This window comes from Erinaceus europaeus, chromosome 14, assembly GCF_950295315.1.
Source record: "Erinaceus europaeus chromosome 14, mEriEur2.1, whole genome shotgun sequence".
NCBI classification, from domain to species: Eukaryota; Metazoa; Chordata; class Mammalia; order Eulipotyphla; family Erinaceidae; genus Erinaceus; species Erinaceus europaeus.
In genome coordinates, this window is record NC_080175.1 from 48124737 (window position 1) to 48196825 (window position 72089).

A 72089-nucleotide genomic window follows, 5' to 3' on the forward strand; every position below is an offset into this window, starting at 1 on the left:
CAGGCCACACTATAATATGACAAGTAATTCCATTTTCCTAATATGTCACATTAAGTTCTTTGCAGTAACTTGGGCAAAAGAGTGTTTCATGCATCATGTACAATGTGATATGGAGTACTTACACAGTCAGTTATTCAAAAATATGTCCTAATGCTTTCATTTCTAATTTCAGAGGCTGAGATTTCTATTTGTGGATTTTGTAAAGTGGATAGCTCCAACTGTAATTTTCCTGTATATTTTGTACCAAAGTAAGATTGATGATACTAGACTAAACTCTATTCACCTCACCCTCCTTGAAAGAAGTGCAATTCACCCATTAGCTGTTTCATTATAGCATTTCATACATAATGGATGCCATATAATTGTTGGTGACTAACACATAAGTAAAATAGAGAAGCATATAGGAAAGCACAACTATCTCAGAAAGAAATAAAATCACCATATTAATATTACTGTTCTGAAACTTACTACGGATCAATTGTGATCAAAAGCCCTATAGTGCTTACCTGCCATAGTAGTTGAAAGCATATAAAATAAAAATACTTTGTTACCATGACTCAGAAGCTCCTGCATTACATACAATACTGAATTCCTTAGTTTAATTCCCAGCAGCACATATACTAGAATAATGCCTGATTCTATTTTTCTCTACTTCTATCTTTCACAATAATAAATAATATCTATTATATACCTTATTACTTCATGTAATTAACTCAGAAATTAATATGTTGTTTAGATCAGAAACATGCAAATTGTAATTCTGAGTCTGTAGTTTCATGAAAATGTTAGTGTCAATAAATTTATATTTTCTTAAATGTATCAAATTTCTATACTAAGAAGTGCACAAAAGAATAAAAAAAAGACACATTTGTGATTTATCATGGGAGACTATGAGGAATATAGCACAGTCTGCAGAAGGATGTGTTGTTTAATTTAGCCTAATTTCATATATTTCATTCCTTATGAGTTATCCATAACCAGAGACGCATTTAGAAATAAGGCCTACATGCAGCTCTGATCTATGACTGCTAATGACATGTCATGTGTTACTGTACCTCATACACAGGGAGGGACAGTGTGATGACTACTTAAAACTACTGAGGTTGCACATGAGGTATAGGCTTCATGATGAATAAGATTCCCCAAGGGAAACTATGTTTATACCACAGAAGTCTCACCAACATTAGGAGTGACAAAACCAAGCAAACTTAAGGCAGAAACAGTGTTAGATCACAGAAAATATAGTGGATGACTCTGCTTATTTCTTGAGGTTTCATTTCCTTTTTTAATAAGCATCTCCACAAGGATTCTCTCCATGTTTGAAAAATATGTTTCAGTTTTACATGAACATCAAGTAGATTTCTTAACACTTCCCCAGAGTTTTTTTTTTAAATACCTGAACGTTCATGTCAAACTTTCTTCATATAGCAGCTTTCCACAGAGGGAATCATGAAGAGGTTAGATTATCATTCTTTCAGGTGTTACATTCCAAAATTATGACATATGTAATTAGAGAATATATCTCATATGTCTTATCTGAATGATGAGAATATTTCTGCCTATCCATTTAATCTATGATCTAATGTGCCTTGTTGATGAGTACAATGGGTACAATCAGAAATCATGTTATCTTTAGGTACTTTTTTAGGAATACATTCAATATTTATACTCAATGTGATTTTTCTTGATAGCCATTACCTGAATAAAGAAGAATCTTCTGTTAATGACATACAAAATTTAAGTGATATAAGTAAATTGATTTATAGTAATTTGAAATTAATTTCTAACATAATTACTAAATACTCGATATCACAATTGATTTGAAAGCTGATAATTTTTCAACTGTAAGTAGTCACTAATTATAATACTATATTTCCATATGTATGAAAATATGTATTTGTATGGAATCAGGCTGTGTCTCACAATTTTGAGTGTCATGTTAGACTGCATAACAATACCCCAATCTGCAGTGTTGCAGATCTCTCTCCCCAACATCCCTCTCAACTTGTATTTGCCCTATAAAAGTAAATGAAGATAAACAGAAAAAGTAATGTAAGTTTGTATGTTTGTGCCACTTTCACTGTTACATTTAGGCAAGTTTGTTAATATATATTTGATTTACAAAGAGTATTATAAATGAAAATGGTGAATACACTTTTTCATTTCAAGAAGTATATGGGAAAATGTAAGTTTTATAGGTAAATGAGAAACCATTGTCAGACTTCTTGTGGGGAGACCTTTTTTGGGGCACCGACTTCTGGAGTACCCACTCTGTAGTGCTCCAGATGTGGGGGCCTAGAGGAATCTTTTATGGCAGCAGGAGTGGAGCCATATAGGACTCACTCAGCATCCGCTGTTAGTGCCATGGCAAGAGATGACCCAGGGACTTGTTTCCTGGACAATCCATTTATCGAAGGGTTTGTAAGGGGTTGTAGGAGAAAGTAAGTTATCCATTCCATATATGGTTTGGGAGAAGAGGGACAAAGAGAAGTAGGGGGTTGGGAAACGGTCAGGGCATTCCTAGTAAATGTTGAACAAGGGGTTTAGTTGATCAAAGGAACAAAGGAACTAGGGTTATCAATAACCAGCAGACAGAGAGGAGCCTTAAGAGAGAATATAGATCATGTAAGATGAAAAGGACCATAGGGGGTGGAGGTATAAGGAGAATATTCCTGGTTATTGTTTGACAGAGCAAAACAATAATGTATGGGCCATGTGTGATCAAAGAAGATGGACTAATATTAACCTCTGAGTAAACAAACCAACTGGTTTGGGAACAGAGAAATGGACTTTATTTAGAGTCTTTTGTGAGGCAGGGAGACTAACAGATAATATATTTCTTGGTGGTCATTTTCCCTCCATGCTCAATCTCTAGTAGAGAGAGACTAATAGGAAAGGTCATGCCATTCAGACACCCACTTTTCAGTGGGAGGTCCCACACCATGCTCCACCATGCCTTACAATTTCCCTACATCTCCCCCTTCTGATATAATGGCTGTGTGTCATGGATCAAAGTCTGTATAATATTACATGTCTCTCAGAGGACAGCAGTGTAGGGATGAACACAGACCTATTGGACAGTGACCTTAATGATATAATGTATGCATTTCTTAAGAAATTGAATAAGACAGCAATAAGTAACATAGTTACAATAGCCATAAAAGAACCCAGAAGGTGCAGAAGACAAGAGAGTAGTGGAGAGGTAAACCAAGAATTAGAACTGAGAGATGGATAAGGGCTTTTGAGATCAAGGCATTTTGTTCTACTGGTCCTGATTCATGTATGAAAAAACAGCATTCTTCTTGGATGGCCAAACATACTACCTCACTTTAGAACAGAAGATCTAAAGTATGTCTGTTCTGGAGGGCCACCTTAGCCAGGAAGGTTATTTGCTTTTGGAGAGACTCTAGACTGTCAGCTGTGACGTCCATGGAATGTTGGTTGGTCCTCGAGGAGTCCACCAGTGTAGAGGGAGTGTCTGAGTGCCCCACCAGCGAGTTGGATAGAAGCAGTCCTATGCCAACAACCAGGGGAAGAAACACAGCTTGTCTGGTCCTGGGGAAGGATGACATCCATTGGAATTCACCTTCTTCATACAAGATGAGTTGTGGAACAAGAGAGACTAGGAGACAAGGACCAGGAAGGGAAGAACTGATACGAAAATACAAGGTGAAATTTCACCAGAACAGAAAACGGGGGGTGTCATACACGTTAGAAGATAGGGTGAGGTTTTTTGAACAGTGGGGAATATTTCAAGAGGAGAGTGAAGTCAACAGACAGATGGGAGTGAAGTCCGGGCTGATAGCCTTTGTGTAGAGAGGAATGGAAGTGAGGGGTGGCAGGTCAGACAAAGAGGAGGAGCTGAGTAAATCAGCAAGGCTTAATGGGGTATTGTTTAGTGTAGTGGAAGCAAGGAGGGGCCTGTTAAGAGAGTCACATAAGAAATTGTTGTTAAAATTCGTAGGCTCTTGCTGGGCGGGCTAGCTTCACGGGCGGGTAACAGAGATGCGGAGACAACGGCTGAGCAGGGAAGCTGTATTTCTTTATTCAGGAACAACGATTCATAAACTAAACCAAACTAATCACCAAACAGAACTCTGCTGTCTCTTTGCGGCGGCACAAGCACTCTCACTTACTCTGCAACTCAGGAACTCAGGAACCCTCCCTTACTCTCAAACTCTGGAACTCTTCAACTCTCCAACTGTGGAACTCTAATTCAGGCAGGGTTCCTAGGGGCGGGGCCAAGCGGGCCCACGAAACTAACTGGACTGATCCAATTCTCTTGGCGGGGGAGAACTACGCAATGTAAAGCATACAACAATTCCCCCTTTTCTTTTTAACTAAATGACTATAGTATCAAGGGTGTGGGGTGAACAGAAACATATATCATACAGGAATTTTTAAAAAAGAAACTGGCACAAGCATGGAGAAACATGTAAGCAAGTAACAAGAACCAGTGTGCTGCCAAGGGAAGGACTGAGGGGACCATTTCTGCCTCTGTGGGCAAAACTTTATCAGCTTAAAAAAAAACATTTATTGCCTCTGGGGGGCGTACTTTCTTGCCTCTGGGGGGCGTACTTGCCTCGACAGGCATTTGCATGGGGGCAGGGAACGGCCTAGAGTCCCAAAGGCAGCTGGCTGCAATTTACTTACTATGAAACAAAACTTGTTATTAGCATATTTCTAATAGAGAAGGAATTTGAGACTTTTACATATCAACAACGTCTTTTAACCTTTTGTTACACCCATTCAAGATGGAGTTGTGCGCAGGAAAGGAATCCTCAGGCATGAGAATAATTAGCATAGCCATTGTGCGATCTACCATTTCTAATAGAGAAGGTAATGAAGAGTTTTACATATCAACAAGTCTATTTAACCTTTTGTTTGGACCAACTTAGTTAAAATATATTGATTGTTAACTAATTTTTACCTCAGACTTTAAATATAAGTTAATTTTATCTTTATGAGAATTATGTTAAAAACCTTTTTCATTTAACTTTGACTAGTAAGAATTTAGCCTTAAAGTTACTGTTTACCAAACTTTAAACATACACATAAACATGGTCATTAATGCACAAGGAGAGAAACCTTTGTTACGAAGACATGTCATTTTAAACACGAATTTAGATATGTACTGTCTTAGTTGTTGGGGGGGGGTTCACCATCCGGAGGTGGCTTCCTGCGCAGCTCCACTTCAAGGGATTGTAGGTTGCGATGTCTGCACAAATCTCTCCGTACTCCAGCTTGTCTGCCTTCAGACCGGACCGGCAGCTGGAGATCTCGTGTGCCCAGTTTCGGCAGGGAGCCTGGGGGTCTGGGAGGTCCGGGATCGTTCCAGAATTTATAGCAAGAGGGCGGGCGGGTCAGGATTGTAGAAGGCGTGGGCCTAGGTGCCCAGGGGTGGTGGCCATGATAGGCCGCCGTGGCCCTGCCCCATGGCCCTGCCATGTCTGCTGCCCTGTTTGCAGTGGCTGAGCAGCGTGGAGGGATCACGCGTCCAGTGCCCTGCACCACACGGTGGAGAGCCGGCTCCTGTGGGCTGGCCTGTGTGCTGGCATCAGGCTCCTGCGTGGTGGCATCGGGCTCCTGCGTGGTGGCATTGGGCTCCTGCATAGTGGCATCGGGATCCTGAGTGCTGGCATTGGGCTCTTGCGTGGTGGCATCGGGCTCCTGTGTGGTGGCATCAGCCTCTTGCAGGCTGCGGGGCTGTGGGGCTGCAGGCGTGGTGCGCGGGGTTGTCTGGGCGCAGCTGGCTGGCTGGCTGTTTAACCAGGTGGAAACAGCAGCTCTGCGCCTCGCCTCCCACCCGCTGGCTATTCCCACTGGCTGTTCTGAGTTTGCCCGAGCGAGTGGAAACCACAGAGTGGTCCAGACATAAATGTTCCAGAAACAGCAAAACAGTCTCGTGAAGAAAGAGCAGAGGCCTTTGGAGATCTCTTCACAAGCAGAAGAAAAGGCCATAGTACATAGGTAGCCAACTTGTCTTTACTTATCTGAGAGATGCGCAGGTCAGGTCCACGTGGACGCCATTTGTTGTTAAAATTCATCAGCTCCAGCCGGGCTAGCTTCACGGGCGGGTAACAGAGACGCAGAGACAACGGCTGGGCAGGGAAGCTGTATTTCTTTATTCAGGAACAATGATTCATAAACTAAACCAAACTAATCACCAAACAGAACTCTGCTGTCTCTTTGCGGCGGCGCAAGCACTCTCTCTTACTCTTGAACTCTGAAACTCTCGAACCCTGTAACTCTAGAACTCTGGCACTCAGGAACCCTGGAACTCTGGCGGGGTTCCTTGGGGCGGGGTTAAGCGGGCCCGCGAAACTAACAGGACTGATCCAATTCTCTCGTCGGGGGAGAACTACCCAATGTAAAGAGGAATGGAAGTGAGGGGTGGCAGGTCAGACAAAGAGGAGGAGCTGAATAAATCAGCAAGGCTTAATGGGGTATTGTTTAGTGTAGTGGAAGCAAGGAGGGGCCTGTTAAGAGAGTCACATAAGAAATATCTGGAGACATTAGGGAAAACAGAGGACTAATTAAGGAGGGAAACAGCACATTGTAGATAGATGGGCCAGGATGAGAGATCAAGGCTGGATGGTGAAAGAAGGACTTGAGAGATAGCTTATTCTTGTTTAGTTATTTTATTCTGAGTCTGGATTTCTCTAGGGGCAGGGGCTAGCAGTCAAAAGATAAATATGTCAGCTGAGGGTGAAGAGGCCTATGGGTCATAAAGTTTCCCACTTATACTGGTGACCCATCAGTTATGCCAGGGATCATGAATAGTGAACTTGAGGGAGCCTCTACCTGAAAAGTTGTCTTTGAGGGTTAAATACCAGCTCCCATCTGCCATCTAGACTATGGATGTTTGTTTCAGAGGGGCTACTATGTCTTTTACAGTAATTGTAGTAGCATGCTCCATATTTATTGATGGATGTAAAGCAGGAGACTGTACTTTAAAAAGGAAAGCAGATAAAGGGGCAGCCCCATATTGGGGAGTAGGGGTTTACAATGCCTTATTTAATTGAAATATTAATGGCAGATTAAAATCCTTTGAGAGAACAGTTTCTAGTCCCAATGATTTTATTAATGCTATTATGTTTCTCTAACCTGGAACAGCCAGAAGGTAACAGGTGAAGTAGAGGCAGGAGGAGCAGACAAGATGAGGTAAACAGAGAGAGAGAGGGGTGAGAAAATGGCAGTAGGTGGGTTTTGTCCTTGGGCTCTGTGAATTAGCTTCTTCAGATCCTGCCAAATTGTGTAATGTGTCCTGGAAGGTGTAGTCCTGTGATGAACCCTCATGCGCTTTTTGTTCTTCTTCAGGGAGAGCTGTGCCATCTTGTGGGAAATGTCAGACATGATGGGCAGGGGCCCAGATGGGTTTCAGGGATCTCTGTGGAAAAAAACACATGAAAATCCAATTCCCGTGGTTAGCAGGGGGTCTGTTTCCTTTCCAAGGACTATATAGGGGGTCCTTCTATTTGACCTTGATAGTTGGGGTGGGGAGGGTTGCATTTGCCAGTGGAGAATAATTGGTGGCTGATTCAACTTTCTGTTAATATTGAAGAAGTTTAATGTAGTTAATGCTTTTTCCAACTGAATATTGGGGGGATATATTCCCCATTTTTTCTTTATTTAATTGGGCTTTAAATGTTTGGTGGGCCCTCTCAACAGTGCTTTGTCCTTGAGGGTTATAGAGAATGCCTGTGTTATAGAGGATATTCCAAAGGGAACAAAAGTTTTTAAATTTTTGTCTGACAAAAGCAGGGACATAGTGGCAGAACAAGATATACAAGTCTGGGCTTTAGTCCAGATGATCTGGGAGTACGCATTTATAGTTATAAAGACATATTCGCCTGTTGAACTGTGACATGTGGGTGACATCAATTTGTCACAAATCATTGGCCTTAAGGTGATGGGGGTTGAGCCATGGGCTTGGATCCCGGGTGTTCTGATAAGGGAGGCACAGGAGGAGCAGGTTTTAACAATGTGTTTAGGCTGAGCTATAGTAATAGGAATGGGTCTTTGGAGAGAGGCATATGTAAAACAATGAGAGGCACTGGGGGTAGTTTGTAGTGCACATCTACAAATATTGTTAAGTCACATAAGCTGAAATTGGATAGTTTAAGATATCACCATATGAGCAGTTGGTTATTCATGTGAAGGCTTGTCATAGCTGTAATCAATTATTTGTGAAGAAAAAACTTGTACCAACTTTGAAGTTTACTATAATTGATAACTCAATGATTAGAATTGACTTAAATATCTTTATATGATTTTGGAAGGCCATTAAAGGACTACCATCTCTTTAGTATGATTTACTTTTACTTTAAATTTTAAAAAACTCAAGTTATTTAGAGTTAACACATATTAGTGACAGTGTTTTTCAGAACATTTATAGTGTCAGACAAATGCCAACTTTGTCTTGGATCAATTTCTACAAAATTAGTTTACAGGGCATTCTGGGGGCCCTCTAGAAAGGTCCTGGAACCTTATCAGCTAAGTACATAGGTAATTTGTATTTTAATTTTGAGATAATTTTCACGTTAAATACCTAGACTTCTAAGTTAAATACTCAGCTGTCTTTTCAAATTAATTTAACTTTATATTACTGCTGGTGCTCACGTAGGTGGCCTCACAACAGAGCAAGTCATTGGCTTCCCCATGATAGCTCAAGGGACTAAAAAAACAGAAGGAATGTCAGGGGAAAATTCAGGTACAAAGAATCCACTTTATTAAGCAAAAAGCAGGGTTATATAGCAGAATGGAACAAAGAATATTTTTCACATATGTCAATGATGATGGGTTTCCAAAAGGTCAGTACACTTATGGTTGACGAAAATTGATGGGGGTATTGGAAAGTTAAGGATGATTAGTTACTATGAGGCAAGAGTGCAAATTAAAGGTATTAAGAAAAACATGGTAATTATACAAGCAGGGTGACGTAAACAGAAAAGGGAAGAATATTGATGTAAGGAGTAGTGAAGAAAGAATGAAGAAATAGTGTGTGGGTCTTACTATTATATTTCTGAAAAGGCAGGGTGATGTAATATAATTTGTATGTTATTAAAGATGGTGAACTTATAGTGAACTTTAAGAGCACTTTCAAGCATGCAACCATTTGGTTTGTAGCAAAGGAATGAGCTAAGTATTAGAGGATGTAGGCCTTTATGAAGTCTGGTAGACTGGCAAGAGGAAACTGAGTCAAGAAAGCTTTCCCCTCCAAGCTCAATCCCTGAAAGGGAGAGGCTTACAGGTGGGGTGTCTTTTCAGACCTCCATATTTAGGATGAGGAGTTCCACTATGCTCTACCATGCTTTCACATTATCCTACATATTACCGCATTAGAACTGTGTTGGAAACTCTTTTATTTAACTTTGTCTGATAAGACTGTAGCTTTAAAGTTATTGACATCTTTAACCTTAAAATTAATGTTTTTCAGGTCATAATACCAAACTTAAAACACACACATATACATTTAGTCTTCAACACACAAGAGGAGAAAAGTTTTATATTTGTACTAAGACTTCTTTTTAGAAGACAACAATCAGGCCAGGAAGTAGGCATTCTAAAGTGGAAAGTTAAAATGACCAGGAGCCCGTCTTCTGGGCAGGAGGAGTAACAGAAACCAACAAAAACTGACACATAGACTTATACAGAGAGAACACTAAGAGACAGAGACAAATTTTAGTTGATCAGTCTCAGGAAGATATATTAAATCTGGTCTCATTGCTCTGAGAGATGTCAAAAAAAAAAACCTCCAGATTTTAAAGACTGAGAAAAACAGCTGGGTTTTTTAAATGGCACCATTTCTCTCTGGCTTGCAGAGCACTCCTTCTGCCCAAGGAGGGGGTTTGGCTAGGGAGGTGGTTGGGGGAGTTCCCATCCAGAAGGCTGCACTTGTTAATCTCTGGCTTGGGGGTGGGGATGGGAGGTGGGATCCGAAGTTCCCACTGTTGTTTGCTCCAGGGATGGCTTCAAGGGTGGGTAACAGAGATAACCAGAGACACATGGCTGAGCTGAGAATGCAGTTTAATCTTTATTCACAAACGGGCAATGTGCTCCCCCATCTTTCTCCTCCGGTGGCAGAGAGGGACTCCTAAACTAGTCACCACACAGATCTGTCCTCCATCCTTCTCCTCTGGTGGCTGCGGCAGGAACTCAGGAAGTACATAGGATAGAGGGTGGGGAGAAGGGAGAAGCATGTGAAAAGGCAAATACTAAACCACAATCTCTTGGAAGCATAGCAACAATTCCCCCTTTTCTTTTTGACTAATTGTGCATAGTATCAGGAGTGTGGAGTGAACAGAAACCTATATTGGACAGGCATTTTTAAAAAAGAAACTGGCACAAACATGGAGGAACATGTAAACGAGCAACAAGAACCAGTGTGCTGCCAAGAGAAGGCCAGAGGGGGCCATTTTTTGCCTCTGTGGGCAAAGCTTTATCAGCTAAAGAACCTTTGCTGCCTCTGTGGGCTTTTGCCTCGACGGCCTTTTTTTTTTTTTTTTTTTTTGTCTGTGGGCATTACCTAGCATGGGGGGCGGGGGTATGGCTTAGAGTCCCAAGGCAGCTCAGTTAGTCTTTGAGAAACCCAGCAGCATAAAGGGAAGCTGCTAGTTTTGTGCAAAGTGTCCAAGAGGTGTACCAGTGAGTCTGAAAGAAGTGCCAGTCCAAAGCAGATGTCCACCAAAGAATTGCCAGGGGGTGAATTGTTGTATGTCTGTCTTGATGGGGAATGCCAGCCATCGGAATTCCGCTTTTCTGTAGGGAACTTGACCGCTGCAATTAACTTACTATGAAACAAAACCTGTTGGTTAGAAGTTTACCACAATTGATAACTCTATTATAATTGGAAGACATTTTTAGTATGATTTTAAGGTTGTTTAAAGTTTAAACAATAAAATGTGGAAAGATAAACAGAGAACCATGGGAAAAAACCCTAAGGCATGAGAATCATTAGCATAACCATTGTGTAATCTACCATTTCTAATTGTGAAGGATTCGAGAGTTTTATATATCAACAAGTCTACTTAACCTTTTGTTACACCCATTGAAGATGGAGCCACACCCTAGGTGTGTACAGGTTTTTTTTAGACTAACTTAGTTAAAATATATTGATTTTTAACTAATTTTTAACTCAGACTTTAAATGTAAGTTAATTTTACCTTCATGAGAACTATGTTGAAAACCTTTTTCATTTAACTCTGTCTAGTAAGAATATAGCCTTAAAGTTACAGTTTTAGCCTTAAAGTTAATGTTTACCAAACTTTAAACACACATAAACATGGTCTTAAATACACAAGGAGGAAAACTTTTGTTACGAAGACATGCCATTTTAAACATGAGTTTAGATCTATACTGTCTTAGCTGTTCAGGGAGTGCATTGTCCAGCGGTGGATTCTTGCACAACTTCAGCTCCAGGAATTGTAGGTAGGAATTGTAGGAATTCTCTGCAGGAATCTCTGTGTATTCTACCTTTTCTGACTTCAGAGCCAAGTTGGGGATCTCGGCCAGGGGGGCCCAGTTTCGGCAGGGAGCCCGTGGTCTCCAGTTGGTACAGGATCTGTCCAGACTTCATAGCAGGAGGGCGGGTGGGCCAGCCATGCAGAAGGCGTGGGCCAAGGTGCCCCAGGGTGGCAGCCAGGATGGGCTGCTGCCCTGCTCTCAGTGGCTGAGCAGTGTGGGGGGAGCCCACGCCCAATGCCCTGCACCATGCAGTGGAAAGCCGGCTCATGCGGGCTGGTGTTGGGCATTGGGTGGAAACCACAGAGTGGTCCAGAGATAAATGTTCCAGAAACAGCGAAACAGTCTCGTGAAGAAAGGGCAGAGGCCTTTGGAGATCTCTTCACAAGCAGAAGAGAAGGCCATAGTGCATAGGTAGCCAAATTGTCACTTATCTGGGGGATGGGCAGGTCACACCCCACGTTGGGTGCCATATGTTGTTTGCTCTGGGGCTGGCTTCATGGGCGGGTAACAGAGATGACCAGAGACACACGGCTGAGCTGAGAACGTAGTTTAATCTTTATTCATGAGCGGGCAATGTGCTCCTCCATCTTTCTCCTCTGGTGGCAGAAAAGGACTCCTAAACTAATCACCACACAGATCTGTCCTCCATCCTTCTCCTCCGGCGGCTGTGGCAGGAACTCAGGAAGTACATAGGATAGGGGGTGGGGAGAAGGGAGAAGCATGCAAAAAGGCAAAGACTAAACCACAATCTCTTGGAAGCATAGCAACATCCCACCACTTTCTGATGTTATTGGCTGGAAGGGACCGAAGGGGAAGGTGAGGCCACAGCAAATAAAAAAATATTGGTAATTACCTGAGTTGAGTCCATTTAGATTTTTTTAAGAAGTTTTATAAGGAGTAAAATATTAAGTTACTATTAGAAGTGTGTACTGGTTTTTATTAACAGTCCTCAAGATTTGAAGCAATGTCTGTTTGACTAAGGGCTGGCTAGTTGTTCATTAACTAACTATTTTTAAGGACCAGCAGCTGGAATGGCAGGGAATGATAATTTCTTGCCTGCTCAGTACCTGTTTAATTTGTTTGAGGGCTTAACAGATGGCTCTTTAAGAGCAGACAATTTTTTGTGGTAAATGGCAGTAAGCTGGCTGTGTGGTTTTAACAATTTTTTCTAGTTTTAGGGCGTGTTTAAAATTTGTGCCATGCCATGAAGGATAAACTTTACAGTGCATGAATTTTAAGCATACAGGCTGTGCTTTTAGGACAGGTTATATGGTAAAAAGTTTTAATGGCTGAGCAGGAGATTTGCGGGGAGGGGGGTAAGTAAAAGGGGACTCAGGGAAGCTCTCCCTCACTCACAGCACCAGGGAAATGTGGAGGGGGGTTATTAAGGTTTTGGACTGGGTCCATGGGGCATGAACTCTGTCCTCTCTTACCTCCAAGCAGAAGGGTGCCATATGTGTGGTCTCTGTCAGGGGCAACAATGACAGGATATGTGTGGTCCTGTTCTGGAGGAAGGGGTGTGTCATAAAGCAGGCAGAGGTATTCTGTGTCCATTAGCAATGAGCCACAGGAGTGGTGGGGGCAGCTGGAGGAGAGTAGAGAGTTTGGTGTGGGTTAGGATTGGGGCAGGTAGTTTGGAGTAGGAGAGCATAAAAACAGCAGACCTGGGTTTTTTTTTATGAGACTTAAGTTTGCCCATGACAGAGAGGTTTTGGGAATAGAAGAGTGGTAAAACCCACAAATGCCGCTTTATGCCCTGATGGGCTTCCATGGTAGAGGAAAAATGAGGAGCAGTTCACCATCTGATCTGGCAGGTGGAGCAACAGGCAAAGGGAAAATTGCCTTTGGAACTTGGCCAGAGTTCCTCAGTTGTGAAATCCCATGTCTGAGCCCACAAGATGGACTCTCCTCAAAAATGGAGGATAGAAAGAGAGAAAGAAAGAACTGCAGCGTTTGCATAAGTACATAGCTGCATGGGCCAAGTGGCCGGGGTTGGCTCACACTTGGTGAATGTCGTATGCCAGTTGCCTTCCTCTGTATACTTTACTGCATGTGAGGATGAGGGGACGAGGAGTATTACCCCACGTTTGGGATCCAGAGGTTGGACTTCTCATGGGGAGAACTCTTTTTGGGCACAGACCTCTGGAGTACCCACTCTGTAGTGCTCCAGATGTGGAGGCCTAGAGGAATCTTCTGTGGCAGCAGGAGTGGAACCATATAGGATTCTCTCAGTATCCGCTTTTAGTGCCATGGCAAGAGATGACCCAGGGACTTGTTTCCTGGACAATCTGTTTATTGAACAGCAAAGTAGGGTTTATAAGGGGTTGTAGGAAAAAGTAAGTTATCCATTCCATATATGGTTTGGGAGAAGAGGGACAAAGAGAAGCAGGGGGTTGGGAAAAGGTCAGAGCATTCCTAGTAAATGTTGAATAAGGGGTTTAGTTGATTAAAGGAATGAAGGAAGTATGGTTATCAATAACCAGCAGACAGAGAGGAGCCTTAAGAGAGAAGATGGATCATGTGAGATTAAAAGGACAGGAGTGGGTGGAGGAGTAAGAAGAATGCTCCTGGTTATAGTTTGATGGAGCAGAACAATGATGTATGGGCCATGTGTGATCGAAGAAGATGGACTTCTATTAACCTCTGAGTAAACAAACCAACTGTTTTGGGAACAAGGAAATAGGCTGTATGCAGAGTCTTTTGTGATGCAGGGAGACTAACAGAGAATACATTTCCTGGTGGTCGTTTTCCCTCCATGCTCAATATCTAGTAGAGAGAGACTAAAAGGAAAGGTTGTGCCATTCACACAACCAATTTTCAATGGGAGGTCCCACACCGTGTTCCACCATGCCTCACAATTTCCCTACATACCATTATGTTTTAATAATATTGTGTTGATGCAGATTTGTTTGCCTTTCAAAAGTGCACAAGATTTTCTATGTAGGTGACAAAGGTTTAAAGTCGTTTCACACTAAAAATGAGAGGTTCAGGATTTTGGTTTATTTGTTGTTCTCCATTATTCCCCATCATCGTTTCTGTCTGAAAATGTTAGTTCATGGGTGAACTCAATTTGGCTATTAAAATTCATATGAATTCTGACTAGTAGTTATGCTTATGATGAGGTCATCAGTGTCCAATTTTTAAGTCTATAGGCTATATCTCTGAGACTAAATGTTCTATCTCCAAAAGTGTTCAACTATACACATTGGGAGTCCTAGTACCAGAATAATACTCAGAAGAATGAAGAGAACTATTTATACCCTTATAAACAAAGCCCATATGCAAATTATTCTCCCAGATCTAAGTCAAATCCCCTTGTGCTGTGAATACATCCAGCTGTCTACTCACTTAGGGCTGATGTCTCTGGGGAAGGAAGCCCTGTAATCTAGAATAGAATGAGAGTGTTTGTGTTTATGATCTGTCTGGTGACAGCTCCAGCAGGTGAGGGTCTCAGATGTTGAATCTTGTTCTATTGAGGTGGCCACAACTGTATGAGTGACAAGAATTTTTTTTTTTTTGTCCCAAGGTGTCCTGTCAGAGTTGAAGCTGCAGGAGTCAAGCCCAGGACTGGTGAGACCATCAAAGACACTGTCTCTAACTTGTTCTGTCTCTAGGGAATCCATATCCAATTATGGCTGGAACTGGGTCTGTCAGCCAACAGGGAAATGACTGGAGTGGACTGGATATATTGGTAGTAGTACTAACTACAGTCCGTTTATGAAGAACCAAGCCACCATCTCAAAAAACACATCCAAGAATCAGTTGTCCCTGAAACTGAGCTCTGTGACAGCTGAGGACACAACCATGTATTACTGTGCAAAAGACAAGTGAGGGGAAGTGAATGTGAGTCTAAACAAAAAACACCTTGAAGTGACTAAGGAAAACTTGTTGGCTGAGAGTTGGCATTCATACTACCAGGCTATTCTGAGATCACTAAATACATTAAGTAAGTCACAGAAGCAGGTGCAAGTTGATGATTCAGTGCTGGGTGCTAGTTTCCTGTCATTATCTTAAATTTCTCCTCAGCTTTAACAAGGAAATACCTTATTGAAATTTCTGTGCTTTCACTGAAAACTCAAATTCTCAAAATTTAAATGATATCTTTCACTGATTCCTCTCAGTTCACAAATTTTAAAAATTTTAAAATAAGAAAATAAAATAGGACTAGAGAAATAATACAAGTTTGCCAAGGTTACATTTAATTTATATTATTTTACATTTCTTAATCCTGTACCAATTTTTCTGTCTTATCAAATAAAAATGATAATATAAAGAAAAAAAGGAAGGAAGAACTGGCAGCCAGGAGTGGAGGATTCATAGTGAAAACACCAAGCTTCAATAATAATCCTGTTGTCTGTAGATAAGTAAATTTTTTATAAATCCAATAAAAATAAAAAATAGGTGAGTGTTTGTAAGACTTAATAGGTTCTAAAGAAAAACATAATGCCCGAGACTCTGAGACCCCTGTTTAAATTCCCACCAACACTAGACACTAGATATCATCAGTGACCTGGTCTCTATGCATTTCTTTCTGTATCTGTTTTAATAAAAATAATTGAAATTACCATAACAGATTTACTGTTGATTATTAACAGTTTAGTAGTCAATATCTTTAGAAAAACTGCACTATAATTATTAACCATGCTATTCACAAATTAAGCTGCCAATTGATGTGTAAATACAAATATCCCCTTAAGGACTGAGTATTACATATTGTCAACTGTGATATATATATGGCATAGAGCAGTGCACAACATCTAACTTAATTTTCTTCATAATTTTATTTGCATGTGTAGCTTCTATGTTTTAAACATCTGTTACTATTTTTGTGGATTCTATTGTTCTTCTGACATTATTTTTTCTAAATGTAAGTATATCCAACATTTGTGATTTGGAAGAATAAATATTTTCAAAATTGTCATTGGACATGAAACCCTCTATGTGTTAAATGAAACCCCTGTAAAATCAGTGATATTAGGCATAACAAATTGTTTAACAAACAATAGCATAAATGTAAGAATATAGCAGATGAGATGTGGGGTCTCTATTCTGGAAAAATCTAGTAGGTCTATGTTAAGTATATTCCAAGAGTCTATGACTTTGCTAATTTTTGCCTTAGCCACACAATTAACATGCAGGTGGGCTAAAGATAGTGTCAGCATTGGAACTAGGACTAGAAAGCTGTATGAGGGAAGAGAGTAACTGGAATACAGGAAATTTACATAATTATCATTAACTGTAAAAACATCAAGCTGATCTGGGGCCCGTATTCTACACAGGAGCCTGTGTAACTTCTGTATCCATGTATGTCTGAGCTCAGAGTCCATAGTCATAGCTAGGAACATTCCAGGCTGCACTCATTTCAGAACCAATCTTTCCTGAATGTCAAGAGTCTCCCTTTGGAGTTGACATAGTCTCCCTTTGGAGAATTGGGCAGTCCCTGTCATTGTTGTTCTACACTGAGGGGAAGGTTCTGTAGACTTCCACAGTGGGTTTAGAATGCTGTTACTGATGGTGATAATCAGTAACAGTGGAGAGAGGGACCTGTTAGAGGTCTAAGCCTATCTTATCTATGTGGGAATCCCATTATTCCTTGAGTAGGACATTAGATGGTGTTGTGGTCTGGTAATGAGCAAGTGAGGCATCATTGAACTGTGCCAGTCTTTTACCCTTATCCAGGTTTTGTAATCCTTACTTTACCTGACAAGGTGAGTCTCAGAGTGATTGAGAAAATCGAAATAAGTGAGGAGGTATCTAGGTCTAAGTAGAAACTATTTAATCAAAGTAATTAATCAATTACTTTATGGTGTCATTTTTTGTTTGTTTTGGTCCTTCTACTTGCTTGCTGCACATATTATATTGAGTCACTGCAAACTATTGTGCACTTTTACATTAAGATATATATTTTCCCTTAACTTGTGGATACATGTGCACATGTGTTTTGTCTCAAGGGCCCTGGTCTTTATCTAGGTTATATGACTTTTTTAGGAAGTTCTCCAGTTGATAAGAAATTGAGGAGTGCTACGATCTAGGAAAGTTCTCACCAGAGTACTGGTGCTGTAACATTGCCTGGCATCTCTGAACACAACCCAGAGTGAAAGCTGTCAACATGGTTCTGGTTGCATTAATTTTTCTAAGATCATCAGATGCAGGATCAAATAGTGTGGGTCTAGAGAGGCATGCTGGAAAATGAGCTATGTCCCAGATGTTCCAGGACTGGGAGGAATATAGGTGTTGTAGAGAATGGGGGAAAGTCCTGTTATCTTAGAGTTTAAGAAAGAAATGCATGTTGATGATTTAACCACATTTTTTAGGAATTGAGTTTACTTTGAAATTCCCTTGGTTTGGGTTTGCTGTATCATACAAGACATTAACATGATTTATGCCATTTGATGCTATTTACATGTAGCTATATCTTATATAGTGGCACAGCCAGTTGCTTCTGGTATCTTTGGTCTAAGACTATAAGCGATTTAATATTTCAAAGAAATAACCATTGCTAGAAATGTATTCACAATTTAATCCCATTATTAAAATTAAATCAGGTCACCAATTTGAAAACTTAAAAAAATATTTATTTATTTATTCTTGTTTGTTGCCCTTTTTATTGCTATTGATGTCATCATTGTTGGATAAGACAGAGAATAATAATAAGACAGAGAACAAAGAGTGGGGAGACAGAAAGACAGACACCTGCAGACCTGTTTCACCCCTTGTGAAGAAACCCCCCCTGTTGGTGGGGAGCCTGGGGCTCGAACTGGCATCCTTATGTTGGTCCTTGTGCTTTGGATCAACTGTGCTTAGTCCGCTGCTCTACAGCCCATCTCCCACCAATTTGAAAACTTAAGTGCTTATATTGAAGGGATATATACTGGGGTCTATGCATCAAATTGTCCAAGACTTTCAGTCAATTTTACCCTCTCATATTGTTTAAACAGTTATTAATAGGAGTGTAAATTAATTACATTCTTGCTACCAGAGTGTGTGTGTCCCTACACCCACCCTCCTTTAATGAAGCTGAAAATCTAGCCTAACCCTCCCCTCAGAGTTTTTTCTTTGGTGGAATACTCTAAACTCAGTCCAATTGAATTTTTTTTTTTTTTTTACTTTTTACAGGTTTATAGGTTTTGGCTATTACAAATAGTGTTGATATGAACATAGATATGCATACATTTTTGATGGGTGTTATTATATCCTTAGGATATACCCCCAAGAGAGGAATTGCTTGGTTATAAGGAAGGTCCATTTCTATTCTTGTGAGGACTCTTTGGACTGCTTTCCACAGAGGTTAGACCATTCACATTCCCACCAGCAGTGCAGGAGGGCTTCTTTATCCCCACAACATCTCCAGCATGTGTTGCTGCTTTCATTTTTGGTGTATGGCATACTCACTGGGTTGGGGTGGCATCTCATTGTTGTCTTTATTTGTGTTTGTCTGACAGTCAGTGACTTGGAGCAATTTTTGATATGTCTGCTGGCCTTTTGTTTCTGTTCTGTAGTGAATATTCAGTTTATATATCCTCTGCCCTTTTTGGATTGTGTCATTTACTTTATCATGCTAAGTGTGGTGAATTATATGTCTTTTTATTACTCTCATGTCAGAAAGCTATCCTATTCATCATCCCTCTGATGAATAATGACCCAGGATCATTATAGGGTGCAGAAGGTAGAAGGTCTGGTTTATATAATTGCTTCCGTGCTGATCATGGGCCTTGGAAGGTTCATCCATACTCCCAGCCTGTTTCTCTCTTTCCCTGCTGGGACAGGACTCTGTGTAGGTGGTGTTCCAGGACACACTGGTGGGGTCATCTGCTCAGGGAAGTCAGGTTGGCATCATGGTTGCATCTGAAACTTGGTGTCTGAAAAGAGTTAAGGTATAAAGCAGAACAACTTGTTGACTAACCATGGACCTAAAGGCAAGAATATTGCAGATGAAGATCTGGGGGTCTCTACTTTGGAAAAATATACTAGGTCTATTTTAGGTATATTCCAGGGGACCCATGAATTTACTAGTTTTTGCCTGAGTCTGACAGCTAACATGCAGATAGACCCAAGGTAATTGTTTAGGGAGATAGTATTATAGTTTGAAAAATTACTGGAAATCTGGGTCAGGGAAGAGAGTAGCTACCAAATATGGGAAATATATATAAATATTGCTAACTATAAACCACGTCAGTTTGATTTGGGGGCCCATATTCAGCACAAGATCCTATGTAACCTCTGCAACCCTGTAGGTCTGAACTTGCATTCTGTGATTATAGCTAGAAACATTCCAGGCTGCACTAATGTAAGGACTAATCTTCCCTGGGTGGTAGAGTATGTTGCCCATCCAGCTTTGGAGAATGGTATAGTCCCTACCATTGTGATCAATCCACATTGAGGGCAATATCCTGTAGAGGCAAACAAAGGCATCCATTATGTTGTTCTTGATAAAGATGACCACTGCCAGAGGACAGTTGGGTCTGTTTTAGAGGTCTAGGCCTTAAAATATAGCTAGAGATCTCAGAGTGTGATGAACACATTTCTGTTTCGTTTCCTCAGGATTATTTTGGTGATTATAGGTGTTTTCTGATTCCAGACAAATGATAGTAATTTTTGTTCTATTTTTTTAAACAAACTTGCTGATTCTTTGATGAGTATCTCACTGAATTTGTATATGGCTCTGGGGAGAATACTCATTTTTAATAAATATTTATTTATTCCCTTTTGTTGCCTTTGTTGTTTTATTGTTGTAGTTATTCTTGTTGTCGTTGTTGGATAGGACAGAGAGAAATGGAGAGAGGAAGGGAAGACAGAGAGGGCGAGAGAAAGATAGACACCTGCAGACCTGCTTCACTGCCTGTGAAGTTACTCCCTTACAGGTGGGGAGCTGGGGGCTCCAACCGGTATTCTTAAACCAGCCCTTGCACTTTGCCCACTGCATTACCGCCCAACTCCCGAATACTCATTTTGATAATCTCAATTCTTGCAATTCATGAACATGGAATATCTTTCCCTTTATTGGCATCATTTTCAATTTCCAGGCATATCAACTCATATTTTTCACTGTACAAGTCTTTCACTTTGTTGGTCAGGTTTATTCCTAGAAATGTTATTGATTGTGCTGCAGTAGAGAATGGGATTTATTTTGGGATATTTAGGTATTTTAGTTATTTCTAGTTCAGTTTTTGAAGGGTATATGCTTCTAGGACTAGGAATACTTGCATTTCTTCCAAGTTCGCTAGCACAGAAGCTTCACATGATTTCACGCAACAGATACTATATCCTCTATATTTTGCAGTTCTGTTTATTTGTGTCTTCTCCCTTTTTTGTGATCCTAGTTAAAGTTTTGTCAATTTTGTTTAATTTTTCAAAGAACCAGCATTTGGCCTCATTGACCTATTGTATGGTTCTCTTTTTTTCAGTGTTGTTTATTTTCACTCTAATTTTAGTGATTTCAGTCCTGGCTAATTTAGGGTTTTTGTTAGTTTGTTTGTCTCCAGTGTTATCACTGTGACTTGGTGCCTGCATCATGAATCTACTGATCCTGGAGGCTATTTTTCCCCTTTTTTATTTGTTGTTATTATTATTGTTTTTATTGTCATCATTGTTGTTGGATAGGATGAGAGAAATTGAGAGAGGAGTAAAAGATGGTGGGGGGAAGATAAAGATAGACACCTGCAGACCTGCTTCACCACCTATGAAGTGAACCCCTTGCAGGGGGGGAGCTGGGGGCTTGAATGGGATCCTTATGCCTCTCAGTGTGCTTTGTGCCATGTGTGCTTAACCCACTGCACTACCACCTGGCCCCCTTCTTTCAAATTTTTAAGGCATGCAGTTAGATCATTTACTCAAGCTTTATCTTGTTCTCTAATGTGTGCTTGTATTTCTATCAACTTCCCTGCACATACTCTTTGCTGTGTCCCAAATATTGGGATACGTTCTCTTCATTTTTATTTGTTTCTAGGAACATTTTAATTTCTTGATTAAGTTCCTCTTTGACCCAGTGGTTCTTAAATAAAATGTTGCTGAGTTTCCAAATTTTGTGACTTTTACTAATTTTTTTTTGTTTGTTGTTGATTGTTGGCTTTACTCCACTGTGGTCTGAGAAGATGCTTTGGCTTATGCCAGTGCACTTGCATTTGTTGATTCTTTCTTTGTGGCCTAACATGTAGTCTGTACTTGATGATATTCCCTATGTATTTGAAAAGAATGTATATTCCACTTTTGGGGGGGTGAAGTACTCTGAATATGTCTAGGAGATCTAGTCTATCCATCTATTTAATTGATTCTCTTGTTTCTTCATTGATTCTCTCCTTATGTGATCTATCTAAATGTGAGACTGTGGTGTTGAAGTCTACTATTACTGTATTACTATTGACATATTTTGTATCTCTTTCAGTAAGTGTTTGATGTATTTAGATGGACCTTCATTGGTGCATAGATGTTAATAATTGTGAAATATTTTTAGTTGATTGATCCTCTGATCATTATATAATGGTCTTGCCTATTTTTATTACTTTAAAGTCTATTGTATCAGAAATGAGAATAGCTATTTCTACCTTTTTTTAAATTTATGTAATCCACTAGCTTGTATGATATTTTTCTGTCCTTTCAGTTTGAGTCTATGTTTATTTTGTTGAGTCAGGTGTGATTCCTGCAGACAGCATATGGTTGGGTTATGTTTTCATTTTTTTCATATTCATAAATATTTTATTTATGGTGATACTTTTGAGGGGATGGGGAAGTCAGAAGGAACCCCATTTTTATGTTGAGTTCATTGCTGCTTCATTTGAGATTAATTTCAAAGGACATATTTTCAGGTGTATGGTTTCTAAATTCATTCTTCATTAGTCATGCAAAGTAAAGTTAGGAAAAAGGCTTGGGAGATAGATTCCCCAAGGGTCTCTGGACCTCATCCATTATGGCAAGAGCTCAAGGAAAAAACACAGGCCAAAAACCAAGGCCAAAGACCCTTCTCTGTCCAAGCCCCTTTTCTTTATAAACCCTCTGATGTCACACTGGGGCTCACTTTTCATTGGCCCAATAGAGCAAACTCCTCCCCCCTTCATATAGTGCAGAAAAAGGAAGAAAGAAAGAAAGAAAGAAAGAAAGAAACACTTCATCAAGTGGGTTTCAGTTCCATTTGAATACAAAATGTGCTAGTGTGCATCCCAGTTCCATGTGTGCAAACCCAATGACTATTCAGGACTCCCTGTGTCTTGCATTTTCCCTCAACAATACAACTATTTGCAGGTAGCATTTAGTGCTTGGACAAGAGTATAGAAACAGTAGTCCTACTATAATCCATTTAACATTTATGAAGCTTAATTTTGTTACAAATATTGAATTACAGTACATAGCTACACATCTAATTATATGTACATTAAGTATAATATATAATTGTAATATCTAAGTATTTGGATGGATATATATATATAATTTATGGTTAACAAAATAGCTCACTTGGATAAATGAGCTACTTTGCCAGTTGTGCCACTCCAAACCAGGTTCAAGTCTGACCTCCACTACATTGAAGGAAGCTTCAGTCCTGTGGCTTCTTTTACTTGCTCTCTGTCTCCCTGTATCTATCTAAAAATAATAACAGATTTATTTGTTCAAACATTTATAATGGTAATAATATTTTGGTTAAATTATATTGCTATTTATATAATACTAGGTACAAAGTTCTTTTATGACTTATGTATTGTATTAATAATGGTAGTGGAAACACACAGGAAAGCCATTGAGTTATTTACATTAAAATATAGCTAAAATTTGTGTTTATTTGCTTGACTTAAAAATGGCGTTTCAGGAAAACTTATTTAGAATTACTTAGTGTTACTTTGGAAAGAGATGTTTTGTGTTCCAAGTAAAAATAAAAGTGTTGTGATTTGATTTTTCTTGGAAATTGATTTCTGTCTGACACAGAATGTTGTGATATTACAGTAATTATTTTAGAATGCATGCATTTTGGTGAAGTTCTGCACAGATTCTGCTTTGATATTAAGTTACAATAGCTTTTTAAAAGACCAGGTGATTTCTCAATAGAAACTCCATAGATGGTGGAGTAACACTATTGCATCTCTGTTTTTGTATTTGTCTTCCTCACTCTCTTTTTTATTTTAATTAGAAAAAGCATACACCTAAAAATCATAGGATAAGAGAGGTACAACTCCATACAATTTCCACCACCAGCACTCCATATCACAACCCCTCCCTTAATAGCTTTCCTATTCTTTAACACTCTGGGAGTATGTACCCAAGGTCACTGTGGGGTGCAGATGGTTGAAGGTCTGGCTTCTGTAATTGCTTCCCTGCTGAACATGGGCATTGACAGGTCCATACTCCCAGACTGCCTCTCTCTTTCCCTAGTGGGGCAGGGTTCTGGGGAATCAGAACTACAGGACACATTGGTGAAGTTATCTGTCCAGGAAAGTATAGTTGGCATCATACTAGCATCTGAAACCTGGTAACTGAAAAGATAGTTAACATATAAAGCCAAACAAGTGTTGACTAGTCATGAACCTAAAGGCTGGAATAGTGCAGATGAAGAGTTGCGGGGAGGGGTGTGTCCATTTTGTTGATAGCTAGTAGGCATATATTAGATATCTTTCAAAGGGCCTGTGGCTATACTAGTTTTTTTCTTTTCTTCCTTTTATTTTGTTTTTTGTTCCCCTGATCCTGAAATCTGATATGTAGGTGGTTCCAAGTTATTGTCTGGGGAGATGATGTCATGGCTGGAAAAGGACCAGAAAGCTGCATCAGGGAAGAGAGTAGCTCCCAAATAGGAAAATGGTGTTGAGTTAAACCCCATCAATTTGATGTGATCTGGAGTCCATACTCAGCATAGGAGCCAATGTGACCTCTGCATTCCTGTAGATCTGAGCTCATATTCTGTGGTCATGAGTAGGAACATTCTAGGCTTCCCCAATATCAGGACCCATATTCCTCAGGTGTAGCATAGAGTATGCTGTCCAGCCTCCCTTCAGAGGATGGAACATTCTCTAATGTTGTTGATCCCAGTTGAGGGCAAGGTCCTATGGAGCACACACAGGTGTCTATTTTGTTGTTACTGATGGAGATGACTGGTAACAATGAAGAAATGGATTTGTCAAGATAGAAGCCCATCATGTCTGTTTGTGAATCTCAGGACTCCTGAATAGAGCCCCAGCTGATGGGGTGGCCTTATAGTGACTAAAGAGTCATCATTAAAATATGCCAGTCTCTTGCCCAATAAGATTAATAAGATCACTTGCAATTCTCCATTTAATAAGTTTAAGTTTCATTGAGTGAGGAAACTATAATAGGAAGTATGTGAGGAGGATATGTAAGTTATTTATTCCCATTTTGTGTAATGTTTTGAACAAGAATAGGTGTTGGACTTTATCAAAGTCTTTATTTGCATCTATTGAGGTAATCATGTGGTTTTCGGTTTTGATTTTATTGATGAGGTGATTGACATTGATTGACTTACATATATTGAACCAGTCTTGCATTCCTAGGATAAATCACACTTGATCATGATGAACAGTCTTTTTGATATACTGCTGTATCCTGTTGGCCAGGATCTTGTTTAATATTTTCACATCTATGTTCATCAGAGATATTAGTCTGTAGTTTTCCTTTTTTTGTTGTGTCCCTAACTGCTTTTGGTATCAGGGTGATGTTGACTTTATAGAAGGTGGAAGGAAGTGAACTTGTGGAAAAGCTTTAAAAGTATAGGTATTAACTGTCTCCTGAAGGTTTTGTAGAATTTGTTTGTGAAGACATCTGGTCCAGGACTTTTGTTTTTGGGAAGACTCATAATAAATGTTTCAGTTTTTTTGCCTTTGATTGGTTCTTTTAGGTTTTATAGTTATTCCTGGTTTGGTTTTGGAAGAGTATATGTTTCTAAGAATTCTTCCAGATTCTTTATCTTGGTGGTGTATAGTTATTCGTAGAAGTTCCACATGATTTTCCAGATTTCTGTGGTGTCATTTGTGATTTCTCCTCTATTTTTTATAGTTCTATTTATTTGTGTCTTTTTTTGTGATTCTGACTAGGGGTTTGTCAATTTTGTTCAATTTTTTAAAGAACCAACATTTGACTTCATTGATCTTTTGTATGATTTTCTTATGTTTTATGTTTATTTCTGTTATAATTTTAGTGATTTCTGTCCTTCTGGTTGCTTTAAGGGGGTTATGTTTTCTGATCCACCCTCCTACTCTGTGTCTTTTAGTATGTGAGTTTATGCCATTGACATTTAGTAATATTATTCACTGGCATTGCAGTAGCATTATTGAACAATTTTTGTTGGTTCTGATATGTGGTAAATTTTTGGCTATGTTGTTCATGTTTATGAATATGGTCCCAGATAAAACTGCTGGGGTTTACAGTTAACATATTTATATTCTTTCCCCATATTTGGTAATTACTCTTTCTGTGACCCATATCTCTCGTACTTTTTCCACCTCTGACTGCATCTCCCCAGACAATAACCTGGGTCCACCTGCATGTTAGATGTCAGATGGAAGCAAAAACTAGTAAAATCATGGACCCTCTGGAATATACCTAAAACAGACCTACTAGCTTTTTCCAGAACAGAGACCTCAAATCTTCATCTGCAATATTCTTGCCTTGAAGTTTATGAGTAGTCAACATTTTTTTCTGCATTATATCTTAACTTTTTTTCAGCTACCAGGTTCCAGATGATACCATGATGCCAACCCAACTTTCTTGGGCAGAGGACCCCAGCATCTTGGAGACCTACCTCCATAGATACATGCCCCACTAGGGAAAAATAGAGAGACATGCTGGGAGTATGGATCGACCTGCCAACTACTCTCTTCAGCAGAGAACCAATTACAGAAGCCAGCCATTCCACCTTTTGTGCCCTACAATGGGAGGTTTCACACTCCCAGAGGGATAAAGATTAGGGAAACTCTCAAGGAAGGGCCTTGGATAGGCATTCTGGGGGTGGGCCTTGTGTGGAAATATGTTGTTTTCGACAGGTTATGTTGTTTTCATCGAGCTGGCTTCACAGGCGGGTAACAGATGACCAAGGACTCATGGTTGAGCTGTAGGTAGTATCTCTTTATTCATGCAGGACACAGCACAATCTAAGACGAGCTAAGTTAAACTCAAGTACCCTAAAACTCACAATGCTGTCTTTATATATACTTGCCAAGTAGGGTGGAAACAGGATGTGACATAGAGAGGGTGGAGAAAAAAGTGACTGGTGAAAATCAGAGTGTGACAAGGAGGGGGCAGAGCAGGCGAGAATCCTATCACTGAACCACCAATGCCCTGGAGGGAGGGTGGTACTTGTTAACAGTGGTTATGTAAATAGAATGAAGTGGTTATGTAAATAGAATAGTGTTAAGCAGGGGGATTTAAACCAAATGAAACAGAAGGGGTCTCATGCATACCAAAGAAATATACCCCTCTTATCCTATATTCTTGTCAGTATTTCCATTTTATAAATAAAAAAGATAAGTTCACTTTTTAAAATTCTACTTTCTTTGAATTTACTGGATTTATAGCTGGATCTTTTTGTTGGTACAAGGTATGTAACATTTCCAGTTACATTTTTACCCTTTCCCCTCCTTATTTTATTATATAGGACAAAGAGGAATTGAGAGGTTAAGGGGATATAGAGATAATGAGGCCAATATGCATACCTACTTCACCACTCATAAGGCTTCTCCACTGCAAATGGAGACTAGGCATTCAATCTACTGTCTACTGTATTATCTATACTCAACTACATGTGCCACTTCCAGGTCCCAGGATCAGCCTCCTTTATTTGCTCATGTATGTAACTGTGATTAATAATGTTTCACAAGGTGAAAGTAGAGGTGAGTAGCAGGGATTAGAGCTTGAGTCCTTGTGCATGGTAATATGTATGTGTCACAAGGTGTACTGCTCAGACTTTTAATATCTGAATTAGAATGATCTGTAAGTCAGAGAGCATTTAAAGAACATTGGAATAATAGAGCAAGGTATTCAGATAGCACAGCCCAGTACATGCTCATGAGTCATTATGTCATTCCACCTGCATAATAACTGTCAGACACAGGCATCTAGTAAACTCATGGACCTCTTGGAATATACCTACAACATACCTACTAGCTTTTTCCAAAATGGAGACCTCAAATCTTCATCTGTAATATTATAGCCTTTAGGTTATTGATTAGTCATCAATTTGTTCTACTTTATATCTTAAGTCTTATTCAGCCACCAGTTTCCAGATTATACCATGATGCCAATCACACTTATGTGGGCAGAAGACACCACCAATGTGTCCTGGAGCTCCACTTCCCCAGATCCCTGTTCCACTAGGGAAAGACAGAGATGGACTGAGACTGGATCAACCTTCCAATACCCATGTTCGGCATGGAAGCAATTACAGAAGCCAGACCTTCCACCTTCTGCCCCTATAGTGATCCTGGGTCAATGATTCCAGAGCTGTAAAGAATACAGAAGCTATCAAGGGATGGGATTTCTTGTGGTTGGAATTCTGTGGAATTGTACCCCTTCTATCCTATAGTCTCATCAATATTTACATCTTATGAATAAGAATTTAAAAATAATAATATATAAATGGCTATATTTTCTGTGGAATAATGGATTTATTTATTTTATAAAACCATAGAGTTTAAAGAATTTTTTTTCTTGGCTTTTCACATCTTTTAATGTCAAAACAAGACTGATAAGAAGCACCAAGTTTTCTTTTTCTTTCATTCTTTTTTTTTTTTTTCCTATCAGGATTATTCCTAGTACTCAGTTTCTGCATGATGACTCTTCCACTTCTGGTAGCCTTTCTGTTTCTCTTCCTTATTGAAGCAGATAAAAGATAAATGAACAAGGAGAAATAGAAAGAGATGGAGAAAAATGAGTGTTAAATTCAATTTTCCTTGCATACAGGATAATATAAAGTTTTCTTATATACTCAACTTTAAATTTTATTCTTTAAGTGATGGTCAAATTGATGAGAAAGTAAGACTGTTTTACCATCCATAGAGATTCCCTGCTTCCTTCAATTGTGTCACTTTGCAGTGACAGAGATCAAATTCAGATCTTCATACATGATAACAAATGCTCTACTGGGTAATCTGTCTCCCAATAGTTGCCTGAGTCTATTTAAGTTTTTTGTCCTAGAACAACCACCTCATTCAAATATAAATGATAAGATTTGATTGCATGTGCATGTCACACATGGTAAAGTGCATGTTACAGTGTGCAGGAAACCAATGTCAAGTTATTAGTCCCTATCTGAAAGGGGGATGCTTCAGGAGCTGTAAAATAATGTTGAAAGTGTATTCTTTTTTCTGTTCCTACCTCCTCCTGTGCTCTCAATTTCTCTCTGTTACTATCACAAATAAGTAATTACTTCTGAAATAACTATCAATAGACAAGATATAGGTCTTAGTGTACTATAACAAATGAATCAGTTTGATGTCTCACAGTAATTCCTTTAAAATATTTTGGGCAAATTAAATATTGCCCTGTGTGTGTATAACACACCACATGATATGGGATACTTATGTGGTAAATTGTTCAAAAATACTTCCTATGCTTTCATTTCTCATCTTATAAGCTGAGATCTGTAACTGTGGTTCCTGCAACCAGAATAATTTGAATGTTTCATTTTTTCTGGTATGTTTTGTGCCAAAATAAGATTGGCCATGTGATAGTACAACTTATAGATCTCAAACCTGCTCTCAAATAAGTATAAGTATGCTAGTTTCTGCTCCATTATGGCACAATGACTGACAGATAACTTCTGGTGAGTTAAAATTTCTGGTGAATTAAAATAGAGATGTGTAAATATTTTGATAGATTGTGTCTTCACTTTCATTTGTTTCCAGGAACATTTGAATTTCCTGCTTGAGTGACTCTCTGACCCAGTGGTTCTTAAGGAATATTTTGTTTAGTTTCCAAATTCTGTGACTTTTAATAATTTTCTGTTTGTTGTTAAATGTTAGTTTTACTCCACTGTGGTCTGAGAAGATACTTGGGATGATTTTTATGCTCCTGAATTTATTGATGCTGTCCTTGTGGCCTAACATGTGGTCTATCCTTGAGTATGTGTTATGTGGATTTGAAAAGAAGGTGTATTCCAGTTTTTGGGGGTGTATTCCAGTTTTTTCGAGGTGTGCAGTAAGGTCATTCATTTGAGCCTTTTCTTGTTGTTTAACAGTGGGACAGGGCTATGGAAAGGTGGGTTTCCAGGACACACTGGTGAGGTCTTCTGTCCAGGGAAGTCAGGTTGGCATCATGGTAGCATCTACAACTTGGGGACTAAAAAAAAAAGGTATAAAGCAGAACCAATTGTTTAATAATCAGGAAACTAAAATAAAATATATAGCAGATGAGACTGGAGGTCTCCATTTTGGAAAAAAAGCTAGTAGTTCTATTTCAGTTATATTCCAAGGTGTCCATGACTTTACTAATATTTTCCTGAGCCTGATGGCTAACATGTAGGAGGACCAAAGGTATTGTCTAGGGAGATAGTGTCAGAGTTGAAAATAGAACTACAATGTTGGATCAGGGAAGAGAATAGCTCCCAAATATGGGAAATAGAGATGGAGAGAGGAATCCATTAGATTTCTAGGCCTATCATATTTGTGTGGGAAATGAAGGATTCCTCAACTAGTGCTCCAGATGAGGAGGTGTTGTTATATAGACCAAAAGGGATGTTCTTGAGTAAGCCATTGTCTTGCATTTATCCAACTTTTATATTTCTCTCTTTATCTGATGACATTAGATTTCTCACAGTTGCATAAGCATTGAGTGAATTGCATAAGCAATTGTTGAACCCAACCAGTGTTAATTTCTTGGGGTATGTTTTCTTTGGGCTTTTCTGCTAGGTTGACAAACTAATTGGGACTAAGTCTAATTGATTATATAATTTATGTTGCCTTCTTTAGGCATTTAAACTAGGATTCCAGGTTTGTTAGGTTAAGTCTTATCACAGTGGACTTCTGGGTTCTTTTACTTTGAGTTATATAATTTCCCTGTGTGTCTAGATACATGTACACATGTACCCAGTACCTAAACCCTAGCCTAAATCTAATATCTATAACTTAGATTATGTGCCATCTAAAGTGGAGGTACGTCCATGTGTTAGTAAAGATCTTCCCAGGTTTGAAGAGTTGGGAGATTTACATCTCAGGCTGCAGTCCACAGTAAAAATTAAGCATCAGCACCATGTAGGATGGTGTATGTCATCTCTGATAATCTGGTTTCAGTACTCAAGTCACATATATTTGTACTTTCCTGTGGCTAGGGTGATTTTCTGTATTCCTTTTTTTTTCCATCCATTTTTGTTTCTTTTGTTAACTCAGACAGAAGCTCCTTGTCCCCATTTGTATGTGGAGAAGCTTGAAGAGTTGTAAAAAATAGCTACATTTGTGTTTTTCTCTCTCCTTCTCTACCTCCTGCTGTGCTTTCAATTTCTCTGTCACTAGCATAAAATAAATAGATAGATAAATAAATTGTAACCATATGTCATTAAAAGAACTCTGGGTTATGCTTTAATAGAACAAATAAATCAACTTCCCTAATAATTCAGCTTAATACCCTTACCATAATTTGGGCAAAGGAAAACATTTTTCAAGCATTATACACAATAAATTATTCTAAAATAATTACTCATACTTTTTTTCATATTTCATTGAGAATTCTAGCTGTGTATATTAATGTATCATATTTCCTATATATTTTATGCCAAAATAAGATTGACAGTGCTATAGTACAACCAATTTACCTCAACCTTCTCTCAAATAAGTACAATTCTCATATGTACTAATTTACTATGGCTTAATTAATGCCAGATGATTGTTAGCCAATAATACATAATTAAATATAGAAATGCATAAGGAAACACAAATATATTAAAAACAACTCAAATAACTCTATCAATATTATTGTTCTGAAACTTACCACATATTAATTGTGATCAGATATGCTAGAGTGCTTCACTGGAATAACAGCTAAATCATAATAAAAGCAAAAATACTTTTTTACCATGTTCTGGGAGTTTGTGGAATGTATTCAGCATTGAATTCTCAAACATGAAGTCCTGTGTTAAATCCCTTGCAGTACATATACCAGAGAAATGTATGTTACATTCTCTTTTTCCTCCTATATATTTTCATTAATAAATAGTAAAAAAAAAAACTTCAAAACATGCTTATGTTGTGTATTTCACTCATAAACTCAAATATTTTGTAGATCAGCCCATGTGAGTTATAAATTGTGACTGTATTTTCACAAACATGCAAGGTCAATATATCTTTCTTTAAGTATATATAATTTTTATACAGAGTTCACAAGTAACTACCAAAATGTGAATTTTGTGATTTATTATGGAGGAGTTATAATATAAGAAAGTCTGCAGAAAATAGAAAAATGTGTTGCTGTATACAGCCTCTATTGGTATATAGCACCATGCAGTTTACCTCTGAAGAGTCACTATCTATAGCCAGAACTCATTCATAAACAAAACTTCCCCTGAAGCTTGTATTTAAACTGCTGATGACATGTCATGTTTTTTTTTTAATTTTTTATTTAAGAAAGGATTAATGAACAAAAACATAAGGTAGGAGGGGTACAACTCCACACAATTCCCACCACCCAATCTCCATAACCCACCCACTCCCATGATAGCTTTCCCATTCTCGAGCCCTCTGGGAGCATGGACTCAGGGTCGTTGAGGGTTGCAGAAGGTAGAAGGTCAGGCTTCTGTAATTGCTTCCCCGCTGAACATGGGCGTTGACTGGTCGGTCCATACTCCCAGTCTGCCTCTCTCCCTAGTAAGGTGTGTCTCTGGGGAAGCTGAACTCCAGGACACATTGGTGGGGTCTTCAATCCAGGGAATCCTGGCCAGCATCCTGGTGGCATCTGGAACCTGGTGATTGAAAAGAGAGTTAACATACGAAGCCAAACAATTTGTTGACCAATCATGGATCCCAAGCTTGGAATAGTGGAGAGAAAGTGTTAGGGAGGTACTCACTGCAAACTCTAGTGTACTTCTGCTTTCAGGTATATATTTTGCAGTAGTTTATGGATACATGTGCACATAAGCTATCTCTCACAGAAACTGGTGTATATCTAGGTTATGGGACTTTGTTAGAAAGTGAACCACCTGAGATGAAATTAGAGTGTACTATAAAAGGAAAGGTCTCACCCGAGTAATGAAGCTGAAGGGTTGTCATTCCACACATGAAGTCTCTGGACACAGTCTGAGGTGAAGCATGTTGAGGTGGCAATCGTTGCGTTGGTTAGGTTGTGATCGGCGGATGCAATATTATTTGGTTTGGATTGGGAGATGCATACGGGAAAGTGGGCCCTATCCAAGGGTTCCAGGACTGGGGGAAGTAGGAGCTCTATAGTGGAGATGTGAGGTCCCTGCTGTCTTAGGGTTCAAAAAGACAATCGATAGTTAATGTTATCATTACATTATTTGTTAATTGGGTTAACTTTGAAAAGTTCTTTGTTATGGTTTGCTGTACAGTATCCAGTATCTTGTATATAGCTGTGCTATTGGATGCTTCTAATATGCTTGGTCTAGGCTTTTGAGAGAGTCCGCAAATCAAATACACAGCCTATATATTAAAATGATTCAGTTTGTGTTTTGAAAAACTTTGAGACATACAATTGATTTTCCCCCTCTCATATTAATTAACTACTGATTTATATGTCTACATTTTGCTAGGAGTGTACATAAACACCATTCCCACCACCAAAGGACTGTGACCCATCCCTCCAGCCCACTCCCACCCCCCACTGGCCCAGGAAGCTGCATGTCTACCCCTCACCACTGGGTTTTTACTTTGGTGCCCTACTTACAATTTGATCAGGTCCTGCTTTTAGTTTCCCTTTCAGATCTTCTTAGTCAACTTCTGTTGATGAGTGGGATCATCCCATACTCATCTTTATATTTCTGACTTAGTTCATTTAACATAATTTCTTCTAGCTCTGTCCAAGATGGGTCAGAGAAGGTGGGTTCATTGTTTTTGATAGCTGCATAGTATTCCATTGTGTATATATACCACAGCTTTCTCAGCCACTCATCTGTTGTTGGGTACCAGGTTGCTTCCAGGTTTTAGTTATTATGAATTGTGTTGCTATGAACATACACACCACTTTTTGGTTGGGTGTTATGGAGTCCTTGGGTTTTACCCCAGGAGAGGAATTACTGGATCATATGGAAGGTCCATGTCTAGCCTTCTGAGAGTTTTCCAGACTACTCTCCACAAAGGCTGTACCAATTTAAATTCCCAACAGCAATGTAAAAGGGTCCCTCTGTCCCCACATCCTCTCCAGCATTTGTTCCTGCTGTCCTTTTTGATGTATGCCATTCTTACAAGAGTGAGATGGTATCTTAGTGTTGCCTTAATTTGCATTTCTCTGACAATCAGTGACCTAGAGCAGTTTTTCATATGTTTGTTAGCCTTTTGGATCTCCTCTGAGGTGAATGTTTTGTTCATATCCTCTGCCAATTTTTCGATGGGGTCATTTGCTTTTTTGGTGCTAAGTTTGCTGAGCTCTTTATATATTTTGGTGATTAGTTTCTTGTCTGATGTCTGGCATGTGAAGATCTTCTCCCATTCTGTGAGGGGTCTCTCTGTTTGTTTAATAGTTTCTTTGGTTGTGCAGAAGCTTTTCAATTTGATGTAGTCCCATTGTTTTTTTTATATGCTTTAGTCTTCCTTGCAATTGGGTTTGATTCATCAAAGATGTCCTTGAGGTGTAGGTGGGAGACTGTTTTACCAATGTTTTCCTCTAAGTATTTGATTGTTTCTGGTCTGACATATAGGTCTTTGATCCATTTGGAGTTGATTTTTGTTTCTGATGAGATAAAGTGGTTAAATTTCATTCTTCTGCTTGTTTCAACCTAGTTTTCCCAGCACCATTTATTGAAGAGAGCCTCCTTATTCCATTTAATCCTTTGGGCCCCCTTATCAAAGATTAGATGCCCATAGGTGTTGGGATTTACTTCTGGGATTTCAATTCTGTTCCACTGGTATGTGTGCCTATTTTTGTTCCAGTACCATGCTGTTTTGATGATGATGGCTTTATAATATAGTTTAAGGTCTGGGAGTGTGATGCCTCCATTTCCGTGTCTTTTCCTTAAGATGTTTTTGGCAATTCTAGGTTTCTTCAGGTTCCAGAAAAATGACTGTAGTGTTCGTTCTATTTTCTTAAAGAAGCTTGATGGAACTTTGATGGGTATTGCATTAAATTTGTATATGGCTCTGGGGAGAATATTCATTTTGATGATATTTATTCTTCCAATCCATGAGCATGGGATATCTTTCCATTTCTTGGTATCAGTTTCTATTTCCTTGAGTAGCGACTCATAGTTTTCAGCATACAAGTATTTCACTTCTTTGGTCAACTTTATTCCTAGGTATTTGATTTTGCTGAAACAGTAAATGGGAGTGATCTGGATGTCTTCTTCTTCAGATTTAGTTTTTGCATAAAGAAATGCCACTGATTTTTGTACATTGATTTTGTAGCCTAATACCTAGCTACATTGCCTAATAACTTCCAGTAATTTTCTACTGGATTCTTTAGGTCTTTCTATGTATACTATCATATCATGTGCAAATAGTGAGAGCTTGACTTCTTCCCTTCCAATCTGTATTCCTTTGATTTCTTTCTCTTGCCTGATTGCTATGGCACAAACTTCCAATACTATGTTGAAGAGTAACGGTGACAGTGGACAGCCCTGTCTAGTCCCCGATCTGAGGGGGAATGCTTTCAGCTTCTGTCCATTGAGTATGATGTTGGCTGTAGGTTTGCTATATAGAGACTCCACTATCTTGAGGAATTTCCCATCTATTCCCATTTTTTGTAGAGTTTTGAGCATGAATGGGTTTTGGAGTTTGTCAAAGGCTTTCTCTGCATCTATTGAGATAATCATGTGGTTTTTGGCTTTGCTTTTATTGATTTGGTGAATGACATTGATTGACTTACGGATGTCGAACCAGCCTTGCATACCTGGGATGAATCCCACTTGGTCATGATGAACAATCTTTTTGATGTGTTGCTGTATCCGGTTGGCCAAGATCTTGTTTAATATTTTGGCATCTATGTTCATCAGAGATATTGTTCTGTAGTTTTCCTTTTTTGTTCTGTCCCTATCAGCTTTTGGTATCAGGGTGATGTTGGCTTCATAGAAGGTGAAAGGGAGTATTCCTGTTTCTTCAATCTTATGGAATAGCTTAAGAAGTATGGGTATTAACTGTTTCCTGAAAGTTTTGTAGAATTCGTTTGTGAAGCCATCTGGTCCAGGACTTTTGTTGTTGGGGAGATTCGTAATAACGGTTTCAATTTCTTTGTCTGTGATTGGTGCATTTAGATTTTGTAGTTCTTCTTGGTTCAGTTTTGGAAGTGCATAGGTTTCTAGGAGTTGTTTCATTTATTCCAGATTCTCTAGCTTGGTGGCCTATAGTTCTTTATAGAAGTTTCACAGGATTCTCTGGATTTCTGTGGTGTCAGTTGTGATATCTCCTGCATCGTTTACAATTATATTAATTTGAGTCTTCCTTCTTTTTTGTTTGGTGAGCCTGGATAGGGGTTTGTCAATTTTGTTTAATCTTTCAAAGAACCAACATTTGGTTTCATTGATCTTTTGTATGGTTCTTTTATTTTCAATGTTGTTTATTTCTGCTCTAACTTTAGTGATTTCTGTCCTCCTGGTTGCTTTAGGGTTCCTTTGTTCCTCTTCCTCTAACTCCTTGAGGTGTGCAGTAAGGTCGTTCATTTGAGCTTCTTCTTGGTGTTTAATATGTGATTGTATGGCTATAAGTTTCCTTCTCAGTTCTGCTTTAGCTGTGTCCCAAATATTTTGATAGGTTGTGTCTTCATTTTCATTAGTTTCCAGGAACATTTGAATTTCCTGTTTGAGTGAGTCTCTGACCCAGTGGTTCTTAAGGAGCATGTTGTTTAGTTTCCAAATTCTGTGACTTTTAATAATTTTCTGTTTGTTGTTAAATGTTAGTTTTACTCCACTGTGGTCTGAGAAGATACTTGGGATTATTTCAATGCTCTTGAATTTATTGATGCTGTCTTTGTGGCCTAACCTGTGGTCTTACCTTGAGTATGTGTTATGTGGATTTGAAAAGAAGGTGTATTCCATTTTTGGGGGGTGAAGGAGTCTGAAAATGTCAAAGAGGTCTAGTCTGTTGATCTCTTCATTCAATTCTCTTGTATCTTTATTGGTTCTCTTCTTTGTTGATCTGTCTAAGTGTGAGAGTGGGGTATTGAAGTCTCCCACTATTATTGTATTACTATTGATGTATTTTTGAAATTCTTTCAGAAGATGCTTAATGTATTTAGATGGTCCCTCATTGGGTGCATAGATGTTAATAATTGTTAAGTCTTCTTGGCTGATTGATCCTCTAATCATTATGTAATGTCCTTTCCTATCTTTTATTACTTTATTTAATTTAAAATCTATCGTGTCTGACATGAGAATGGCTGTTCCTGCCCTTTTTTGTGGTCCGTTAGCCTGTATGATAGTTTTCCATCCTTTCACTTTAAGTCTGTGTTTATCTTGTTGTGACAGATGGGATTCTTGCAAGCAGCATATGGTTTGGTTATGTTTTCTGATCCATCCCCCCACCCTGTGCCTTTTGATGGGTGAGTTTAAGCCATTGACATTTATTGATATTATGGATTTAATGTATTGTAGTGCCATTGTTCTAAAAATTTTTGTTTTCTCTGATGTATTGCAAGTATTATAGTGATGTTCTTGTTTATAAGAGGTATTTTAGTACCTCTTTCAGGGCTGGCTTGGTGATGGTTGCCTCCTTTAACTGTTGTTTATCTGAGAAGGTTTTGATCCCTACATCTAGTTTGAATGAAAGTCTAGCAGGATATATTATCCTTGGTTGAAACCCTTTTTCATTCAGGGCTCCATAGATATCTTGCCACTCCCTTCTGGCTTTTAGAGTTTGAGTGGAGAAGTCTGCAGATAATCTTATGGGTTTTCCCTTGTATGTGACTTTTTGTTTTTCTCTTGCAGCCTTTAGGATCCTTTCTTTATCCTTACTTCTTCTCATTGTGACTATGATGTGTCTTGGTGTCTTCAGGTCTGGGTTGATTCTGTTTGGTACTCTCTGGGCCTCTTGAACCTTGATATCCTTTCTGTTATTCAGGTCTGGAAAGTTTTATTCTATTATTTCCTCTAGAATTTTTGCTTCCCCTTCCTCTCTTTCTTCCTCAGGCAGGCCAATTATACTAATGTTACTTCTTTTGAGATCATCCCATATGTCTCTGTTGTTGTTTTCAGTGTCTCTCAATCTCTTTTTAAGCTCTTTCACCTCTTTCTTAGTTTTCTTTAACTCATCCTCTGTCTGACTAATTCTGTTTTCTGCTTCTGTTAGTCTGCTTTCCCTTGCCTCATCTTCTTCATTACAGCTATTTCAGCTTTCAGTTCTCTAATTGCCTCAAGATAATCAGTATTTTCCTTGGGGGTCTCAACTGTTGTTTCCCTAATACTGCCATTCCTTTCCTCCAATGTTGTTTTCATGTCTGTGATTAATAAGTTTATTATTGCTTGCATACTTTTCTTATCTATGGTTACTTCTGGCTGATTTGTAGTTTCTTCTGGGCTCTTGTCTTCATTCATTGGACTAGCAGTTTTATTTGTTTTTGATCTACCCAGTTTTTATTTATGTGTTTCTTTTTAATGCTCTGTTGTTCCTCAGTAGTTGTGTCTTGAGTACAAGTAACACTGTATTAAATGCCTTTATGACAATTGCACTCACCAACCTCCGGAATTACAGTAGCAACTGAAGTAAGTATTGAAGTAGTTTAATCACTACCAGTTAGCCAAACAATTTCTCCAGTCCGTGAAATAATAGTAACCAAATACCAGTGAAGAAAGAGAAAAGAAAGAGAGGATAGCAAGAATAGACAGTTATGCAAGTCTACTATCCACTGTATATTCTAGGGGTAACAAGAGGGGAAAGGGAACTAGAGCAGAGATACACACATAGAGAGTCCACACTGAGTCAGATTTCTTCCCCAAAGTAATTCACAAATTCAGAAAGGCAAAGAAGAAGGAAGAAGTGTATGACAAGATTAAAAAGAGAGAGAGAGAGCGAGACAAGAGAGAGAAAAGGGAGAAGATGAGAAAAAGTGTTGTAATTAAAGAGCAGTGCAAGGAACTTCCCAAATGTGTATCAGTTAATTCAAAAAAGCACCCTGTTTGGTGGCGTGGGGTATCCTACTAGGAGCTGGTCCCCAGGGACTGCTTATGGGGGGGGAGAAGGAGGTATGCTTGAAAATTAAAAGGAAGAAAAAAGAATTTTTCCCCTACTCTAATTCTTAACCCAAATTAAGTTATAGTCACCTCCTTGTCACTGCTATGACCCCTTATTGGCTGGCATGCTAAAGGCAGGAAATCCTACTGTTCCAGGAGATGTGTTCGGAGCTCAACGGCTAGCAGCTTCTCAGTCCACCATCTTCCGGGAAACCCCCCCCTCCAGAATTTTTTATAGGATTTCTCGAAAATGAAAACTAGGTCCAAGTTCTTTGATCCAATGAGAGCTATACTTAAGAAGTCTTTGGATCCGCCCTCAGGGTCTAGGTGGTCCCTGGAGACTCCCAAGAGAAAGCCCCCGAGCTAGAGTGCTCCCTCCGGGTCCTCTGCTGGCCACCCAACAGCGCTCTGCAACCGGCGGAGGAGCCGCCTTCCTGGGCGGAGGACAATGCCCAGCGCACCCGCCTTGCCCGCCGCCACCTGGGAAGTCTGGAGCAGCCCGTCCGCTAGTCTGTGCCACCTTTACTCTAATTCTTAACCCAAAATAAATTATAGTCACTTCTTTGGTGTCACCACTAGGATCCCTTATTGACTGGCCTGCTAAAGGCAGAAAATCCTACCGTTTCCAGAAGATGTGATCAGAGCACACGCTGCTAGAAGCTTCTCAGTCAGCCATCTTCCTGGAACAGACATGTCATGTTTTACTCTACAACATACACAGATAGGAAGTGTGATTGATGACTGACTCAAAACTACTGAAGTGACACATGTGGGATAGGTTTCAGGGTCCTCACAGGAGATTTTATATATATACAACAGTATTCTCACACACCTTAGGAGTGTCAAGACCAGAAAAACTCAAGTGCAGAAACAATGTTAGAACACAGAGAATTCAGTGGATGTCTCCTTTTATTGCCAGAAGTTTCTTTTCCTTTAATAAAAACTTCCATGTTTAAAAAAAAAAGAACATGTTTCAGATTTGCTGATACATAAAATATACTCTCTCTATGGAAACTTGAAGATTCTCTATAAAAATGCTTTCACTTTGATGTCATGTTTTTATCACATAGATCAATTTAACAGAGGGAGCCATGAGAAGGTTGGATTCTCAGTAGTTGTGGTCTGAATAGAGAAACAATGTCTATGATTTTGACATACATGGTTAAAAAATCCAATCTTGAGGACCTGGTTCAGTGCACACAGCACTAAGTGCAGGGACTGGCACAAAGATCCTGGTTTGAGCCCCTGGATCCCTATCTTCAAGGGGTTACTTCAAAAGCAGTTAAACAGGTATACAGGTGTTTGTCTTTCTATACCCCCTCTCTGTCTTCATGTCTTCTCTCAATTTCTTTCTGTATTATCAAAGAACAACAGCAATGGCAGTAAAATCAGTAACAACAACAACAGCAACAAAATAGGAAAAATAGACTCTAAGAACAGTGCAGGCACTGAGCTCCAAGAATAACCCTGCATGCAAAAAAAAGAAGAAAAAGACCCAATATTACTTTTCTTCTTCTTCCTTGTTCTTGTTCTTGTTCTTGTTCTTGTTCTTGTTCTTGTTCTTGTTCTTGTTCTTGTTCTTGTTCTTGTTCTTGTTCTTCTTCTTCTTCATCATCATCATCATCATCTTCTTCTTCTTCTTCTTCTTCTTCTTCTTCTTCTTCTTCTTCTTTTCTTCTCCTTATTTTTTTAAATTTATTTTTTATTTAAGAAAGGATAAATTAACAAAACCATAGGATAGGAGGGGTACAGTTCCACACAATTCCCACCACCAAATCACCATTTCAAATCCCCTTCCCTGATAGCTTTCCTATTCTCTATCCCTCTGGGAGCATGGACCCAGGGTCATTGTGGGTTGCAGAAGGTGGAAGGTCTGGCTTCTGTAATTGCTTCCCTGATGAACATGGACATTGACTGGTCAGTCCATACTACCAGTCTGCCTCTCTCTTTCCCTAGTAGATGGGGCTCTGGCAAAGCGGAGCTCCAGGACACCTTGATGGGGTCTTCAGTCCAAGGAATACTGGGCAGCATCATGCTTGCATCTGGAACCTGGTGGCTGAAAAGAGAGTTCACATACAAAGCCAAACAAATTGTTGAGAAATCATGGACCCAAAGGTTGGAATAATGGAGAGAAAGTGTTGTGGGGGTACTCATTGCAAACTCTAGTGTACTTCTGCTTTCAGGTCTATATTTTGCAGTAGTTTATGGATACATGTGAACATATGTTCTCTCACAAAACCTGGTGTATATATAGGTTTTGGGACTTTGTTAGAAAGTGATCCACCTGGGATGGAATTAGAGAATGCATGAAATGAAAGGTCTCACCCGAGTAATGAAGCTGAAGGATTGTCATTCCACACGTGAAGTCTCTGGACATAGTCTGAAGTGAAGCATGTTGAGGTGGCAACCGCTGCATTGATTAGGTTGTGATCAGATTATGCAATATTATTTGATATGGATTGGGAGAGGCATGCAGGAAAGTGGGCCCTATTCTAAGATTCCAGGAATGGGGGAAACATAAGCTCTATAGTGGAGATGTGAGGTACTTGCTGTCTTAGGGTTCAAAAAGACAATGGATAGTTAATGTTATCACATTATTTGGAATTGGGTTAACTTTGAAATGTCCCTTTGCTGTATAGTATGCAGTATCTTGTAAATAGCTCTGCCACTGGTTGTTTTGATCTACTTGGTCAAGGCTTTTGAGATAGTCTGCTTATCAAGTACACAGCCTATATATTAAGAAGACTCAGTCTGTTTTTTAAAAAACTTCGAGGTATACAATTAATTTTCCCCCTCTCATATTAATTAACTAGTGATTTATATGACTACTCTTTACTAGGAGTGTACATAAACACCATTCCCACCTAAAAAGACTGTGTCCCATCCCACCCACCCATCCCCACCCCCCACCAGCCCAGGAAGCCACATTTCCACCCTCCCCCTCACCACAGGGTTTTTACTTTGGTGGCCTACTGTCAATTTAGTCAGATCCTGCTTTAGTTTCCCTTTCAGATCTTCTTTCTCAACTTTTGGCAATTCTAGGTGTTTTCAGGTTCCAGAAAAGTGATTGTAGTGTTTGTTTTATTCTCTTAAAGAAGGTTAGTGGAACTTTGAAGGGTGTTGCATTAAATTTGTATATGGCTCTATGGAGAATATTCATATTGATATTTATCCTTCCAATCCATGAGCATGGGATGTTTTTCCATTTCTTGGTATCATTTTTTATTTCCTTGAGTAGTGACTCATAGTTTTCAGTATACAAGTCTTTCACTTCCTTGGTCAACTTTATTCCTAGGTATTTGATTTATTTTGCTGAAACAGTAAATGGGAGTAATTTCTGGATGTCTTCTTCAGATTTAGTGTTTGCATAAAGAAATGCCACTGATTTTGTACATTGATTTTGTAGCCTAACACCTTGCTATATGGCCTAATAACATCCAGTACTTTTCTGCTGGATTCTTTAGGTTTTTCTATGTATACTATCATATCACCTGCAAATAGTGAGAGCTTGACTTCTTCCCTTCCAATCTGTATTCCTTTGATTTCTTTCTCTTGCCTGATTGCTATGGCAAGAACTTACAATATTATGTTGAAGAGTAATGGTGATAGTGCACAGCCCTGTCTAGTCCCCGATCTGAGGGGGAATGCTTTCAGTTTCTGTCCATTGAGTATGATGTTGGCTGTAGGTTTGCTATATAGAGACTCCACTATCTTGAGGAATTTCCCATCTATTCCTATTTTTTTGTAGAGTTCTGAGCATGAATGGGTGTTGGATTTTGTCAAAGGCTTTCTCTGCATCTATTGAGATAATCATGTGGTTTTTGGCTTTACTTATATTGATGTGGTGAATGACATTGATTGACTTACGGATGTTGAACCAGCCTTGCATTCCTGGGATGAATCCCACTTGGTCTTGAGGAACAATCTTTTTGATGTGCTGCTGTATCCGGTTGGCCAAGATCTTGTTTAATATTTTGGCACCTATGTTCATCAGCGATATTGGTCTGTAGTTTTTTTTTTTATTGCGTCCCTGTCTGATTTTGCTATGAGGGTGATGTTGGCTTCATAGAAGGTGGAAGGGTGTATTCCTGTTTCTGCAATCTTATGGAAAAGCTTAGAAAGTATGGGTATTGTTTCCTGAACATTTTGTAGAATTCGTTTGTGAAGCCATCTGGTCCAGGACTTTTGTTGTTGGGGAGAGTCTTAATAACGGTTTCAATTTCTTTGTCTGTGATTGGTGCATTTAGGTTTTGTAGTTCTTCTTGGTTCAGTTTTGGAAGGGCATATGTTTCTAGGAATTGTTTCATTTCTTCCAGATCCTCTAGCTTGGTGGTGTATAGTTCTTCATAGAAGTTTCACAAGGTTTTCTGGATTTCTGTAGTGTCAGTTGTGATAGCTCCTCCATCATTTACAATTCTATTAATTTGAGTCTTCTCTCTTTTTTGTTTGGTGAGTCTGGCTAGGGGTTTGTCAATTTTGTTTACTCTTTCAAAGAACTAACATTTGGCTTCATTGATCTTCTGTAAGGTTCTCTTATTTTTGATGTTGTTTATTTCTGCTCTAATTTTAGTGATTTCTGTCCTTCTGGTTGCTTTAGGGTTCCTTTGTTCCTCTTCCTCTAACTCCTTGAGGTGTGCAGTAAGGTCATTAATTTGAGCTTTTTCTTGGTGTTTAATATGTGATTGTATGGCTATAAGTTTCCCTCTCAGTAGTGCTTTAGCTCTGTCCCAAATATTTTGATAGGTTGTGTGTTCATTTTCATTTGTTTCTAGGAACATTTGAATTTCCTGTTTGAGTGAGTCTCTGACCCAGTGGTTCTTAAGGAGCATGTTGTTTAGTTTCCAAATTCTGTGATTTTAATAATTTTCTGTTTGTTGTTAAATGTTAGTTTTACTCCACTGTGGTAATAGAAGATACTTGGGATGATTTTAATGCTGTCGAATTTATTGATGCTGTCTTTGTGGACTAACCTGTGGTCTATCCTTGAGTATGTGTTATGTGGATTTGAAAAGAATGTGTATTTCAGTTTTTTGGGGGTGAAGGACTCTGAAAATGTCCAAGAGGTCTAGTCTTACAATCTCTTCATTTGATTCTCTTGTATCTTTGTTGATTCTCTGCTTTGTTGATCTAAGTGTGAGAGCGGGGTGTTAAAGTCTACCACTATTACTGTATTACTATTGATGTATTTTTGAAATTCTTTCAGTATGTGCTTGATGTATTTAGATGGTCCCTCATTGGGTGCATAGATTAACATAGATTAATTGTTAAGTCTTCTTGGTTGATTGATCCTCTAATAATTATGTAATGCCCTTGCCTATCTTTTATTACTTTTTAAAATTTAAAATCTATTGTGTGTGAGATGATTATGGCTGTTCTTGTTCTTTTTGTGGTCCGTTAGCTTGCATGATTGTTTTCCATCCTTTCACTTTAAGTCTGTGTTTATCTTGTGTCAGATGGGATTCTTGCAAGCATCATATGGTTGGGCTACGTTTTCTGATCCACCCCCCCACTCTGTGCATTTTGATGGGTTAGTTTAAGTCATTTACATTTATTGATATTATATATTTAATGTATTGTAGTGCCATTATTCAATAAAATTTTATTTGCTCTGACATATTGCAAGTATAGTGATGTTCTTGTTTATAAGAGGTATTTTAGAACCTATTTCAGGTCCGGTTTAGTGATGATTGCCTCCTTTAACTGTTGTTTGTCTAAGAAGGCTTTGATCCCTCTATCTAGATTGAATGAAAGCCTAGCAGGATATATTATTCTTGGTTGAAACCCTTTATCATTCACGGATAAATAGATATCTTGCCATTCTCTCTGGCTTTTAGAGTTTGAGTGGAGAAGTCTGCTGATAGTCTTATGGGTTTTCCCCTGTATGTGACTTTTTGTTTCTCTCTTGCAGACTTTAGGATCCTTTCTTTATCCTTAATTCTTCTCATTGTGACTATGCTGTGTCTTCAGGTCTGGGTTGATTCTGTTTGGATCTCTCTGGGCTTCTGGAATCTTTTAATTAATTAATTTATTTTCTTTTATTTAAGAAAGGATTAATTAACAAAACCATAGTGTAGGAGGGGTACAACTCCACACAATTCCCACCACCCAATATCCATATGCCAGCCCCTCCCCTGATAGCTTTCCCACTCTCTATCCCTCTGGGAGCATGGACCCAGGGTCATTGTGGATTGTAGAAGGTGGAAGGTCTGGCTTCTGTAATTGCTTCCATGCTGAAAATGGGTGTTGACTGGTTGGTCCATACTCCCAGTCTGCCTCTCTCTTTCCATAGTAGGGTGGATCTCTGGGGAAGCAGAGCTCTAGGACACATTGGTGGGGTCTTCAGTCCAGGGAAGCCTGGCCGGCATCCTGATGACATCTGGCACCTGGTGACTGAAAAGAGAGTTAACATACAAAGCCAAACAAATTGTTGACCAATCATGTACCAAAAACTTAGAATAGTGGAGAGGAAGTGTTAGGGGGATACTCACTGCATACTCTAGTGTACTTCTGCTTTCAGGTATATTTTTTGCAGTAGTTTATGGATACGTGTGAACATATGCTCTCTCTCACAGGACCTGGTGTGTTTCTAGGTTTGGGGACTTTGTTATAAATAGAACCACCTGGGATGGAATTAGAGTATACTATGAAAGGAAAGGTCTCACCTGACTAATGAAGCTGAAGGGTTGTCATTCCACACATGAAGTATCTGGACACAGTCTGAAGTGAAGCATGTTGAGGTGGCAATTGTTGTGTTGATTAGGTTGTGATTGTCAGATGCAATATTATTTGATATGGATTGGGAGAGGCATACGGGAAAGTGGGCCCTATCCAAGGGTTCCAGAACTGGGGCAAGTAGAGGCTCTATAGTGGAGATGTGAGGTTCCTGCTGTCTTAGGGTTCGAAAAGATAATCAATATTTATTTGGTAATTGGGTTAACTTTGAAAAGTCCTTTTGTTAAGGTTTGCTGTACAGTACCCAGTATCTTGTATATAGCTGTGCTAATGGATGCTTCTGATCTACTTGGTCTAGGCTTTTGAGAGAGTCTGCATATCAATTACATAGCCTATATATTAAAAAGATTCAGTCTGTGTATAAAAAATTTGAGACATACAATTAACTTCCCCATCTCATATTAATTAACTAGTGATTTATATGACTACATTTTACTAGGAGTGTACATAAACATGATTCCCACCACCAAAAGACTGTGACCCATCCCTCCCAACCACTTCTACCCCACACTGGCACAGGAAGCTGCATGTCTACCCCTCACCACAGGGTTTTTACTTTGGTGCCCTACTTACAATTTGGTCAGGTCCTGTTTTTAGTTTCCCTTTCAGATCTTCTTACTCAACTTCTGTTGATGAGTGGGATCATCCCATACTCATTTTTATCTTTCTGACTTAGCTCACTTAACATAATTCCTTCTAGCTCTGTCCAAGATGGGTCAGAGAAGGTGGGTTCATTGTTTTTGATAGCTGCATAGTATTCCATTGTGTATATATACCACAGCTTTCTCAGCCACTCATCTGTTGTTGGGCACCTGGGTTGCTTCCAGGTTTTAGCTATTATGAATTGTGTTGCTATGAACATAGGAGTACACACCTATTTTTGCTTGGGTGTTATGGTGTCCTTGGGGTATAACCCCAGGAGAAGAATTACTAGTTCATATGGAAGGTCCATGTCTAGACTTCTGAGAGTTTTCCAGACTGCTCTCCACAGAGGCTGTACCAATTTACATTCCCACCAGCAATGTAAAAGTGTTCCTCTGTCCCCACATCCTCTCCATCATTTGTTGCTGCTGCCCTTTTTGATGTATGCCATTCTTACAGGAGTGAGGTGGTATCTCAATGTTGTCTTCATTTGAATTTCTCTGACAATCAGTGACCTATAGCAGTATTTCATAAGTTTGTTAGCCTTTTGGATCTCCTCTGAGGTAAATGTTTTGTTCATATCCTCTGCCCATTTTTGGATGGAGTCATTTGATTTTTTGGTGCTAAGTTTGCTGAGCACTTTATATATTTTGGTGATTAGTTTCTTGTCTGATATATGGCATGTGAAGATCTTCTCCCATTCTGTGAGGGGTCTCTTTGTTTGTTTAATAGTTTCTTTGGATGTGCAGGAGCTTTTCAATTTAATGTAGTCCCATTGATTTGTTTCTGCTTTAGTCTTCCTTGCAATTGGGTTTGATTCATCAAAGTGTCCTTGAGATGTAGGTGGTAAACTCTTTTACCAATGTTTTCCTCTAAGTATTTGATTGTTTCTGGTCTGACATTCAGGTCTTTGATCCATTTGGAGTTGATATTTGTTTCTGGTGAGATAAAGTGGTTCAATTTAATTCTTCTGCTTGTTTCAACCCAGTTTTCCGAGCACCATTTATTGAAGAGTGTCTCCTTCTTCCATTTAAACCTTTGGGCCCCCTTATCAAAGATTAGATGTCCATAGGTGTGGGGATTTATTTCTGGGATTTCAATTCTGTTCCACTGGTCTGTGTGCCTATTTTTGTTCCCGTACCATGATGTTTTGATGATGATGGCTGTATAATATAGTTTAAGGTCTGGGTGTGTGATGCCTCCATTTCTGTTTCTTTTCCTCAAGATGGTTTTGGCAATTCTAGGTGTTTTCAGGTTCCAGATAAATGATTGTAGTGTTTGTTCTATTCTCTTAAAGAAGCTTGATGGAACTTTGATGGGTATTGCATTAAATTTGTATATTGATCTGGGAAGAATATTCATTTTGATGATGTTTATTCTTCCAATCCATGAGCATGGGATATCTTTCCATTTCTTGGTATAGTTTCTATTTCTTTGAGTAGCGACTCATAGTTTTCAGCATACAAGTATTTCACTTCTTTGGTCAACTTTATTCCTAGGTATTTGATTTTGCTGAAACAGTAAATGGGAGTGATTTCTGGATGTCTTCTTCAGATTTAATGTTTGCATAAAGAAATGCCACTGATTTTTGTACATTGATTTTGTAGCCTGATACTTCGCTTTACTGTCTAATAACTTTCAGTAGTTTTCTGCTGGATACTTTAGGTTTTTCTGTGTTTACTATCATATCATGTACAAATAGTGAGAGCTTGACTTCTTCCCTTCCAATCTGTATTCCTTTGATTTTTTTCTCTTGCCTGATTGCTATGGCAAGAACTTCCAATACTATGTTGAAGAGTAACGGTGACAGTGGATAGCCCTGTCTAGTCCCCGATCTGAGGGGGAATGCTTTCAGCTTCTGTCCATTGAGTATGATGTTGGCTGTAGGTTTGCTATATAGAGACTCCACTATCTTGAGGAATTTCCCATCTGTTCCCATTTTTTGTAGAGTTTTGAGCATGAAAGGGTGTTGGATTTTGTCAATGGCTTTCTCTGCATCTATTGAGATAACATGTGATTTTTGGCTTTGCTTTATTTGATGTGATGAATAACATTGGTTGACTTATGGATTTTGAACCAGCCTTGCATTCCTGGGATAAATCCTACTTGGTCGTGATGAACAATCTTTTTGATATGTTGCTGTATCTGTATGGCCAAGATCTTGTTTAATATTTTGGCACGTATGTTCATCAGTGATATTGGTCTGTAGTTTTCCTTTTTTGTTCTGTCCCTATCAGCTTTTGGTATCAGGGTGATGTTGGCTTTATAGAAGGTGGAAGGGAGTATTCCTGTTTCTTCAATCTTATGGAAAAGTTTAAGAAGTATAAGTACTGTTTCCTGAAATTTTTGTAGAATTCGTTTGTGAAGCCATCTGATCCAGGACTTTTGTTGTTGGGGAGATTCTTAATAATGGTTTCAATTTCTTTGTCTGTGATTGGTGCATTTAGATTTTGTCGTTCATCTTGGTTCAGTTTTGGAAGGGCATATCCTTCTAGGAATTGTTCCATTTCTTTCAGATTCTCTAGCTTGGAGGCATATAGTTCTTTATAGAAGTTTTGCAGGATTCTCTGGATTTCTGTGGTGTCAGTTGTGATATCTCCTTCATCTTTTACAATTTTATTAATTGGTTTCTTTTCTCTTTTTTTGTATGGTGAGTCTGCCTAGGGGTTTGTCAATTTTGTTTAATCTTTCAAAGAACCAACATTTGGCTTCATTGATCTTTTGTATCATTCTCTTATTTTCAATGTTGTTTATTTCTGATCTAATATTGGGGATTTCTGTCCTTCTGGTTGCTTTAGGGTTCCTTTGTTCCTCTTCCTCTACGTCCTTGAGGTGTGCAGTAAGGTCATTCGTTGAGCTTTTTCTTGGTATTTAATATGTGATTGTCTGGCTATAAGTTTCCCTCTCAGTACTGCTTTAGTTGTGTCCCAAATATTTTGATAGGTTGTGTCTTCATTTTCATTTGTTTCCAGGAACATTTGAATTTCCTGCTTGAGTGAATCTCTGACCCAGTGGTTCTTAAGGAGTATATTGTTTAGTTTCCAAATTCTGTGATTTTAATAATTTTCTGTTTGTTGTTAAATGTTAGTTTTACTCCACTGTAGTCTGAGAAGATACTTGGGATGACTTTGATGCTCTTGAATTTATTGATGCTGTCTTTGTGGTCTAACCTGTGTTCTATCCTTGAGTATGTGTTATGTGGATTTGAAAAGAAGGTGTATTCCAGTTTTTTAGGTTGAAGGTCTCTGAAAATGTGCAAGAGGTCTAGTCTGTCAATCTTGTCATTCAATTCTCTTGTATCTTTGTTGGTTCTCTGCTTTGTTGATCTGTCTAAGTGTGAGAGTGGGGTATTGTAGTTTCCCACTATTACTGTAATACTATTGATGTATTTTTGAAATTCTTTCAGTACGTGCTTGATGTATTTAGATGGTCCCTCATTGGGTGCATAGATGTTAGTAATTGTTAACTCTTCTTGGCTGATTGCTCCTCTAATCATTATGTAATGTCGTTGCCTATCTTTTATTACTTTATTTAATTTAAAATCTATTGTGTCTGAGATGAGAGTGGCTATTCCTGCCCTTTTTTGTGGTCCGTTAGCCTGTATGATAGTTTCCCATCCTTTCACTTTAAGTCTGTGTTCATCTTGTTGTAACAGATGGGATTCTTGCAAGCATCATATGGTTGGGTTATGTTTTCTGATCTATCCGCCCACTGTGTGCCTTTTGATGGGTGAGTTTAAGCCATTGGCATTTACTGATATTATGGATTTAATGTATTGTAGTACCATTGTTCAAAATAAATTTTTTGTTTACTCTGATGTATTGCAAGTATTATAGTGATGTTCTTGTTTATAAGAGGTATTTTAGAACCTCTTTCAGGGCCAGTTTGGTGATGGCTGCCTCATTTAACTGTTGTTTGTCTAAGAAGGTTTTGATCCCTACATCTAGTTTGAATGAAATCTAGGAGGATATATTATCCTTGGTTGAAACCCTTTTTCATTCAGGGCTCGATAGATATCTTGCCGCTCTCTTCTGGCTTTAGTGTTTGAGTGGAGAAGTCAGCTGATAGTCTTATGGGTTTTTCCCTGTATGTGACTTTTTGTTTCTCTCTTGCAGTCTTTAGGATCATTTCTTTATCCTTACTTCTTCTCATTGTGACTATGATGTGTCTTGGTGTCTTCAGGTCTGGGTTGATTCTGTTTGGAACTCTCTGGGCCTCTTGAATCTTGATGTCCTTTCTGTTATTCCTGTCTGGAAGTTTTCTTCTATTATTTCCTCTCGAATTTTTGCTTCCCCTTCCTCTCTTTCTTCCTCAGGCAGGCCAATTATATGAATGTTACTTCTTCTGAGATCATCCCATATGTCTCTGTCGTTGTTTTCAGTGTCTCTCAGTCTCTTTTTGAGCTCTTTCACCTCTTTCTTATTTTTCTCTAACTCATCCTCTGTCTGACTAATTTTGTTTTCTGCTTCTGTTAGTCTGCTTTCTCTTGCCTCAGCTTCTTTCTTCATTACAGCTATTTCAGCATTCAGTTTTCTAATTGCCTCAAGATAATCAGTATTTTCCTTGGGGGTCTCAATTGTTGTTTCCCTAATACTGCCATTCCTTTCCTCCTATGTTGTTTTCATTTCTGTGATTAATAAGTTTATTATTGCTTGCATACTTTTCTTATCTATGGTTACTTCTGGCTGATTTGTAGTTTCTTCTGGGCTCTTGTCTTCATTCATTGGAGTAGCAGTTTTATTTGTTTTTGACCTACCCATTTTTTCGATTTATGTGTTTCTTTTTTATGCCCTGTTGTCCCTCAGTTGTTGTGTCTTGTGTACAAGCAATACTGTACTAAATACCTTTATGATAATTGCACTCACCAACCTCAGGAACTACAATAGCAACTGAAGCAAGTATTGAAGCAGTTTAATTACTACAAGTTAGCCTATCAATGTTTCCAGTCTGTGAAAAAATAGTCACCAAATCCCAGTGAAGAAGAAAGAGAAAAGAAAGAAGGGATAGCAAGAATAGACAGTTATGCAAATCTTCTATCCACTGTATATTCTAGGAGTAACTAGATTGGAAAGGGAAGTAGAGCAGAGATACACACATAGAGAGTCCACTCTGAGTCATATTTCTTCCCCAAAATAATTCCTAAATTCAGAAAGGCAAAGAAGAAGGAAGGAAGAAGTGTATGACAAGATAAAAAACAAAAGAAAAGAAACAAGAGAAATAAAAGAGAAAAGATAAGAAAAAGAGCTGTAATTAAAGAGCCGTGAAAGGAAAGGTTTTTTTATTACTTTATTTTTATTTTAACTTAATTTAATTTAATTTAATTTTTTTAATTATTTAGGAGGAGGAGGAAGGGGAGAGTCTGTAGAGGAGGTAGGAGTAATGAGACAATTTCCTCCCACAATAGATAAGATGCCCACTACCCTAGCAATGAAAGATACCCTAAGTGTTAATTCTGATCAACCTAAAGGGGGGGGGATATATATGCCTTTATGTAATTTAACAATAAAATAGGGCAGGGGAAAAAAAAACCCTGTCCCAGATTACCTCAAACCTCTTGAGCAGTCACAGCTGATTGTTCAGAAAGAAAAAACAAACAAACAAAAACCCTCAGGACTAGACAAGGATAGCTGAAATAGAGTTATGCAAATCTACTATCCACTGTATATTCTAGGGGTAGCTAAAGGAGGAATGGAAGTTGATCAGAGATACTCGCAGTGAGAGTCCACTCTGAGTCAGAATTCTTCCCCAAAATAATTCCCAAATGTGTATCAGTGAATTCAATGAAAGCACACTGTTTGGTGGTGTGGGGGATGGGTCCTGTGGCTTTGGAAGCTGTAGGGTTAAGGAAGAAAGGATGACAATAATGAGAAAAAGAAAAAAAAGAAAGAGAGAAAAAAAAAGATAAGAAAAAGAACAGTAATAAAAGAGCAGTGGAAGGAAAGAGTTTTTTATTTAAAAAAATATTTAATTAGTTATGGGGAGGCTGCCTACTTAGAAAGAAAAAAGGCCAGAGGTTTCAGAAGAGACTAGACTTAGAATGAATGATACTCCCTGGTGGGACAGGAATTTTGTAAAGAAAGAAGCTCAGCATGGAAGCCTGATAGGAGCTGGTCCCCAGGGACTGGTTATGGTGGGGGGTGCGCTTTTGACATAATAATTTAAAAGAATTTTTTTTTCTCTTTTTCTCTACTCTATTTTTTAAGCCAAATTAAGTTATAGTCATCATCTCCTTGGTGTCACCGCTAGGACCCCTTATTTAATGGCCTACTAAAGGCAGAAAATCCTACTGTTTCCAGAGGATGTGGTCAGAGCTCAAGTCACTAGCAGCTTCTCAGTCCACCATCTTCTGGGAACCGATTGCATTTTTCATAAAGGTACTTTGTATAGCGTGGCTTGTACTCAAAACACAACAACTGAAGAACAACAAAACAATAAAAAAGAACACATCAATAAAAAATGTTTAAACCCAGTGGGTTAAGCGCATGTGGCGCAAAGCGCAAGGACCGGTGCAAGGACCGGCTCAAGGATCTGGGTTCCAGCCCCCGGCTCCCCACCTGTAGGGGAGTCGCTTCACAGGCGGTGAAGCAGGTCTGCAGGTGTCTATCTTTCTCTCTCCCCTCTGTCTTCCCCTCCTCTCTCCATTTCTCTCTGTCCTATCCAATAACAACCACTTCAATAACAACAACAATAATAACTACAACAACAATTAAAAAAAGACAACAAGGGCAACAAAAGGGAAAATAAATAAATAAATAAATAAATAAATAAATAAAATTTTAATAAAAATAAAAAAAAGTTTAAACCAAGAGCAAATAAAACTGCTAATCCAATATATGAAGACAGGAACCCAGAAGAATCTACAAATCAGTCAGTAGTAACCATAGAAAAGAAAAGGATGCAAGCAATAGTAAACCTAATAATCACATAAATGAAGATAACTATGGTGGAAAGAGCTATTAGAATTAGGAAAACAAAAGGTGATACCCTCAACGAAAATGCTAACTACCTCAAGGTAATTAGAGAACTGAAAACGGAAATAGCTGAATTAAAAGGTCAATTATCAGAACAAGCTAATCCTATAACTGAACTAAAGAAAGAAGCTGATGGAAGGGAAAAAAAGACTAACAGAAGCAGAAAATAGAATTAGCCAGACAGAGGATGAGCTAGAGAAAACTAAGAAAGAGGTAAAAGAACTCTAAAAGAGATTGAGAGTGACTGAAAACCATAACAGAGATATATGGGATGAACTCAAAATAAGTATAATTCATATACTTGGCCTGCCAGAGGAAGAGAGAAAAGTGGAGGTAAATATTCTAGAGGAAATAATAAAAGAAAACTTCCAACACCTGAACAACAGAAAAGACATTAAGATTCAAGAGCCCCATAGAGTACCACACAGAATCAACCTATACCTATAGACACCAAGACACATCATAATTTGTTGGTATGCTTCTAAGTTCTGCTTCTAAGACCCCTTCTGTTTCATTGGTTTAATCCCCCCTGCTTAACACTGTATTCTATTTACATAACTAGTATTAACTAAGCACTGCTCTGCCACCAGGGCATTGGTTTAATCCTCACTGTTTCACACACTTTTTCCTTCCCCCACCCCCTATCCTACGTACATCCTCTTCCGACTTGACTCTTCCACCTCAGGATATATAAAGACAAGATTGTGATTAGAGATAATTTAGATTGTGCTACGTTCCACATGAATGAAGACTGAACTGCGTACCACTCAGCCACGAGTCCATGGTCATCTCTCTCTCCCACCCGTGAAGCTAGCCTGGCAATAGTTACATGGTTACTTAGAAGTAAGGATAAAGAAAGCATCTAAAGGCTGCAAGAGAAAAACAAAAAGTCACATATAGAGGGAAACCTATAAGACTATCAGAAGACTTCTCCACTCAAACTTGAAAAGTGAGAAGAGAATGGCAAGATATCTATTGAGCCCTGAATGAAAAATGTTTCAACCAAGGATAATATATCCTGCTAAATTTTCATTCAAACTAGATGGAGGGATCAAAACCTCAGACACACAAGTTAAAGCAGGCAACCATCTCCAAGAATGCCATGGAAGAGGTTATAAAAGACATTTTGTAAACAAGAACATCACCATAATACTTGCCATATATCAAAGCAAATAAAAAATGCTGAATAATGTCACTACAATACATTAAATCCATATCATTAAATGTCAATGGCTTAAACTCATCAATTGATTAAAAGGCACAGAGTGGGAAGATGGATCAGAAAACATAACCCAGCCATATACTGCTAGGAAGATTCCTATCTGACCCAACAAGACAAATTCAGACTTAAAGTGAAAGGGTGGAAAACTATCATACAGGCTAATGGACCACAAAGAAAGGAAGGAACAACCATTATCATCTCTGATACAATAGAGTTTAAACTAAATAAAGTAATAAAATATAAGCAGGGCCATTACATAATGATTAGGGGATCAATCAGTCAAGAAGATTTAACAAATATTAACCTTTATGCTCCCAATGAGGGACAATCTAAAAACATCAAAAATCTACTGCAAGAACTACAAAAATACATCAGTAGTAATACAATAATAGTGGGAGACTTTAATATCCCACTCTCACACTTAGACAGATCAACAAAGCAGGGAATCAACAAAGAAACAAGAGAATCAAGTGCAGAGATGGACAGAGTATATCTCCTGAACAATTTCTGAGTTCTTCACCCCCCAAAACTGGAAAGCACATTGTTTTCAATTCTACACAAGACATACTCAAGGATAGACCACATGCTAGGCCACAAAGACAGCATCAACAAATTCAAGAGCATTAAAATCATTCAAAGTATCTCATCTGACTACAAAGGAGTACAGCTAACATTTAACAACAAACAGGAAATTACTAAAATACACAGAATTTGAAAACTAAATAACATATTGCTTAAGAACCAGTGGGTCAGAGACATATTCAAGCAAGAAATTCAAACGTTCTTGGAAACAAATGAAAATGAAGACACAATCTATCAAAATATTTGGGGCACAGCTAAAGAAAGGAGTGATGTGAGGGAAACATAGCCATAGAGTCACATATTAAAAGACAAGAAAAAGCTCAAATAAACAACATTACTGCACACATTAATGTATTAGAGGAAGAGGAACAAAGGAACCCTAAATCAACCAGAAGGACATAAATCACTAACATTACATCAGAAATAAACAACATAGAATTAAGAGAACCATACAAAAGATTAGTGAAGCTAAATGTTGGTTCTTTGAAAAATTAAACAAGATTGACAAACCTCTAGCCAGACTCACAAAAAAAGAGAGGATTCAAATTAATAGAATTGTAAATGATAGAGGAGATATCACAACTGACACCACAGAAATGCAGAAAATTATCTGAAACTTCTATGAAGAACTGTACGCCACCAAGCTAGAGAATCTGGAAGAAATGGAAGAATTCCTAGAAACGTATGCCCTTCCAAAACAGATCCAAAAAGAACTACAAAATATAAGTGCACCAATCACAGACAAAGAAATTGAAACAGTTATTAATAATCTCACCTAAAACAAAAGTCCTGGACCAGATGGCTTTACAAACAAATTTTACAAAAAAATCATGAGTTAATACCCATACTTCTAAAAGTTTTCCACAAGATCGAAGAAACAGTTAAACTCCCTTCCACCTTTTATGAAGTCAACATCACTCGATGGCAAAAGCAGATAGAGATGCACACACACAAAAAAAACTACAGACCAATATCTCTGAGGAACATAGATGCCAAAATATTAAACAAGATATTGGCCAACTGGATATAGCACTATATCAAAAAGATTGTTCATCATAGCAAAGCAGGATTTATCCCAGGAATGCAAAGCTGGTTCAACATACTTAAGTCAATCAATGTCATTCACCACATCAGTAAAACCAACACCAAACACCACATTATTCTCTCAGTAGATGTAGAAAAAGCCTTTGACAAAATCCAACACCCATTCATGCACAAAACACTATAAAAATTGAAATAGACTGTAAATTCCTCAAGACAGTGGAGTTCATATATAGCAAACCTACCACCAACATCATACTGATATGTATACTTAAGCTGAAAGCATTCCCCCTCAGATCTCTGACTACACAGGGATATTCACTATCACTACACTACATTACACTTAAACATAGTATTGGAAGTCCTTGAGATAGCAATCAGGCAAGAGAAATAGATCAAAGGAATGCAAATTGGAAGGGAAGAAATCAAGCTCTCACTATTTGAAGATGATATGATAGTATACATAGAAAATCTAAAGAATCCAGCAGAAAACTACTGGGACTTATTAAGCAATATAGCAAGGTGTCAGACTACAAAGTCAATGTACAAAAATCAGTGGCTTATCTTTATGAAAACACTAAATCTGGAGAAGACATTGAAAAATCACTTCCATTCACTGTTGTAGCAAAACCAATAAAATACCTAGTAATAAAGCTTACCAAAAAAGTGAAAGACTTGTTTACTGAAAACTATGAGTCATTATTCAAGGGAATAGAAACTGATACCAAGAAATGGAAAGATACATCATGCTACTGGTTTGGAAGAATAAATATCATCAAAATGAATATTCTCCCCAGAGCCATATACAAATTTAACACAATACCCATCAAAGTTACACCAAGCTTCTTTAAGAGAATAGGACAAAAAACTACAATCTTTTATCTGGAACCAGAATACACCTAGAATTGAAAAAAAAAAAAAAAACAGTCTTGAGGAAAAGAAACAGAAATGGAGGCATCACACTCCCAGATCTCTAACTATATTATAAAACCATTATCATCAAAACAGCCTGGTACTGGAACAAAATAGGCACACAGACCAGTGGAACAGAATTGAAAGCCCAGAACTAAACCCCCACACCTGACATCTAATATTTGTAAAGGGGGCCCAAAACATTAAATGAAAGGAGACTCTCTTCAGTAAATGGTGCTGGGAAAAAACTGGGTTGTAACATGCAGAATAATGAAATTGAACCACCTTATCTCACCAGAAACAAAAATGAACTCCAAATGGATCAAATACCTAGATGTTAGACCAGAAATGATCAAATATTTAGAGTAAAACATTGGTGGAAAACTTTCTCACCTAAACATCAAGGACATCTTTGATGAAACAAACTCAGTTGCAAGGACGACTAAAGCAGAAAGAAACCAGTGGGACTACATCTAATTGAAAAGCTTCTGCACAGCCAAAGAAACTATCACACAAACAAAGAGACCCCTCAAACAATGAGAGATCTTCATATTCCATACATCAGATAAGAGACTGATAACCAAACTATACAAAGAGATCAGCAAATTTAGCACCAAAAAGGCAAATGACCCCATCCAAAAATGGGCGGCATACAGGAACAATATATTCACTTCAGAGGACATCCAAAAGGCTAACAAACATATGAAAAATCGTTCCAGGTCACTAATTTTCAGAGAAAAGCAACATTGAGATACCACCTCACCCCTGTAAAAATGGCATACATCAAATAGGACAACAGCAACTAATGCTGGAGAGGCAGGCTGTGTGGGCAGAGGAACACACTGCTGGTTGGAATGTAAGTTGGTCCAGCCTCTGTGGAGAGAAGTCTGAAGAACTCTCACAAGGGTATACATGGACCTTCCATATTATCCAGTAGTTCATTTCTTGGGGATATACCTCAAGGGTTCCATAATGCCCAAACAAAAAAAATTGTGTACACCTATGTTCATAGCAGCACAATTCATAATAGCTATAAATTGGAAGCAACCCAGGTGTCCAATAGATGAATGGCTGAGAAATCTGTGTTACACAATGGAATACTACACAGCTATTAAAAACAATGAACCCACCTTTTCTGACCTATCTTGGACAGAGCTAGAAGGAATTATGTTATGTGAGCTAAGTCAGAAAGATAAATATGAGTATGGGATGACCCCACTTATCAACAGAAGTTGAGAAAGAAGAACAGAAAGGAAAACTAAAAGCAGGATTTGACTAAATCTGGAGTAGGGCACCAAAATAAAAACCCTGTGGTGAGGGAAAGGGTGCACATTCAGTTTCTCGGGGTGGCGGGGGTGGGTTGGTGTGGGTGAGTTGGATGGAACATAGAATTTTAATGGTGAGAATGTTGTTTATGTACACTCCTATTAACTTTTAGTCATATAAATCACTAATATGAGAGGGGGAAAATTCTATGTCTCAAACTTTTTACAGAACAGACTGAATCTTTTTAATACATAGGCTGAGTCTTTGACATGTTGACTCTCTCAAAAGCCTAGACCAGGGAGAACAGAAGCAACCAGTGGCACAGCTATATGCAAGATGTTGGGTATTATACAGAAAATGTTAACAATGGAACTTTTTTAAGTTAACCTAATTACCAAATAATGTGATGATAGCAATAACTGTCTATTGTCTTCTTGAACCCTAAGACAGCAGGAATCTCACATTTCCACTATAGAGCCTATATTTCCCCAAGTTCTGGAACTTTAGGGTGGGGCACACTTTCCTGCATGCTTATCTCAATTCATACCAAATAAAATTTCATCCACTGATCCCTACCTAATGAATGCAAGGAGTGCCACCTCAGCATGCTTCACTTCAGACTGTGTCCAGAGACTTCAGGTGTGGAATAACAACCCTTCATTTTCATTACTCGAGTGAGACATTTCAGTTCATAGTATTCCCTAATTTCATTCCACTTCCTAACAACGTCCCCAAACCTAGATATAGACCAGGTTCCATGATATAGAGTATATGTTCACACATATCCATAAACTAGGGCAAAATATATACCTGAAATCTAAAGTACACAATAGTCTGCAGTGAGTATCCCCCAACACTTCATATACACTATTCCATCCTCTAGGTTTATGATTGTTCAACAATTTGTTTGGCTTTGTATGTTAACTCTCTTTTCAGCCACCAGGTTCCAGATGCCAGCATGATACCCTGGAAAGAAGACCCCACCAATATGTCCTGCAGCTCCTCTTCCCCAGAGACCCACCCTACTATGTAAAGACAGAGGCAGGCTGGGAGTATGGATTGACCAGTCAATGCCCTTGTTTTGCAGGGAATCAGTTACAGAAGCCAGACCTTCCACTTTCTGCACCTTATAATTACCTTGGGTCCATACTCCCAAAGGAATAAAGAATGGAAAATCTATCAGGGTAGGAGATGGGATATGAAGATCTGGTGGTGGGAATTTTGTAGAGTTGTACTGCCCCTATCCTTCTATAGAAAGAAAGAGAGAAATGAAGAAAGAATAAGAGAAAGAAGTGTATTAACAATTTAAGTACACTGTGAAAATTCAATCTGATTACCATTTCGAAGTCTTAAGTCAAATGAAGTCATATGAAGGAACATATAGTCAGCCTATTGTATGTGGATTAAAAAGTTTGAGACATTCAATCAATTTCCCCATCATATTAATTAGAGATTTATGAGACTACAAGTTAATAGAGGTGTACATTAACACCATTCCCACCACCAAAGAGTCCCTTTTCCCCACCCCCTCCACACACACACATTGAAATTGAGCATCTATTCTTACCCTCCACCAAGAGAATTTTTACTTTGGTGCCTTAATCCAAACTCAGTCAGATCCTGCTTTGAGTTTCCCTTTCTCTTTCTCAATTTATGTTTATGAGTGGGGCCACCCCATACTCACCTTTTCTTTCTGACTTATCTCACTTAACACAATTCCTTTTACCTCCATCCAAGATGGGTCAGATAACGTGGGTTCATTGTTCTTAGTAGCTGTATATTCTCTATTGTGTATATATACCACAGCTTCCTCAGCAATTCATCTGTTGTTAAGACTAAGTATTATATACCCAATATGCTCACTTTGAGAGTCCTAGTATCAGAATAGTACTTAGGGAAATGGACAGAAATATTTCTATTCTTATAATGAAATTAAGCCTATGTGCAAATCACTCTCCCAATTCTAAGTCAAATCCCCTTGTGCTGTGAATACATCCATCTGTCTACTCACTTAGGGCTGAGGTATCTGGGGAAAGTCTAAGACAATAACATGAAACCAGCACCCAGTACTAAATCATCCACTTGAAGCTGCTACTGTGACTTATCTATTGTACTAAATGATCTCATAATAGCATTGTAGTATGAGCCCTCCCAGCAGTCAGTCTTCCTGATTTCCTGCAAGGTGGTTTTTGTTTAGATTCAGACTCACTTCCCCTCACTTTGCCTTTGCAGCCCTGTAATCTAGAAGAGAATGAAAGTGCTTCTGTTTCTGCTCCATCTGGTGACAGCTCCAAAACTTGAGGGTCTCAGATGTTGAATCTTGTTTTATTGAGATGGCTAAAACTGTGTATGAGTGACAAGAATTATTGTTTTTTGTCCCTAGGTGTCCTGTCAGAGTTGAAGCTGCAGGAGTCAGGCCCAGGACTGGTGAGACCATCAGAGACACTGTCCTCACCTGTAATGTCTCTGGACAATCAATATCCAGTAGTTATTACTGGAGTTGGATCCATCAGCTGGCAGGGAAAGGAATAGTGTGGATTGGATATATATGTGGTAGTAGTACTTACTACAGTCCATCTATGAAGACCCAAGACACATCCAAGAGCTAGTTCTCCCTGAAGCTGATCTCTGTGACAGCTGAGGACACAGCCATGTATTACTGTACAAGAGGCACAGTGAGGGGAAGTGAGTCTGAGTCTAAACCTTGCAGGAACTCAGGAAGACTGACTGCTGGGAAGGCTCATACTACAAGGCTATTATGAGATCATTTAGTATAATAGATAAGTCATAGTAGCAGCTTCAAGTGGATGATTTAGTACTGAGTGCTGGTTTCATGTTATTGTCTTAGACTTTCCCTCAGCTTTAACAAGTACCCTTATTGAAACTTCTGTGCTTACACTGAAATCTAAAATTCACAGAATTTAAATGTCTTTAATGTATTCCTTGTAATTCACAAAATTTAAAAGATGATATTGCATAAAATAAGGCTTGTTAAAGCATACAGATTGGCCCAAGTTACTGTTGATTCTTACTTTGTGTTTTTTTCACATTTTTTCATCCCATATCAGATTTTATCTGTCTCATCAAATAAAAAAAAAGGTAAATTAAAGGAAGGAAGGAAGAAAGGAAGGAAGGAAGAAAGGAAGGAAGAAAGAAAGAAAGGAAGGAAGGAAGAAAGGAAGGGAGAAATGAATGAATGTCAGCCAGAATAAGGGAAGAAATAGTGGATGCATCAATCTTCAGTGATAATTCTGGAGGTAATAAATAAATAAAATTACTCATAAATATAATAAACAGAAAAATAAAATGAGAGTTTGTAAGATTTAGGCTTTAGAAAAAAATATGTTCTACAAGAAACAATGTCTGAGACTCAGATACCACTGTTCAATTCTCAGCAACATTCGACACCAGAGATGAGCAGTGACCTTTTTCTCTATGCATCTTTCTTTCTGTATCTGTTTCATTGCACTAGGAATAGAGAGAGAGATAGGCTGGGAGTATGGATTGACTGCCAGTGTCCATGTTCAGTGGAGAAACAGTGACAAAAGCCAGATCTTCTGCCTTCCATCTTCATTATTGACCCTGGGCCCATAATCACAGGACAAAAATTATAGAATATATAAATGGAAGGGGGTGGATATGGAGCTCTGGTGGTGGGCAATGTGTAAAATTATACCCCTCTTATCCTATAGTTTTGACAATATTTCCATTTTATAAATAGAAAATTTAAAAAAGAAGTCCAGATAGCCATGCTCTAGCTAATGCCTTCATTTCCTGCAGATAAATGAAAAGAAATGCATCCCTTGTCTGTAAAAATAAAATTGATACTTTCCTTAAAAATAATAATAAAATAAAAGTAAATAAATGGACAGTAAAATGATTGAAATTACTCTAACAGATTTGTTGATTATTAACAATTAGATAGTCAATATAATTAGTGAAACTTCATTATAATCATGAACCTTGTTATTAACAAATTAATCTCTCATCTGATGTGCAAATCCAAATATCCCCTTAAGGACTATTATCACATATTGTCATAATATATATATATATATATATATATATATATATATATATATGTATACATATATATATATATATATCTTACAACACGGTTAATTTTTCTTCTAATTTTATTTATATATGTAGCTTCTGTGTGTTAAATATCTCTCACTTTTGTTTTAGATTGTGTTTTCTTCTGATTTCAATTTTTATCAAGTTACTTGATATATTAAAAATTTGTAACTTGGAAGAATATTTTCAATATTGCCATTTCACATGAACAAGTGAATGGATTAAGTTAAATCCCTGTAAAATCACAAAGATATAAAGCAGAACAAATTGTTTAATAATAGAGAACCTAATGGTGAGAATATAGTAGATTGGATTTGGGGTCTCAATTTTTGAAAAAGGTAGTAGGTCTATTTTAGGCATATTCCAAGGGAGCCATGACTTTACTAATTTTTTTCTTAGCTTGACAACTAACATGCAGATGGGCTAAAAAGTATTGTCTGGCAATATGGAACTAGGACTAGAAAGCAAGATCAGGAAAAAGAGTAGCTCACAAATATGGTAAAAAGTATATAATTACTGTGAACGATAAACCCCATCGATTTGATCTGAGGCCTATATTCAGCACAGGAGCCTGTGTAACTTCTGCATCCATGTATGTCTGAGCTCACATTCTATGGTCATAGCTAGGAACATTCTAGACTGCAGTCATTTCTGAACCATTCTTCCTCAAGTGGCAGAGTATGTTGACCCCGTCTGCCTTTAGAGTGTGGGGCAGTCCCTAACATTGTTGTTCCATATTGAGGGAAGGTCCTTTAGAGATGCACAAGTGGTCCATGATGTTTTGCTAATGGAGATGGTCAGCAATGGTGAGAATAATTTCTGGAACCATCCATTCCACCCTGGTTCCATGGCTGCCAGTTCTTAGCAACATCGCCCCGTCAGATAGTTGTCGGGATGCGGCATCATCTAAGTTCATTTCCCACATATTCGCTAGACCGGACCTGCCAATATACGCAGATATCTTCGCCCACCCTGTCCAACACTTGACGTCTCGTCACCCAATCTGGTCCCCTACGCCTACACTGAACTTGTCTGTTCCAGACTCTTGGAAACAGAGTTGGCAGTCAGCTGAGGTAAAGAACAAACACCTCATCACAGACCCCTGCAAGCGTCAACCCGGCTTTGACCTAGCACGTTATGATTGGGCCCTCCTCAATCGCTATCGAACAGGCCATGGCTGGTGCACTGCTATGTTCCATTGCTGGCGAGCCAGAGACGACCCGAACTGCCCCTGCAGCTCCAGACAGACTATGACCCACATAGTCAACGACTGCCACCTCTCCAGATTCAAAGAAGGTCTCGAAACTTTACATCAGGCTCAACCTGATGCTGTTGACTGGGTACGGAAGAAGGGCTAATGCTAGAAGAAGAAGGTTCAGTTTCATTCTTCTGCATGTTTCAACCCAGCTTACCCAGCACCATTTTTTGAAAAGATCCTCCTTCCTCCATTTAGTAGTTTGACCTCCCTTATCAATAATTAAGTGTCCATTGGTGTGTGGATTTATTATGGGCTTTCACTTCAAAATTGGTCTGTGTATCTATTTTTGTTACAGTACCAGGCTGTTTTGATGATGATTATGGGATTATAATATAATTTGAGATCCATTTCTGTTTATTGTCCCAAATATTGTTTTGGCAATTCTAAGTACTTTCTGGTTCCATGTAAATTATTGCAAATTTTATTCTATATTCTTAAAGAAACTTGTTGGGACTTTGATGATTATTGCTTTAAATTTGTTTATAGATATGGATAGGATATTCATTTTGAGGATATTAATTCTTCCTATTAATTAGCATGGAATAACTTTGCATCTTTGTGTCACTTTCTATTTCCTTGAATAGAAACTCATAGTTTTCAATATAGACATGCTTCACTTCAGTGGTAATGTTTATTAATAGATATTTTATTGATTTTGCTGCTATAATAAATGGGAGTGATTTCTGGATATCTTTCTCTTCTTATTTAGCATTTGTGTAAAGAAATGCCACTGACTTTTGTACTTTGATTTTGTTGCCTGACACCTTGCTTTATTGCCTAATGATTTCCAGAAGCTTTCTTCTGGATTCTTTAGGTTTATCACTTTATACTATCATATCATCTTCAAATAGTGAGAGTTTGACTTCTTTCCTTCCAATCTGCATTCCTTCGATTCCTGTGTAAGAATAATGGTGATAATGGACACCACTTGTCATTGAACACCAAGTGTCATCACCACTTGTCAGGTTCCGGATTTGATGGGGAATGATTTCAGCTTCAGCCAATTGAAAGTAATGTTGGCCATAGGTTTGTTGTAAATGGACTACACTATCTTAAGTAATTTACCATCTATTCCTACATTTGTGGTGTTTTGATTATTGAATGGGTGTTGCATTTTGTCAAAGGCTTTCTCTGAATCTATTAAGATGCTCATGTAGTTTTTGGTTTTGCTTTTATTGATGTGGTGAATCACACACTGACTTATGAATATTGAAGCAGCCTTGCATTCCTGGGATAAATAACACTTGGTTGTGAAGAACAATCTTTTTAATATACTGCTGAATCCATTTGGCCAGAGTATTGTTTACTATTTTAGCCTCTATATTCATCAGAGTTCTTGATCTGTAGTTTTCCTTTTTGTGTCCCTACATGCTTTTGATATCATAATGGTGTTGACATCATAGAAGTTGGAATGCCATGTTTCTGTGCCTTCAATATTTTGGAAGAGCTTTTGGAATTAACTGTTTCCTGAGAGTTTTTTAGAATTAATTTGTAAAGCCATCTGGCCCAGGATTTTTTATTTTGGGGAAGTTTCTTAATAACTGTTTTTTTTTTTTTGTTTTGTTTTTGTGTTTTGTCTATGATTGACCTACTTAGGTCTTGTAGTTCTTCCTGGCTTAGTTTTAGAAGGGTCTATGTCTCTAGGAATTCTTCCATTTCTTTCAGATACTCTTGCTTGGTGGCATATAGCTGTTTATAGAAATTTTGCATGATTTTTTGGATTTCTTTTGTGTCCGTTTAATACACCTCCCACATCATTTACAGTTCTATTTATTTGATTCTTCATTTTTTTTCTTTTTATTTATTATTATTTTTTGTGAGTCTTGCTAAGGGTTTATCAATTTTGTTTAATTTTTTAAAGAACAAACATTTGGTTTCATTGATTCTTTATATTGTTCTCTTATTTTCCATGTGTTTTATTTCTGAATTAATTTTAGGTTTTTCAGTCCTTCTGTTTGTTTTAGGGTTTCTTTGTCTGAATAGTTGACTTCTTGGAACAATAAGTTTCCTCTGCTCAGACTGTGAAAATAATCTCCTTCAGTTTTGGTTGGGTTAATTTATCTATATATCTTTCTACCATACAGACTCAACCCAGACCTAAACACACCAATCACATCAAGTTTAGAATGAAATAAAAAATGAATAATGACAAATAAAGCATCTTGGAGGCTGCAAGAGAAAAATAAAGAGTCACTTATAGAGGACAGTCCATATGATTAGCAACAGATTTTTCCACACAAACACTAAAGAACATGGGGCCAGGTGTTGGCGCACCTGATTGAGCATACATGTTACAATGCACAAGCACCCTGGTTCCAGCCCCAGGTCTACACCTGCAAGGGGAAATCTTTGCAAATGGTGAAGCAAGACTTAAGATGTGTCTGTCTCTCTTCCTCTGTCTCACCAAAATCCATTGCTAACTATCTCTATCAAATAAATAAAGATAAAAAAAATATTAACGCAGTCTGCATGTGGAGCCAAGATGGTGACTTTGGAGCTTCAGCTGCTGTGAGCTCCAAGAGGCAGCAGGCTGCAACCCAGAATCCACTGTATCTGGTAGGCTGTATGTAGGAGGATGAACACAGGCTGGTCAGACACCAAAATACACTCCCATAACTCTCTTTTGATCTGACAAACAGACGTCAGGGGAACAAAATAAAATTCTTTATTTCTGATCACACCCCCCCAACCCAATACCAGCCCACAGGGGCAGCTCAGCAGCTCCTAGCAAGTTTCCTGCTGAGCTATTTTCTTTATCAAGATTTCTGGCTCATCAGGGTGTCATTCCAACCCTCTTTCTTTAACTTCTCTCTTTTTCTTATATAGCTGGAGCTCCATTTGAGTGACAAAATACCTGACCAATCAAAGCCTCATCCCTGGCTAGGAAAGACTATCAGGAATTTTTTTTTTTTTTTGATTCCTCTCATAATTAGCTGTCTTTGTCCAGACTGTCTGCAGACAATTGAGCAGTCCAAGCTGCAGACTGACTGTTAGAGGCTTTCTACTCTACTTTATTTTATTTAATTAATATTATTATTATTATTATATGCACATGTCCCTTATTGTACACTATCTTGAGGTTGACCAAAATTAGCTGTTGTTGTATTTTCCATTGCTAGGTGACTGGATGTCCTATCAATTGAGAGATGAACTTGTTTCTCTCTACCTCTTCTCTATAGTCTCCTTTTCCCTCCTCCTAGCTAAAAAATTCTCTTTCCTTTCACTGTTATTCCTTTTTTCTTCTTTCATTCTCCCTTACTTCCATTTATTTCTTTATTATTTTCTTCCTTCATCCTTAATTTATTTTCTGAATTCACTGATATTCACTTATAAATTATTTAGGGGAGGAAATCTGACTCGGAGTGGACTCTATGTGTGTGGGGCTTCTCTACTTCCCTTTCTATCCCTAGAATTTATAGTGCACAGTAGAATTGCACAATTGTCCATTCTTGCTCTCCCTTTTTTTCCAGTCTATTTCATTTTCTTTTGTTTGGTTGATATTTTTTCTTGGACTGGAGGTATATTTTGGCTAAATGGTATTGATTGAACTACATTAATCCTTGCCTCAGTTACTATTACTATAATTGCTGAGGTTGGTGATTGCACTTGTCATAAAGGTCTTTAGTACAGCATGGCTTGTACTCAAAACACAACTTAAGAACAGGAAAATAAAAGCCACATCAATTAAAAAGGAGGTTAAATCAAGAGCAAATAAAATTGCTGCCACAATGAGTCAGGACACAAACCCAGAAGAAACTCCAAATCAGTCAGAAGTAACCATAGATAAGAAAAGTATGCAAGCAATAGTGAACCTAGTAATCACAGAAATGAAGAATATTTTGGAGGAAAGGACTATCTGAATTAAGGAAACAACATAGGAGAACCTCAAAGAAAATACAAGCTACCTTGAGGTAATTAGAGAAATGAAAGCTGAAATAGCTGAGCTAAAATGTCAACTAGAGAAGAAGCTAATACTATAACTGAACTGAAGAAAGAAGCCGAGGGAAGGGAAAGAAGACTAAAAAGCAAAAAACAGAATTATCCAAATAGAGGATGAGCTGAAGAAAACTAAGAAAGAGGTAAAAGAGCTCAAAAAGAGATTGAGAGACACTGAAAACAACAACATAGACATATGGGATGATATCAAAAGAAGTAACATTCTATAATTGGCCTACCAGAGGAAGAAAGAGAGGAAGGGGAAGTAAACATTCTAGAGGAAATAATAAAAGAAAACTTCCAAGACCTGAACAACAGAAAGGACATTAAGATTCAAGAGGTCCAGAGAGTCCCAAACATAACCAAACCATACCTGAAGACACCAAGACATATCATTAGTTATAATGAAAAGAAGTAAGGATAAAGAAAGGATCTTAACGGCTGCAAGAGAAAAACAAAAAATCACATACAGGGGAAAACCCATAAGACTATCAGCACACTTCTACACTCAAACTCTAAAAGCCAGAAGAGAATGGCAAGATATCTATCCAGTCCTGAATGAAAAACGGTTTCAACCAAGGATACTATATCCTGCTAGACTTTCATTTAAACTAGATGGAGGGATCAAAACATTCTCAGACAGACAAAAGTTAAAGGAGACAACCGTCACCAAGCCTACCCTGAAACAAGTACTAAAAGACCTCTTATAAACAAGAACATCACTATAATACTTGCCATATATCAGAACAAATAAAAAATTGTTGAATAATGGAATAACAATATATTCAATCCATAATATCAAGAAATATCAATGGATTAAATTCACCCATTAAAAAGGCACAAAGTGGGAGGATGGATCAGAAAAAAACAACTCAGCCATGTGCTGTTTGCAAGAATTCCACCTGACCCAACAACACAAACATTGACTTAAAGTGAAAGGATGGAAATCTATCATACAGGCTAATGAACCACAAGAAAGGCCATTCTCATCTCTGACACTGGAAACTTTAAATTAAATAAAACAATAAAAGATAGGTAAGGCCATTACATAATGATTAGAGGAACAAGCAAACAAGAAGATTTAATAATTATTAAATCTATGCACCCAATGAGGGACCATCTAAATACATCAATCACCTAATGATAGAACTACAAAAATACATCAATAGCAATACAATCATAGTGGGAGACTTCAAATCCCCACTCTCACACTTAGACAGATAAACAAAGCAGAGAATCAACAAATAAACAAGAGCATAAAATGCAGAGATGAACAGATTAGATCTCCTGGACATTTTGAGACTCCTTCACCTCAAAAAACTGGAAAACACATTCTTTTCAAATCCACACAGCACATACTCAAGGATACACCACATGTTAGGCCACAAAGACAGTATCAACAAATTCAAGAACACTGAAATCATCCTAAGTATCTTCTCAGACCACAGTAGGGTAAAGTTCACATTCAACAACAAACAGAAAATTATTAAAAGTCACAGAATTTGGAAACCCAACAACATACTGCTTAAGAACCACTGGGTCAGAGAGGCACTCAAGTAAGAAATTCAAATGTTCCTGGAAACAAATGAAAACAAACATAGAAGTTATCAAATTATTTGGGACACAGATAAAGTAGTACTGAGAGGGAAACAGATAGCCTTACAATCACATATTAAAGAATAAAAAAAAAAAGCTCAAATAAACGACCTTACTACACACTTTAAGGACTTAGAGGAAGAGGAACAAAGGGACCCTAAAGCAATCAGAATTACAGAAATATTACAATTAGAGCAAAAATAAACATAAAAAATAAGAGAACCATACAAAATATCAATGAAGCCAAATGTTGGTTGTTTGAAAAATTAAACAAGATTGACAGACCCCTAGCCAGACTCACTAAAGAGAGAAGACTCACATTAATAGAACTATAAACAATAGAGGGGATATCACAAGTGACACCACAAAAATCCAGAAAATCATGCAAAACTTCTATAAAGAACTATACACCATCAAGCTACAGAATCTAGAAGAAATGGAAGAATTCCTAAAACATATGATCTTCCAAAACTGAACCAAGAACAACTACAAAACCTAAATACACCAATCACAGACAAAGAAATCGAAACAGCTATTAAGATTCTCCCCTAAAACAAAAGTCTTTGACCATATGGTTGCACAAGGTGGGGACCAGCAGCTTTAACTCAGGTCCTTTTGCATTGTATTCTGTTCCCTTAAACAGGTGCACCACCATCTGGCCCCTGAAATTTTCTTTTTATATGTAGAAGCTTTTTACTTTGATAAAGTCCTATTTATTAGATCTTGTTTTTCTTTCTCTTGTAGTATCTCCAAATATACCTTTTTATATTAATGTCATGAAATGTTTCACTGATGTTTCTCTGTGTATTTTATACTTTCAGGTCTATTATCCACATCTTTGATACATTGTGGGTTAATTTGGGTGCATAGTGTTAATTGGTAGTTTAGTTTAATTTTTCTGCATGTGGCTGTCCAAATCACCCAACACCATTTGTTAGAGACTTTCTTTTCCTCATTAGGCAGTGTGGGCCCCTTTCATATATATGGTGCCTATACATGTGTGGGTTAAGTTCTAGGCTTTCTATCCAATCTCATTGGTCCATATGTGCATGTTTTTTTCCAATACCACACTGTTTTAACTACTATTGCTTTGTATATAACCTCATATCAGGAATTATGATGCATCAATTTTTCTTCTTTTGCCTTTGGAGAGCTTTTTGTGGCTGTGCTTTTATTATAGTTCCACACAATTTATTTTGATAAGTTGTTCAATTTCCTTGAAATATGTTATTGGGAATTTAAAAGGTAATACATTTAATCTATATATTGTTTTTGGCACTATTGGTATTTTAATGATATTTATTCTTCTAATCCATGAAAAGGGCATCTACTTTATCTTTTTGGATTCAATTGTAAATGGGATTGCTTCCTTGAGTTCGGTTTCTATTGGTCCACCTTTTGTGTAGGGAATTGCCACAAATTTATAGCTATTGATCTTGTTTATTTTATTTTTTTAATTTTCTTTATTGGGGGATTAATGTTTTACAGTCAACAGTAAACACAATAGTTTGTACATCCATAATGTTTCTCAGTTTCCTACCACAATAAAACCCTCACAAGGGCCTCTATCATCATTTTCCAGGACCTGGACTCCCCCCACTCCCAACCCACACCAGAGATTTTTACTTTAGTATAAGACACCAACTCCAGTTTAATTTCTGCTTAGTGTCTTATGATCTTGCTTTTCAACTTCTGTCAGTGAGTAAGATCACTCTATATTCATCCTTCAGTTTCTGATATATTTCTTTTATCATGATTTCTTCAAGCTCCATCCAAGGTGGGATAAAAATGGTGAAATCACTATTCTTAACAGCTGAGTACTGTTCCATTGTGTATACATGCCACTTCCTTCTTCCAGGTTTGGGCTATTACAAGTTGTGCTGCTATTAATATAGGCACACACAAATCTTTTTGGATGGGTGTGTTGGGTTCCTTAGGATATACCTCCAGGGGATGAATTGCTTGATTATAAGGTAGGTTCATTTCTAGCCTTCTGAGAGTTCTCCAGACTGTTCTCTACAGAGGCTAGACCAATTGACATTCCCACCAGCAGTGCAGGAGGGTTCCTTTGTTCCCACAGCCTCTCCAACATTTGTTGCTGCTATACTTTTTGATGTATGTCATTATTATGGGGGTGAGGAGGTATCTCAGTGTTTTCTATATTTGCATTTCTCTGACATTCAGTGACCTGGAGCAATTTTTCAGGTCTTTATTAGCCTTTTGGATCTCTTCTATGGTGAATATTCTGTCCATGTCCTCTCCCCATTTTGGGTGAGGTAATTTATTTTCTTGTGGTTGAGTTTGGCAAGCACTTTATATCTTTTGGTTTTTAAACTCTTGTCTGATGTATGACATGTGAAAATCTCCCATTCTGTGAGGGGTCTTTCTTGATATTGGTTTCTTTTGTTATGCAGAAGCTTTTTAATTTGATATAGTCTTTTAGGTTTATACTTGCCCTAGTAGTCTTTTTAATTGGATTTGTTTTATTGAATATGCCTTTAAAACTTACTTGGAGAGGTGGAGCCAATATGGCTACTTGGGAGCCACAGCCACTATGATCTCCAAGAGGCAGCAGCTTACAACCCGGGATCCACTGGATAGGGTAGGATATTGGGCTGGCTGTAAGAGGGTGAACACGGGCTGGTCAGAGTGACACCAAAATGCAGTCCCATAACTCTTAGGCTGACAAACGGAGCTTGAGGGACAAAGGAAAATCCTTCAATTATTTCTGAGCTCATCTCACGACCCTAGTACCAGCCCCCAAGGGTAGTGCAGCCATTCCTAGCAGGTTCCCTGCTAATCTATTTTTTTTTCATGATTCCTGGCTCACCAGGGATGTAATTCAAAGCCTCTTCCTTTAATTTCTCTCTCTTTTTTTAAGTGGCTGGATCTCTATTTGAGTAACAGAGTACCCGACCAATCAGAACCTCATACCTTCATCACTGCCTGGGAAAGACTACCTGGAGGTTTTTTTTAAATACTTCTTAAATTGGCTGTCTTTGCTCAGGTTGACTGCAGCCAATGTAGCAGTCCAAGCTGCAGACTGACTGGGTTTTTCTACTTTATTTTATTTTATTTTATTTTATTACTACTACTATTATATACTTGTGTCCCTTTTCAAGCCACCTTCTTCACTTTGACCAA